Source organism: Podarcis bocagei, assembly GCF_964188305.1.
Source record: "Podarcis bocagei genome assembly, chromosome: W".
In the NCBI taxonomy this organism is placed as follows: Eukaryota; Metazoa; Chordata; class Lepidosauria; order Squamata; family Lacertidae; genus Podarcis; species Podarcis bocagei.
In genome coordinates this window covers 77,281,594-77,353,682 of record NC_138131.1, presented here as the reverse complement: position 1 = coordinate 77,353,682, position 72,089 = coordinate 77,281,594, and the positions used below count along the sequence as shown (strand labels likewise).

Genomic DNA, 72,089 nt, shown 5'->3' with positions numbered 1-72,089 from the left:
CATCGCATGTCCTACTTGGCTACCTACATCCCATGCCTCCTGTGGCTGCTCAAGACGGCCACTTGCAGTCCCATAACAACCCAGCGGTGGCCAGTGGCGGCCCCTTCGGTATCGGAGGGACTGATCCCCCTGCCTAGAAATATTGAGGGGGCTGAAGCCCCATATACCCGTTACCCCTGCTTTCTTGTATCTTTTGGTTTAGAAAGGGGTCCTTACTGTCACAGTTGCTTCTCTCATAGGAGATAGATGGTGAAGACTCCACCTGTTCTGATTCTCTCATGTCCCACTCGGCTACCTATGGTGTGTGCCTCCTGCAGCTGTAGGTGACTGTCATTTGCAGCCCCATAACTACAACCTGGCGATGGGGGATAGTGGGGGGGGGGCGGGCTGAGCCCCCATGGCCAGGATTTAATCCAGCTGGGAATGGATTTAATAATCTTGTGTTTTCCGAGAATGCATGTAGCTGCCCCACCAGTTTGCCTGAGATGGGTGGGAGGAGTTATTAACATTCCAAATTCTCCTTCATCTTTCACTCACTGGCCCATCTGTGTGGTCAAATTACTCAATGTGACCTAGATGTGTTCATCCACACCTGTCGTACGTCCCGCTCAGGTACCTACGCCCGGCGCCAAATGAATTGTTTGGTCCCATAGGCTGCATTAAGATGGGGTGAAAAACTAAGGATTTTGCTCTAGTTTGAGTTGCCAATCATTCTGGTTCCTTCGTCTTGGTTAAAAGTTGTTTATTTGTTTGGAAACCTGTTATGATACCCTGCAGAATGCAAATGGATTAAATCAAATTTTCCCCCTCCCCTCTCCTCTCCTCCATCTTCGCCTCCCCTGCCAGGCGTGGCCATTCATATTTCTCGCATGTCCCTCGTGGCTAACAGGGCCCTTGGCCTCCCACGGCTGCTGGGGACAGTCATTTGTGGCCACAGCAACAGCCTGGTGGTGGGGGATGGCGGTCCCCTCAATACTGGGGGGACTGAGCACCCTTCCTAGAAATATTGAGGGGGCTAAAGCCCTGGGTATCTACGAGGTCTGCCCTGCCTTGTACCTGCAGTCAGTCATTCCGGCCAACTGAGGCAACAAGTCCTCAGTAGAGAATCAGCTCTGCTGGGATCATTAGAATTCTGCAAATAGCAGGGGCATCAGTGCCTTGGTACTTCATCCTCTGTTGGGTTCCTCATCGTCTTTTACAAAGGAAATGGGGCTGCTGCAGTTGGACAGTTGCTTAAGACATGCCTGCAAGGAGGTGTGGGCCAGCTCTGACACAGAGCACTCTGCACCCAAAATGGCAGGAAATGCAATCAAACTTCCGAATCTGAACTACACACAGGCTAACACCAGGCAGGCCCCAGAAGAAGGATCTTTCTTGTATCTTTTTGTTTGCAAGGGGTCCTTGCTGTCATAGGAGCTTCTCTGCTAGGAGAGGTACGGGGTAGGTTTCTTTTCCTGCTTCTGCTTTCCCAACAAATATTTTAAATTGCTAAATTATGGCTTGATTTTTGTATTTTTTGTTAACTGCCTTGATCTTTTCAGAAGAAAAAAAAAAAATCAGTGACCGTTGATGCCAGGAGACCACCGGATCGTGAAAGGCCAACCAGCTCATGCCCAGTATGATAGGCGGACCCGCCAATGTGGCCACGTGAAAGGCGATGACCTCGGAGTGGGTAGACACCCGCATCCTCATGGGAGGCGTTTGATGGGTCACTTCACCTCCCAACAGTTCTCTCCCAGCAATTGTAGTGACTTGCAGCGGAAAATCCAAAGGCCTCAGGTTCAGTTGGTGCTGCTCTGCAAACTCCTTGAAGAAGAAGAGTTGTTTGGATTTGATATCCCGCCTTTCACTCCCCTTCAGGAGTCTCAAAGCGGCTAACAATCTCCTTTCCCTTCCTCCCCCACAACAAACACTCTGTGAGGTGAGTGGGGCTGAGAGACTTCAGAGAGAAGTGTGACTGGCCCAAGGTCACCCAGCAGCTGCATGTGGAGGAGCGGAGACGCGAACCCCGTTCCCCAGATTACGTGACTACCGCTCTTAACCATTACACCACAGTGGCTCTCCAAAAATGACGCCGAAGCTCCGGAATCAACCAAAGCCAACTCCTCCACCGCGTGGCCATTCGGGAGCTCTAAGACCACCTTCAACATTATGCTTGCTTTGGGGTGTCCGAGCCGAGGACTTTCGCTGTTGCTCCCGCCTGGCTGTTGCCTCGGTTCACCACCAGCCAGGCTTCCCCGTTTCCTGAAGTCTGGGGTTCCTCTGCCTCTGCCTGCTGGGTGGCCCCAACCATTCCCTGTGTGCTGGTCCCAGGGGGAGGTTACAGTGAGGCGTGGTCAGAGTCCGGTCCTGGGTTGAGGGTCTGGAGACTGTCCACCCAAGGGTGAAGCGGGGTCCAAAGCGAGGGGCCGGGCAAGGTCGGGAGCTCTGGAAGAACAGGTCTGGGTGCTGGCAGAAACAGGTTTCCAACGACGTTGCTCCCGCAACCTGGCCTTTATCTTCTCTGAGGCCAGGGGCGGTCCCGGCCCACAGGTGACCCGCCTCTCCTGGCCTTAAGGCGAGCACTCCTCCTGAGAGAACCCAGTTCCCTCCGCCTCTCTGCCCTGAGCCTCTGCAGCTCAGGAGAGGCTGGAGGGTTACTGGACCCAGGGGGAGGCTCACCTTCCCCTGACAGGGCTGGGAGAGGCGCACCTGTAGGCAATTGGTCCTCAATCACCTCCGGAGCCAGAGTGGATTCATCTGGTGTCTGCTCCTGAGGATCCGACACAGGTGCAGGCGCTTCAGACTCAAGGCCCTGCCCCGGCTCAGCCGGCCTTGGAGGCGGGGACTCCTGTGCAGGCTGGGATTCCTCCGGTTCAGTCTCTGAATCAGATTCCCAGGCCATCACACCCTGCCAGTTACGACGCTCTGGACACACTCTGGCAAAGTGCCCCGTTTTCTGACAGAAAAAACATCTCTTGGCAGCTTGCCCCTGTTATTTTCATATCTTTTCCCTGAGTAGACCGTGAAACTCTACCTCGCCCTATTCTTATGGGTTGACCAACTCTCCGAACTCGAGGTCAATCGGCTGCCGCTTCAACCAATCAGTGCTACCGAACAGCGCCCCTTGTGGCGGCCACGCAGGTACTGCAGGCAAAGGCGCGCTTCCCTATACTTTGACAGCTCTCAAATACAAAGTTTCCGAGTTCAATTGACTGTGACTGATCTAATCAAAATGTTGCAACCAGCTTCCGGAAAAGCGAAAGCGCTTTGATCTTCTAGGACAGTTTTCTTCATAAATTCACTATAAATCAGCCGTACATCGGATCTTCACCGGACCACTTTTATTCTGCTTCATATCACAAGGACTATCAAAGGGGGGTGGCCATAATCCCTCAAGCAAGGAGGCACGTACACTACAGCCCTTCCCAGTTGGCATGGCAACCTTGATAGTCATCCTGATGGGCTCAGACAGAAGACTATCAAGAACACAACGAACTGCATACACTAGTGGATTCAACACGGACTATGACAAAGGGACAGTGATCGGATTCCCCTCAGGGGGCAGGAAACTGCGCCTATCCTTTTGTCTTCTGGAAATGACTCATGGGGAGGGGGGAAAGGGGCTCTGGCCAGGTGTCATGGTACTCAGATTACCTGAGCAACCCCTCCCCTGACTCCTCCTGTTTTTAATGTAGTCATGATGTAGTTACGATGTATTTCTAGGGGTGTAACTCAGGGGATTAGAAGCTAATAAAAGTTGGGGTCTTCTTTTGTTCTGGGCTTCCATCTTGCTTCACCTCGTGGCCGGTGGGAGTCCTGTCGCGACAGTCTTTCTTCAATAAAGACCGAGCCTACAGGCTGCTGATTTGCTCCAAATTGCTTTGGTTGGTGTCTTGATTTCTGCCCAAGGGAGCCCTCGGATTCTCCGGTAACAAGAGCAAAAGTAAAAATATTTTAAATAAATACATAAAGATATTCAAGGAGCCCATTGCTGTATACAGTGCTAATGTTACCATGGATTAAACTAGGGGGTTTTTTTTATTTGTTTAAAAACATTGTATGATTTATTCTTTGTACCCCGCCCATCTGGCTGGGTTTCTCCAGCCACTCTGGGTGGCTTCTAAGCAGCCCATGGGGGTCGTTTAACCGGCCCCCGAGCCACCCTTGAACTGAACTGCCCGCTTCGCGAGTCCCCACAAGCTCAGGCTACCTTTTGGGGTGGCCAGGATGACATAATAGCAGCACGGGACATTTCAGCTGACAGCTAGAGTGGGCATAAGACAAACAGACTGCTGCGTTGATATTTGACAAGGTGACCACAGCTGTGCTTATCTCCATTTCCATTCTTTGGCCACATAGAATGGTGTCGGCTTCTTTTGTTTCTGAGATACATGGTACAAGTGGTGAGGCAACACATGCCATGGTCACATTACTTTGTATCAGTCTGAGCATCCGTTTCTTTGGCCTTGACTGTCATTGTCAGCTGAAACCACAGTAACAGGCTTTCCTGGGCTGTGTCCTCATGCTACACCCCAACCCCCAATGGTCTGCTGAGTCTATCTTGAGCCATCATGAAATCAGGCTCTGGTCACTTGATCAGATTATCAGGACACAAACATGGAAAATTCTCTCTTCAAATGACTAATCTCTTCACCACATATTTATGTATTTGAGGGGGAAACATTGTAGCTCGGTGGCATGCAGAAGGTCCCAGGTCCCTTCCCTGGCATCTCTGATTAAATAAGAACTAGGGAAGAATTGTCACTCCCTGAGACCCCATCAGGGCTATGCGGACAGATATTCTGTTGTTGTTGTTTTTTAAATCATGGTTTTTATTGAGTTTTCCATATTTCATTTCATTTTATAATACATATCCCAAGCTTATATTACTGCTCCAAGCGAGCATCGACTTCCTTCCATCATTCTTTCTGACTTTCCTATTAGTTTAACATATTTGTCACATTTCTATAATCACTTCTTTACCATATATAATCATTTAACAATCACCCTTTCATTTGTAAATTAGCTCCTTCTTTCCACATTACAAAACATTTCACATTAATGTTACAAACGTTTTTAGGTGTTTACAACTTTCTTTCAAATAATTTATAAATTTGCTCCAGTCCCTTTGAAATCTTTCAGCGGGTCGGTTCCTAATTTTCTCCGTCAACTTTGCCAGTTCCACGTACTCTACCATCTTTATCTGCCAGTCGTCTAGAGTGGGGAGCTCTTGCTGTTTCCATTTTTGGGCCAGAAGGATTCTTGCCGCCGTTGTGGAGTACATGAATAGGTTAACATCTTTTTGGTGGATTTCCTCGTCAATTAATCCTAATACAAATACTTCTGGCTTTTTACTATTTATAATGAATTTTAAAAGGTATTGACCTTTTTAAATTCATTATAAATAGTATCCCAGAAGATTTTAACTTTGATACAAGTCCACCACATATGTAGGAAATTCCCTTCTTCTTCCCTACATTTCCAACATAATTTATCTTGGCTTCTATACATTTTGGCTAATTTACTTGGTGTGATGTACCAACGGTACATCATTTTCATTCAGTTTTCTTTAAGTGCCACACATGCCGTAAATTTGATTGTTTTATTCCACATTACCTGCCACCTCTCAAAATCAATATTGTGCCCCAGATCCTGTGCCCATCTTATCATCACACTCTTTACCTCCTCATCCTTTGTTTTGCACTCTAGTAGTACCTTATACATTTTTGATATCATTTTCTTATTACTACCCAGCAGTTCTGTCTTAATCTCTGATTGGATGTTACTAAAACCATTGCTTTTATTGTCTTTCTTAAAGATATCTTGTAATTGGTGGTATTGTAACCAATCGGTTAATTATCCTCTCAATTCTTTGAATGATTTTAACTTTACTTTACCATCCCCCTCCAGTAACATGTCATAGACCAAATGGAGCAAACAGCACGCAGACCTAGTGGTGGGAGGAAAAAATCCTTAAATAAGAGACACGGGGGAATGATTAATGGACTTCAATGTCTGTACACTAATGCGCAAAGCATGGGAAATAAACAAGATGAGCTTGAGCTCTTGGTACAGCAAACTAAATATGACATAATAGGCATCACTGAAACCTGGTGGGATAAGTCCCACAATTGGAATGTAATAATGGGGGGATACAATCTATTTCAGAGAAACAGACCAGACAAGAAAGGAGGAGGAGTGGCGTTATATGTCAGGGATGTGTATACCTGTGAAGAGATCCAAGATTTAGAACCTCAAAGCCAAAGTGAGAGCATTTGGGTCAAAATTAAGGGAGAGAAGAATAACAGAGACCTCATTAAGATTAAAAAAGGATGTGTACAAAAAATGGAAAAGGGGGGAAACCACCAAAGAGGAATTCAAGCAAATAGCCAGCACGTGTAGACACAAAGTCAGAAAAGCTAAAGCACAGAATGAACTCAGGCTTGCTAGAGAGGTTAAAAGCAACAAAAAAGGCTTTTATGGGTATGTTTGTAGCAAAAGGAAGAACAAAGAAACAGTGGGGTCACTCAGAGGAGAAGATGGTGAAATGCAAACAGGGGACACAGAAAGGGCTGAACTCCTCAATGCCTTCTTTGCCTCAGTCTTCTCCAATAAAGAAAACAATGCCCGACCTGAAGAATTTGGAGCAAATGATTCAGCAAAGGAAACACAGCCCAGAATAACTAAGGAGATAGTACAAGAATACTTGGCTAGTTTAGATGTATTCAAGTCTCCAGGGCCAGATGAACTGCATCCAAGAGTATTAAAAGAACTGGCAGATGTGATCTCAGAACCACTGGCAGTCATCTTTGAGAATTCCTGGAGAACAGGCGAAGTCCCGGCAGACTGGAGGAGGGAAAATGTTGTCCCTATTTTCAAAAAGGGGAAAAGAGAGGACCCAAATAATTACCGCCCAGTCAGTCTGACATCAATACCAGGGAAGATTCTGGAGCAGATCATTAAGCAAACAGTCTATGAGCACCTAGAAAGGAATGCTGTGATCACCAATAGTCAGCATGGATTTCTCAAAAATAAGTCATGTCAGACTAACCTGATCTCGTTTTTTGACAGAATTACAAGCCTGGTAGATGAAGGGAACGCAGTGGATGTAGCCTACCTTGATTTCAGCAAGGCATTTGACAAGGTGCCCCATGATATTCTTGTAAAGAAGCTGGTAAAATGCGGTCTTGACTATGCTACCACTCAGTGGATTTGTAACTGGCTGACTGACCGAACCCAAAGGGTGCTCATCAATGGTTCCTCTTCATCCTGGAGAAGAGTGACTAGTGGGGTGCCACAGGGTTCTGTCTTGGGCCCGGTCTTATTCAACATCTTTATCAACGACTTGGATGATGGACTCAAGGGCATCCTGATCAAATTTGCAGATGACACCAAACTGGGAGGGGTGGCTAACACCCCAGAGGACAGGATCACACTTCAAAACGACCTTGACAGATTAGAGAACTGGGCAAAAACAAACAAGATGAATTTTAACAGGGAGAAATGTAAAGTATTGTACTTGGGCAAAAAAAATGAGAGGCACAAATACAAGATGGGGGACACCTGGCTTGAGAGCAGTACATGTGAAAAGGATCTAGGAGTCTTGGTTGACCACAAACTTGACATGAGCCAACAGTGTGACGCGGCAGCTAAAAAAGCCAATGCAATTCTGGGCTGCATCAATAGGAGTATAGCATCTAGATCAAGGGAAGTAATAGTGCTACTGTATTCTGCTCTGGTCAGACCTCACGGAGTTTTACGTTCTAAGAGATTTTTATGTCTAGTCCATACCTCATACAAGGATTTTCTAATGATGTGGTGCAGAAACCCTCTGTGAACTTTTGTCTTTCCATACCACAGGTAGGCGTGCCACCCGTATCTATTATCGAATCCCTCTAAATCTAGTACCTCCTCATTGTCTCATGCTATCCAATCACGCAACCAACAAAAACAAGATGCTTCATAATAAATTTTTAGATCTGGCTGGGAGAATCCACCTCTTTCTTTTGCATCAGTCAGGATTTTATATTTGATCCTAGGTTTCTTTCCCAGCCAGATATATTTAGAAATAAGTTTTCGTCAGATGTCAAATTGTTTCGTTCCACATATAATAGGAATGGTCTGGAATAAGATTAACAGTTTCGGAAGCATGTTCATTTTAATATCAGCAATTCTGTCCATCAACGATAATTTCATTCTGGTCCAAATTTCCAGGTCTTGTTTAATCTCTGTCCACACCTTTTCGTAATTATCTTTATATAAGTTGATGTTTTTTGTCATTAGCCATACCCCCAAGTATTTTACTTTTTTTTGCAATTGTTAGTCCTGTTTTCATTTGTAACTCTTCTATTTCTTTACTATCCATGTTTTCTGTTAGTAGTTTTGTTTTGCTCTTATTAAATTTAAATCCAGCAAGATGACAATATTCTTCTATTTTTTCCATTGCCTCAATTGAACTATTTATTAGTTGTTCCAACGTCAACACTACATCATCTGCAAAAGCTTTATATTTGTATTCTTTTAAACCAATTTCTATACCTTTTACTCTTTTTGTTTCAGTTTTTTTTTCAGCAGAACATCTAGTGTTGTTATGAATAATAATGGCAATAGCAGGCAGCCCTGCCTTGTCCCCTTCGTTATCTCAATTCTTTCCGTTAAAGTATTGTTAATTGCGTGGACAGGCGGAGTCCCCAGATCCTGCACGGCCCCCCCATCATGTGAATAACGACTCAAGACAACGTGCTATGGGATTAAATTGGCCACAACTTTATTAAATTTCAAATGTGGGTAGACCTTGGCTCAGGCATTGGGCGTTCTCCCTCCCCGGTCCCCAGCCGGGGACCTAGGGAGCATCAGGGTTATCCAGTGTGTGTGGGGGGGATGGGCCGGCTCTGGAGAACATATGTTCAAGCAGAGATGGCCGCCCCCATAACGCCGCTGCCGCAGGAGGGAGCAATGACGACCTTTCGGTGTACGGCCAAAGCCTCCCTCCAGAAAACCCCTTTAACGGGGAACCCTGGTATCGCCGCCGCAAGAGGAAGATGGACAAAAGGATTCCGCCCAAGGCCTGATACCGCCAAAGTTGTGACGTTTTGCTACGGGAAAGGCGAAACCTGCCAATGCAGGGAAATTCCTTTCCGGCCCTTTAACAGCGACCTTAACGTAGCAGCGCCCGCATACCTGTGAAGAAAAGTTAACCTGCAAAACCTGTGAAGAAAAGTTAACCTGCAAAATAAGACCTTAACTGAGGGTGGGTAGGGTGGGAGAAGCTCTGGAGCCAAGTGTGGATTCCTAGGTAAGATCCTCCCTCTATTGTGTGGGCAGGTAATCCCTCCCCTACCTGGCCTGGTCTCCTTGGCAACGCTTCCCCCAGGTGGGATTGGACAACTGACTGAGGTAGGTGGAGACCTCCAGGTATCCCACCTGAGGGAAGGCAAAGCCAAGCCTATGCTGTTGGAGCCGCTCCAGATCTAGGGGCTGCACGCGTCCACGCAAAGGGCGCCCCCCATTTTAAGCGGGGAGCGGTCATTGCGTGGACAGGCGGAGTCCCCAGATCCTGCACGGTCCCCCCGTCATGTGAATAACGACTCAAGACAACGTGCTATGGGATTAAATTGGCCACAACTTTATTAAATTTCAAATGTGGGTTGACCTTGGCTCAGGCATTGGGCGTTCTCCCTCCCCGGTCCCCAGCCGGGGACCTAGGGAGCATCAGGGTTATCCAGTGTGTGGGGGGGGGATGGGCCGGCTCTGGAGAACATATGTTCAAGCAGAGATGGCCGCCCCCGTAACGCCGCCGCAGGAGGGAGCAATGACGACCTTTCGGTGTACGGCCAAAGCCTCCCTCCAGAAAACCCCTTTAACGGGGAACCCTGGTATCGCCGCCGCAAGAGGAAGATGGACAAAAGGATTCCGCCCAAGGCCTGATACCGCCACCCGAGACCGCAATTGCGGTCTCGCCGCCAAGACTACCAACATCTGAAAGACGCCTTTGCCATCCTCCACCAATCAATCAGGCCATGCCTGATGTCGCTCAGCCAACGCTCGTTACCCAGGTCCGATAGGTGCACGCCATCGGGCTGAAATAGCTCCTGCATGTAAACTTTAATGTTGGGGTGTTTCATGACCTGACCTCCCATGCGAGTGGTTGCAGAGCGCACTGCCCTATTGATTTTTTCCACAGTGTAATTAAGTCTAGTGGGTTTGATGTTGCCACGCCAATGCAAGCGTGGTAGAGGTTCGTACCAGAAAATCGTGATATTGGGGTGAGTGGCGTGCACGCTTTCCAGGTCTGCGATCGCTGTTTTGATCAAAATTATGCTTTTGCGCACGACCAAGTCATTTTCGCAGAGGTGGAGCACAACCGCGCTTGCCGGGTGGCGGAACGCAAGTTCGTGACGAAACCGAGGGAGCAGGGCATCCCACCGTGGAACGCAAGTTCGTGACGCAACCGAGGGAGCAGGGCATCCCACCGTGGAACGCAAGTTCGTGACGCAACCGAGGGAGCAGGGCATCCCACCGTGGAACGCAAGTTCGTGACGCAACCGAGGGAGCTGGGCATCCCACCGTGGAACGCAAGTTCGTGACGCAACTGAGGGAGCAGGGGATCCCAACGCCTTCCCCGTTGTCCGAACCAGGCAATGGAGATCTTTGGCTGCAGACCCAGATGTTCTCCGCCTGGACCAGTGGTGGCATGGATGGCCGCCCAATGCACTATGCTGTGGCCGAAGTTTGGGGGTTGAGCCTGAAAGAAAGGATCTGTCAGTGTCTGCTGGTTGTATCTAATGTAGCCTTTGAAGGCAGCTGAACGCCACCGCCCCATTGCTTTTATGTGTTCTGCCGGGAGGCCGCTTGCAGCTGCCGTGGTTGCTGCACCGATACAAAAGGAATGCCCAGAAAATTGTGCCGGGTCACCTACACAAGCATGGATGGCCTTACGCAATATTGAAACAAATTGGCAACGGGTCATGGGGCGGCCTGATGCATGAATGGGAGGGCCTGGTCCTGGAGGACGTACCTTCAAGAATTTGCGTGTGTCCGCGACCAGGCATGGTCCAGTGTGTGGGGAGGGGGCTAGACTTAGCGTGGTACCCCTACCTAGTTGATCGGTTTTGGAGGCTCGGATTTTGACTTGTAGCATGCGCCTGTCAGGGTTGATATCAGCCACAGACAAGCCCCTGCGATGAGATGACAATGTGCCCCCAACGCACTCTCCGATACGGAGCGCACCAAGGAAGGCCAGGGAGAAGGCCGCCCTGAATAGCCTAATCTCATAGCTGGACCAGCAGATACTGGGGAGCACATCCAATATCAGCCGGAGGATCTCAATGATTACTGTCCTCCTCTTATCTGGAATGGGCGGGTGGGAGTGACGCCACCCTGCAAAGCTTCCTTACGTGGAAATTGTTACAGGGGTCTGGGAGCCAAAAACAGTTGCTGAAGTATGAGAAAGCAGCCTTGTGCAGGCTGATTGTCTTAAGGGGCCATGCCTCTACGCTTTAGGTGAACTATTAGAACATCATACTCCTTAGCTGCACGTCTGCGTCGTAAACCAAACTTATCTCTGAACCCCTCGAATTGGGACCATGCTCCGGTGTAGGATTGCAATGTTGATGGTGCAAGGGGGCTCAGTACCCCTGCTGTCACTTCTCTCGACCGAGTTCCCAAGGTCCTCCGGAAAGGCTTCTGGGAGTTGATCGGCCTCGGGTGCTAGGTCACCAAAACGCTCCATCTGAAAGCGAGACAGGGCATCTGCAATGTCGTTATTGAGGCCCGGGATGAACCGCGCGGAAAAGGTGATGTTACCTTTCAGACATTCCAGCACGAAGAGACGGAGCACGCGAATTACCCTGTTGGATTTTGCAGATTGCTTCGCCATGATTCTTACCACCGCCTGGTTGTCTGACCAGAAGCACACCTTGGTGTCCTTGAGAAGGTCCCCCAAACCCGGAGAGCTACTAGGATTGGAAAGAACTCAAGAAAAGTTAAATCGCGTGTAATGCCCTCCGCGTGCCAAGATGTCGGCCAAGGCTGCGCACGCCAGTGACCCCTGAGGTAGACACCGAAGCCAGAGCGACCAGAGGCGTCAGAGTGCACCTGTAGCTGCTCCTTAAGCAGCAGCCAATCTCGCCAAAAGGATACCCCATTGTAACTTTTCAGGAAGGTCAGCCACATTTTGAGGTCCTCCCTTATGGTATGAGTGACCCTGATGTGGTGGTGGGGGGCAACACCGCCAACCATGAGACGGGCTAGGCGTGCGCAAAAGGCGCGACTGGGCGAGATAACCCTGCCTTCAAAATAGAGGTGTCCTAAGAGTGTCTGGACCTGATGCAACGTAGTCGTTTTCTGGGCCATCGTGGTGGTAACCAATTCCCTCAACGTGGCGAGTTCGGCCAGGGGCAGGCAAGAGGTTTGGCTGACAGAATCCAGTTCAATACCCAGATATGATTTGAAACCTAGCAACCAGAAGTCCCTGGGGTGGACTGGTAACAAACGGAAGGCCGATTCGATGTCACATTTTGCCATGAGCGCGCCCGAGCCGCACTCCCTAACCAGCCTGATTGCCTGATCAAGAGATGCATATTTGACTGAGCATTGTTCTTGAGGATTGGCATCATTTACTGACCCACCCTTTGGGTAAGAAAGGTTGTGTATTAATCGAAACTCGCCTGTGGCCTTCTTAGGCACGATACCTGGTGGAGACACTATGAGGGTGGGAAATGGAGGTTCTGAGAAGGGACCTGCCACTCGCCCCAGCAAACGTTCTTTGGTGATCTTCTTCTCAGCAATGTGTGGCATATCTCAGACAGACTTTTGGTTGGGGGGATTGGTGCATGAAGGGGTGACTACCACTGGGATGTGGAAACCTTCCCTAGAGCCCTCCTAAATGTATTTTGCTGCCTCTTTATTGGGGTACTGGAGTAAAAAGGCAGCATTGCTGATATAGATACGGGTGAGGGGGCTAGGGAAAGGAGAACACTATTTGCGGGCATTGTTTTTGCTTTGCAGTGTGCCAGAGGAGCCTGTAGAGGCTCCGGCCTCTCTTTTGTCTTGAGATGTGCCTGCGCCTGATCCGCGGGAGCCTTGAAAAAACTTCTACCCCCAAAAACATTTTGTGGTGGGGTGAGATCCACTACAGCGCTCGCATTTATGAGCAAATCGGCATTTTTCTCTGAAGCAGGAACCGTTGTTATACTCCCAGCAAGATCTCTTGGGGGCCTTGGATTGGTATTTGGACTGTTTCACATTGTCAGACCCTTTCTTGAAGAATGGGGCAACCAACTCAGACCACACGTCATCATCTTCGATATCCCATCTAGCTGTGTCGTCCCCTGCCGCCCGCTCCCTGAATGCCTGGTCATAGGCAAGTGCCGCCTCCCCCCCCATACATGGCTTCAGCCTTTAGGATGATAAGTAGGTAGTTGGTCAGGTGCCAACCCCTGTCAGGGTAACTAGCGACTATAATACCCATGTAAGTGGTGTATGCAGTGAGCCAATTACGAAAGGTACGCTCAACACTCACTTTTTTATCTTTTTTCCTCTGCTTGGCGGATTTAGATTTTAGGCATGTCGAAGAGGCAGGGGATAGCAGATCAAACAAATCCACAAACTCCCCATTAAGGATGCGTTCCCGCAACTTCTCGCGCAGGCGAAGGCCTGGGGGCTGGTCAGTTCTTTTGAAGTTGGATTTCCTAATGCTACCTCTGGAGTCAATGCCCTCCTCACCACACAGCGCAATAGCACCATGTTCACGCCTGTGCCTCCGGTTGCGGCACCGCCAGACCCAGTGCGGCAGCCCTGGGGCGTGGGGGCCTGTAACCCAATAGCCTTTGATGCTCCCCCCCGTGTACTATCAGTGGAGCTGGACCTACCTGAGGAACTAGATGATCCAGAAGAGTCCCTCTTGGACTTGTGGCTCTCCTCCTGGATTTGCGGTGTTTCCTCCCACGATGACGCGATCTGTGCGACTTAGGGATGATGAGCGTGATGCGCCTTCCTGGACACGGCGGTCAGCGGAGCTGCTACTGCGCCCTTGCCTGCGGCTGTGAGGTGACCCAGAGCGCCCTGTGCGCGAATCCCGCTGCTCCAGGCGGCGCCTCAGCCGGGCAATGGTCCTATCCTTACTGTCTCCACGCACCGGGTGCGAGGGACTGCTACTAAGGCAGGAGCGGGTAGAGGAGGAGCTCTCTGTACATCTCGGCTTGGCAGCCGAGCCCTTGCCGGCGCGACTCGCCATGGCTAGTGGGCTTATGGACCCAAAAGACCCTCTAGGTGCTGCTGCCCTCTTGGGCGCGGTCTTCTTGGGCTGCTCCTCCCTGGTCGCACGCGCCTTACGCTGTTCAGTGGCCTGTATCTGGGCAGGCTTGGTGGACGCGCCCCTTACAGTGCCCCTTCTAATGCGGGGCGGAGAAGCAGCCTGACGCTTTGGTGGCATGGTGTGGGGCTAATAGAGTAGGGTATGCTAGGGAATCCGTAGAACAAGGGGGGGGGCAATGATTGGTAGAAAATGCCCGCTATCAATTTGCAAACACACACTAGTGATAAAGGTAAGGGTTCAAATAATGGGAGGGGAGGAGATAAGGCAAGGACTGAGTCGCAGCAGGGATCGCTACTAAAGGCTGCAAAATAAAACAAGCAATAGTTTAGAAAATCACTGCACAGATTTCAGTTGAGGTCCATGGGCAGTCTCCCCTCGTCGATAATGAGCGCGATGCCTGCTGTCCACTGCACCTGCTGGCAAGCTATGATAGTGAGATGCAAAACCAATACTTACCTGATGAGGCCATAGGTGCGCCTAAGGACCACCGAAGCATGACCGCCCCTGCAGCCAGATCCAGGATGGCCGCCGCCATGTAGTCACCGGCGCAATGGCTGCTGCCATGCGATCGCCATTGAAATGGCTGCAGACTTGGGGCCACCACTAAGCAGGCCCCACCACGGTTTATGGGGGGGTGGGGCAAGCAGAGGCACACACTGTCCCCCGGGGCCATCTGGGGGGGGAGGCGGGTATGCCCACCAGCTGCAGAGGTCCCCCCCGCCGCCGCCCAGGGGAGGTTCCAGGGTCGCCAGAGGCCTGGTGTAGGCCATATGAGGCGGCAGGGCCTCCCTGCAGCCTTAAAGGCTGACCAAAGGTGGGGGAAGGCCATGCGGTGTGGCCCGCGGCCCCCCCACGGAATGGGGGGGTGGCAGGAAGGCCCCCGCCGCCCAGGGGAGGCTCCAAAGCCGCTGTAGGCCCAGCTAGGCCGCACTATTCAGCAGAGCCTTTCCGAGGCCCGGTTACGCCTCCCGGAGCCGGGGAGGGCACGGGCCGCAGCCCGCGCCCCCACCCCCACCCCAGCGATTGTGCGTGTGGCGGGAAGGCCCCCGCCGCCCAGGAGAAGCTCCAGGGCCACCGGAGGCCCGGCTAGGCCGCAAAATGCGGCAAGGCCTCGCCGAGGCCCAGCCAGGCCTCCCTGCGGCCCAGGCAGCCCTCCGGAGCCGGGGGAGGCCGCGTGGCAGGGCCCGGGGCCCCCCCGGCGGTCGCGGGGGTGGCGGGAAGGCCCCCGCCGCCCAGGAAAGGCCCCAGGGCCGCCAGAGGCCCGGCTAGGCCGCAAAATGCGGCAAGGCCTCGCCGAGGCCCAGCCAGGCCTCCCTGCGGCCCAGGCAGCCCTCCGGAGCCGGGGGAGGCCGTGTGGCGGGGCCCGCGGGCCCCCCCGGCGATCGCGGGGGCGGCGGGAAGGCCCCCGCCGCCCAGGAAAGGCCCCAGGGCCGCCAGAGGCCCGGCTAGGCTGCAAAATGCGGCAAGGCCTCGCCGAGGCCCAGCCAGGCCTCCCTGCGGCCCAGGCAGCCCTCCGGAGCTGGGGGAGGCCGCGTGGCGGATGTTGGTTTCTGCTTTGCTTCACTGTGCAGCGAAAGGGCTTGTCACGAGACAGGTGTTTACATTCCACAGTCTGTACTGTTGGAGTTTCTCACGGGAAAGGGAAGCTGGATGTGACGTACACTGGTTTCCTGTTTTTCACTGTGTGATTCTCTCCGAGCTGTCGAGAGGATGCTTTTCTGCTCCGGCAGAGGCAAGATGTCTTTCTGTAATATACCAGCTTTGAACTGTAAATAAAGCAATATAGAGTATGCAGCACGTACTCCTCATCCTTCCGCTGGGCACGAGACTCTGCTTTAAATGAACACGTGGTTATGGGCTCCAGAAGTCGAATCGGAGTGCCGGCAAAGGATCGGAATGCAGAGGGACAGATCGGAACGGTATCTGCTCTGCGCGTAAAAGTGATTGATGAGGTATGTGCTACTGCTCCGGGCAGCCTGCCAGCTTCTAGTTAATTGCTTTATGGCTGGACTTTGAACATTTAAAGCCGTTTTGCCGGGAACAGGCAAAAGGCTCCCAGGCACAAGTCACTATGCTGGGGAAATCGAAAGTAACTTTTAAGTGCGCTTTTGGAATGAAGCAGCTGCAGCAGTGACGCAGCAAGATTTAAAGCAGCATATATGACGCTGAAGGCTAATGCCAGAGTCATGATGGCCCTTCAGGATGCTTGTGGGATTCCTACGCTCAACAAGAAAAACCATGCCGACTGGGTTCTGTATGCAGAGGCAATTCTGCGGAAAGAGGGTTTGTTTGAGGTGATTACAGACCCCCCCCCCCAGTTCCAGTTACAGATGCATGGGAAGCTAAGGATTCCAAAGCACGGGGAACGCTTACATTGATAGTATCCCCAGAAGAGCTCTGTCTATTGCGTGATAAGACCTCAGCCAGAGAAATTTGGGACGCTTTGAGAGAGGCTCACTTAAGGACAGAAGCTGGATCTACTATGTTTTACTTTAACAAGCTGCATAATATGGCTCTTGCTGAAGGTGGAGATGTGCGTTTACATCTGATGGAGATGCAAAATCTGAGACATGAGCTGCAACAGAGAGGACTGAACTTTCCAGAGGCTGTGTATTCTTTCATGATACTACAATCTTTGGGTTCAGGTTGGGAGTCTGTTGCAACCCAGATTGCTGTGCAGCCAACCGCTCAGCTGACAGTGGACTATGTAACTGCCGTGATATTGAATGAAGCGGATCGCCGGGGTGCTAGCTGCATGGGCAAGGGGGAGTCTTCACAGACGTCGTCCCTTAGTGCAGTGGAACCACCAGATGGCGCCAAAGCTTTGAAGGCAGTGAAATGCTACTCGTGTGGACGTCTAGGCCATATGAAGAGGGAATGCAGATATCCCAGGGCCAAGACAGAGCAGCGCAGCGAAAGCTCATCGCGTGGAAAAGGCCGAGGCAAAGGCAAAGGTCCGGTGTCTAGGACAACGCAGCACAAGGCTATGGTTTCACGCTTCACTCCAAAGGCTGCAGAGGTCCAGAAGACGTCTAGATCTTTCTTCGTTGTTGATTCAGCGGCAACCCACCACATGTGCAACGATAAGAGACTGTTTGTGTCTTTTACACCGCAGGAAGGTGCGATTCACCAGGCGGATGACCACACTATTCCAAGTAAAGGCTACGGAACTGTTGTTCTTCACAGTTTGGACTTATCGATACAGAATGTACTTTATGTGCCAGACGCCAATCATAATCTGCTCAGCGTTGGACAGCTGAATGAACGGAACATTGACGTGTCCTTCAAGAACAAGAAGTGCATCATCACAAAGAAAAATGATTATGTATTGCATGCTGAATATGTTGATCGTTTGTTTGTTTTGTATTATGATGATGTTGAAAAGGATGACACTTGTTGCATTGCAGGTTCTAACAAAAGTTTGCATGCAGAATGTATTCATGATTTTCATAGAAAATTTGGTCATTTGCATTTTGAGGCAGTATCTAAAATGCCTACCTTGGTTGAAGATATGACTATTAAACCCTGCAGGTACCACATGAAGTGCAAAGCATGCGCAGCAAACAAGGTGAAAATGGCTGCGAAAGGTAAGGTGTCTAGTAGGCAAGCTACAGAACCATACCAGATTGTTCATGCTGATTTGGTTGGACCACTAGCGCCCTCTTTGGGTGGAAATAGGTACTTCATGGTTCTCATTGATGCATTTTCTAGATATATTTTTGTGTACAATCTCAAACAGAAATCAGAGGCTTTTCCTAGGTTCAAGGAATTCTGTGCTTGGTTGGAAAATGTGCATGGTAAGAAGATAAAGACTCTTTTCAGTGATCGCGGGGGAGAATTCACTTCTCAGCAGTTTGAAGCTTTTCTGACTGAGAAAGGAATTCAACACGATTTGTCTAGTCCTCGCTCGCCATGGCAGAATGGACTTGCGGAACGGGCAAATCAGACATTGCTTCAAGGGTTAAAAACCTTGCTGCATGATGCCAATCTTCCAGAGAATTATTGGGCCGAAGCTCTCTCGTGTTTTGTTTACAGTTACAATCGCAGGTTATCTTCAGCGATTGGTTGTACCCCCTATGAGAAGATGTTTGGCAAGAAGCCATACATCAAACACATGAAGATTTTTGGTTCGGACATGTGGGTTCGCTCACCACAAAACTCCAAGTTAGACAAGCGTGGATTGCATGGTATCTTTCTAGGTTATCAGAAAGGGTCTTACAGAATAATGATGACTGACTCTAAGACAATAAAGCTCACGAGAAGTGTTGAGTACAATGCAAAGTGGGGGGAGAATGTGGGAATTTTCCAATGTTATCCTGATGACGGTGATAAGACTGAGGATAGTCAAAAGCAACCACAACAACCCACTGATGAAGATTCTGAGTCTGAATCTGAAACTGAATCGGGTGATTCAGAGGATTTCAAGAGTGCGAAAGCCTCTATGCGACCCTCTGAAAGCTCTGATCAAGAATTGGAGGAACCATTGTTCACAATAGGTCGTTTTTCTCCTAAGAAGGAAGAGGAGAATGTTGAAGACTTAAGGCTAATTCATAGGTCACAGAGAGCCACAAAAGGCAAACCTCCAAAGAGATTTGCTGATGAGTTTGCTACAATAGCAGTAACAGCTGTTAAAAGCTCCAAGAAGGTATTTGAACCTTCAAGTTTCCAAGAAATCCAGGGTTTGGATTCAAAGGAAGCTGAGCCATGGTTAAATGCCATGAAGGCTGAGCTTGATTCCTTAGAAAGGAACAAAACATGGGAACTAGTTCCAGTAGTTCCAGGAATGAAACTGCTTGGAAGCAAATGGGTCTTCAAAGCGAAGACAGATCAAAATGGCAAGATAGTCAGACACAAAGCCAGATTGGTAGCCAGAGGTTTTGCACAGGTACCAGGTGAGGACTATCACGAGACCTACTCACCCACAGTGAGATATGAAAGCATTAGGCTTATGCTCAAGCTAGCTGCAGAGGAAAATTTACACATTAGTCACCATGATATTAATACAGCTTTTCTGTACGGATCTCTGAATGAATCACTTTATATGCTTCCACCTGATGGCGTACAGGTAAAACAGGGATTTGTTTGTGCTCTGAAGAAATCCCTTTATGGTCTCAAACAAAGTGCACGGTGTTGGCACACAAAACTCACTGAAGTATTGTTTTCTCTAGGTTTTCAGCAAGGGAAAGCTGATCCATGTGTATTTGTCAAAGAGGAGGGGCAAAAGAAACTGTACTGTTTGTTTTATGTTGATGATTTATTATTCTTTTGGAAAGATGTCGCAATGTACAATAACGCCCTAGCTCAACTAAAAGAGCACTTTGACATGAAAGATCTTGGTGACGTAAACAACTACCTATCTCTGGAAATAGAGAGAGATCAAGATGGTAACATTCTAGTACACCAGTCACGAAAAATTGCTGATGTGTTAAGCAAACTAAACCTGATGGATGCTAACCCTGTAGACACACCGATGACAACAGGTTATCAGGTAGATGACACTGAAGAAGCGTTTTCTGACACTACACTGTACAGAAGTGTTCTAGGCAAGCTAAACTTCATTGCCAGATGTTCAAGACCTGACATTGCTGTTAGCTGTAATTTGCTAAGCAGACAAGTCAACAATCCTAGTGTCAAGGATTGGAAAGCTCTGAAACGCATAGCGCGGTATTTGAAAGGCACTATGCATTACAGACTGAGACTTAACAATCAGAAGTCTGGTGGTCTTGAGATATTTGCAGATGCAAGTTTTGGAAGTGACACTGCAGACAGGAAAAGTACGTCTGGAGTTTGCTACATGTACAATCAGGGTCTGTTTGATTGGTCTTGCAAGAAGCAAACAACAGTTAGCTTAAGTACTTGTGAAGCTGAACTGAATGCACTGTCTTATTCACTTAAGGATTGTGAATGGTTGTTACAATTGTGCAAAGACATGAAAATTCCTGTCAAATGTCCAATCCAGGTTTACCAGGACAACAAAGCATGTTTGGCTTTGCTGAATTCGGAAGGTTGTAAGCAAAGCACGAAGCACTTGCAATTGAAGGTGCAACATGCTAGGGAATGTATTCAGAAGGGACTCGTAACGGTGTCCTATATGCCAGGTAATGAAATTCCTGCTGATGTATTGTCCAAGATTATATCAAAGGATCAACACTGTACCTATGTACAGAAGTTGGGTTTGTACTGATATTGTACGAACACGCTGCCCAGTGATGTTCACAGAAAGGGGGAGGATGTTGGTTTCTGCTTTGCTTCACTGTGCAGCGAAAGGGCTTGTCACGAGACAGGTGTTTACATTCCACAGTCTGTACTGTTGGAGTTTCTCACGGGAAAGGGAAGCTGGATGTGACGTACACTGGTTTCCTGTTTTTCACTGTGTGATTCTCTCCGAGCTGTCGAGAGGATGCTTTTCTGCTCCGGCAGAGGCAAGATGTCTTTCTGTAATATACCAGCTTTGAACTGTAAATAAAGCAATATAGAGTATGCAGCACGTACTTCTCATCCTTCCGCTGGGCACGAGACTCTGCTTAAAATCAACAGCGGGGCCCGCGGCCCCCCCCGGCGATCACGGGGGCGGCGGGAAGGCCCCCGCCGCCCGGGGGAGGCTCCAGGGCTGGGGGACACGGAGGAGCCCCCCCGAGGCCTAGTAAGGCCTCACGAAACGCCGCGGGCCTCCCTGCGGCCTAGAAAAGGCCATCTGGGGGCCACCAAGGCCCTGGGAGGTGACCGGGGACCCCCCTCCACCACCCGCCGCACCCCAGGGCCGCCAGGCCTGGCGGGGGAAGGGAAGGGGCTGCGCGTGGCGTTGCCTCCCCCCCCCCGCGGCCCACACGCCCCCGCAGGCATGGGGGGGCAGCTAGTGGGGCCCCCGTGCCACCACCCAACACCCCAGGGCATCAGGGCCCACCTAAGGAAAAGGATCCCCTTTTGAAGGGGTATCCTGAAGTCCATTACCCCCGTTATCCCTTGGGATCCCTCCTTTTGGAGCGAGGAAGTCCAGCGACGTCCTTCCTGGAGAAGCTCTGGAGCCAAGTGTGGATTCCTAGGTAAGATCCTCCCTCTATTGTGTGGGCAGGTAATCCCTCCCCTACCTGGCCTGGTCTCCTTGGCAACGCTTCCCCCAGGTGGGATTGGACAACTGACTGAGGTAGGTGGAGACCTCCAGGTATCCCACCTGAGGGAAGGCAAAGCCAAGCCTATGCTGTTGGAGCCGCTCCAGATCTAGGGGCTGCACGCGTCCACGCAAAGGGCGCCCCCCATTTTAAGCGGGGAGCGGTCATTATTAATCTAGCGAATTGTTCGGAATAGATAGATTTAATTCCATTCAGATATTCTGAGCGAGTATCGAGGCAGCTTCTTATGTATTTTGTAACTTGATGCAAGAACCTTCCCTCTCAGTCTCAGTCACCTCACTGCTATGTTAGGAAAGTGATACTGGCCTACCTTGGAAGACTGTTGTAAGAAAAAAGTAGGTTTTTTAATTGTACCCATGGTTTTTCAGAACCTATGGCTTGTCTAACTGATGCACTTACCTGAACTCACCTTTTACATGCCTTCTGAGGACATCAATTTTTCTTTTTCTTCCATGCTGCCCCCAGCAAAGGAAATTTTTGTGTTTCATTTGTGTTCCTTTGCATACTTCTGTATCTGTATTTTATTTTGTTGTACTTAGCTTTGGGGAAAAACCCTTAATAGACAAATATACAATGTTTAAATTGTTATATTGAACCAAAAACAGAGGTGCCACACTACTGGCAATTGCAAGTTTGAGAACACTGCTGGAAATTAGCATGTTGAATCCTAAGATCATCTGTCCAGTGGTTGTTGCTTCTGCTCGGATGAATTGGATAAAATGATTCTAGGGTAATTAAATGTTGACCTACATATCCATTTTTCATTTTCATATACAGTGGTACCTCGGGTTAAGAACTTAATTCATTCCGGAGGTCCATTCTTAACCGGAAACTGTTCTTAACCTGAGGCACCACTTTAGCTAAAGGGGCCTCCCACTGCCGCCGTGCAATTTCTGTTCTCATCCTGAAGCAAAGTTCTTAACCCGAGGTACTACTTCCGGGTTAACAGAGTCTGTAACCTGAAGCGTATGTAACCCGAGGTACCACTGTATAGTTATTGTGTTCTATATAATTTTAAGTATAATTCCCCATACAAGTGAATAGTAAAAGAACTCATACAAGTAATGCTGACACAACCCCTCACACACACTACCATATTTTTTGCTCTATAAGACGCACCAGACCATAAAACGCACCTAGTTTTTGGAGGAGGAAACAAGAAAAAAAATATTCTGAATCCCAGAAGCCAGGACAGCAAGCGAGATCGCAGTGATCCCGCTTGCTGTCCTGGCTTCTGGGATAGCCACACGCAGCCCCCGGCAGCAGGATGAAGGCTTCTGTTGCCCGGGAGAACTTGCGCATGGCTAAGGCTCCCCCAAGACCTGTGCTCCCTTTAAAGAGCCTGTGAAGCGCTCTTTCTCTGGGGAAAAGCCAAGAGCCGCACACAAGCTCCACACGGCTAATAAAAGGGAGCACTGAGCAGAGCCTCCCGCCTGCATTCGCTCCATAAGACGCACACACATTTCCCCTTACTTTTTAGGAAGGGAAAAGTGTGTCTTATAGAGCGAAAAATGTGGTAAGTAGAATAAGAGAAGCATAACCACCCGACCCCACCCCTCTCCCTCTTTTGTCTTTTTCTTCTTCTTCTTCTTCCTAATTGTTTAAACCAGTTCATAAACCAAGAACTTATACACTGATCACTAATAATGAAACATATGTTGCAGATATTTTTCCACAATTATTATGCTATTTTTGTGACATACTAATGACATGAGAAAACTTGTATAATGTTATTCTTGTTTATATAAGCCAATAAACACACACACACACACACACACACAATTTTAGTTCTCATTTCCCCTAATTTCTTTCCAAGCAATTTTCCCCAAAATAACACATTTCTGCTTGTTATTGCCACAAATATATGTATTTTTGATGCACACTTTTCCCTAACGTATGTGTCACGGGAAATGGGGTTGCTTGTGTGTAAATCTCCAGCCGTTCCAAACTGCTTAGGTGTGGTTGTGTCTTTTTCTGACTGAGCAGCCCTTTGCGCTGCTGCTCAGTCGCTAGCAGAATCCATGAGTGAGTGTCTCCTAAATTTCCTCCAGCATAAGAATTCCTTAACGGACAACCTTCGCCTCGCCTCTCTGCGCGGAAGCCTTCTGCGCAGAGTGGGCGTGCCGAGTGGTGGTCCTCCACCCTCCTCACTGACTTCACTGGAAGAGTCTCGGAGCCTCGCCTCCGAGCTGCTCTCTGCCTCTCCCTTCTTCCTGGTGTCACCTGAACTTCCTTCCCCAGATGACGTTCTCTCTCTTCCCTTACTCTTCCCCTCTCCTGCAGAGTCCGGGAGCCTCGCCTCTCCCCTCTGCTCCGATGTCAGTTCCCTGACATCCACCTCCCTCCCAGGGCCCTCCAACCCCCCCGTCCTTTCCTCGGACGGTGATGCAGGAAACCCCCGGAAGGAACTCTCCCCTCCATCTGATGATTCAAACACCCCTCTCCATTTGCTGCTGTCTCTTCTCTCTCCCCTATCTCCCCAGTCGGATTCTTCTTCGGACAATTCCCCTTCCTCCTCTTCGGAGGCGGGAAAACCCTCAAACTCTTCCTCTTCATCGGTGGTGCCAAATTGCTCCCCCCAGAACCTCTCTGGTGGTTTGGGCTTTCCCGGATACCTGCTATGAAACTCCTCCTGCAGATACTCATCCCTAATCTCTTCTGCTGGGACCCATGCATTTTCCGCTTCTGGCTCCCCCTCCCACGCCACCAAATATTCCACTCGTCCCCCTCTCCACCTGGAATCAAGAATTTCAGCTGCATGGCCACTGAATTCCCTTTCCTCCATCTGTGGATGCAAGGGTGTTTCACTTTGCTGACCCAGAAATTCCCTCCCCTCCCTGAACGGTGAGAGTAAGGACCTGTGGAACATGGGGTGCAGTTTCATGTGAGATGGCAATTTGAGCCTAAAGGCCACTGGATTAACTTGCTGGGCTACTTCGAACGGTCCCAGTTTCTTTGGCCTTAGCTTCTTGCACCCTCCTTTGAACGGCAACCCTTTGGTAGACAACCACACCTGGTCCCCCACTCTTATGGTTTCTCCCTCTCTGCGGTGCTTGTCTGCCTGCCTCTTGTACTCTTCCTTGGCCCTTTCCAGGTTTAACTTAAGCTGTTGGTGTAAAGCCTCCATTTCTTCCAAAATTTTTCAGCTGCGGGAACACTCCAACTTCCCTCCCCTTCCCCGGGGAAAGCCCTGGGGTGACACCCGTAATTCGCCATAAACGGACTCATCCCTGTGGACACATGTTCTGCATTATTGTATGCAAACTCAGCCAGCGCTAATTTGTCCACCCAATCCTTCTCCCTCTCGCAGACGTAGCAGCGTAGATATTGTTGAAGTATGCTGTTAGCTCTCTCTGCTTGTCCATTGGTTTCTGGATGTCTGGCCGTTGAGAACCCAACCTCGACGTCCAGCAGACTCATGAGCTTCCTCCAGAATCTGGACGTGAATTGCCGGCCTCTGTCGGATAAAATCCTCAAGGGGGCGCCATGCAACCTGAAAACATGCTCTACAAACAGCTTTGCTGTTTCTTCTGCAGTCACCGCATGCGAGCACGCAATAAAATGGCACATTTTGGTCATCAAGTCAACTACCACCATTACTGCCGTTTTCCCCCTGGCTTTGGGTAAGTCCGTCATAAAGTCAATTGATACCACCTCCCATGGCCTCTCTGGTGTGGGTAAGGGCTCCAGTAACCCTGCAGGTGCTGTCCTCTCCCCCTTCGCTCTCTGGCAGCACTGGCACCCACGTACATACTCCTTCACATCTTCCCTCACCCGTGGCCACCAAAACTGCCTGGTGACCAGTAGCATTGTCTTATGTTGTCCAAAATGTCCTGCCGTGGGGTTGTCATGCAGTTGTTTGAGTATTCTGCTCCTCAAATCCCCCTCAGGTATGTACAATGCACCCTTATAGTACAGTGCCCCGTCCTTTACTTCGAACCCCCCCCCCTGAGTTTCCCCAGTGATACCAATTTCTCGGATTTTGGTTTGTGCATATTGATCATCCCTCGTCAACCCGGCCAGCTCTTGCCTCCCGACGAACACTCCCCCACACACCCATCTGCCCTCGGGAATGACATGACGTGCTTCTGGCCCTCCCTCCCCTTCTGCGTATTCGGGCTTGCGGGAGAGGGCGTCTGCTCTGACATTTTCCTTCCCAGGCACGTACCTAATCTCAAAATCAAACTTGGAAAACTCCTGTGCCCACCGCACCTGTCGTTGGTTCAGCACTCTCGCCGTTCTCCAATATTCCACGTTCTTGTGGTCAGTACACACCTGGACTTTGTGCTGTGCGCCTATGAGAAAATGTCTCCATCGTCGAAAGGCCTCGTGAATTGCCAGCAGTTCCCGATCGTACACTGTATAGTTTTGCTCTGACTTGTTCAGCTTCCTGGAAAAGAAGGCACACGGCTTCCACTGTTCCCCATTTTCCTGCTGGAGCAATATGCCCCCCACAGCTCTGTCTGGCGCGTCCGTCTCTAGCCTCATCGGCTTCCGCAGATCCACATGTAGGAGCTGCTCTTCCGACGCGAAAGCCCTCTTAAGCTTTTCAAAGGAACGCTGGGCCTCTTCTGTCCATTCGAACTTCTTCTTACTGCTGAGACAATCCGTTATGGGTGCCGTTAGATGGGCGAAGTTCTTGATGAACTTCCTGTAGAAATTTGCAAACCCCAAGAACCTCTGCACGTCCTTCCTGTTCTTGGGAGGCTTCCATTCTAGCACAGCCTGCACCTTCCCCGGGTCCATGGCCAAGCCCTTGTCTGACAACCGATAGCCAAGGAACTCCACCTCTCGAGCATGGAATTGGCACTTCTCCAATTTGACCCACAGCTGGTGCTCCTGCAGTCTCTTCAGCACTTCCCTGACGTCTTTTACATGCTGCTCCTCGTTCTCTGAGTAGATTAGGACGTCGTCCAGGAAGGCTACACAATTCTTGTACAGCAGGGACCCCAGCACGTGGTGCATGAAAGCTTGAAAGGTGCTCGATCCCGATTGTAATCCGAAGGGCATAACTAAGTACTCAAAGGCTCCCAGAGGGGTGAACATGGTGGTTTTCCATTCATCCCCCTCCCTCATCCTTATCAAGTTGTACGCCCCCCGAAGGTCCAGCTTGGTAAAAATCTTCCCCTTCCTTACCCTGGCCAAAATGTCATCAATTCTGGGCATTGGGAAGGTCACTGGTTCCGACACCCTGTTCAATCCACGGTAGTCCACTACGAGCCTGGGCTCATGGGAGTCTCGCTTGTCCACAAAGAACACTGGACTACCCCCCACCGCCCTCGATTCCCTTATGAACCCTCGCTTCAGGTTCTTGTCAATAAACTTCCGCAATTCCTGCATCTCCCTATCTGACATGGCGTACAGCTTGCCCACTGGCAGCTGAGCGTCTGGGAGCAAGTTGATCTGGCAGTCAAAGGGCCTGTGGGGGGGTAGCCGATCCGCCTCCTTCTCGCTGAAGACTTCTTCCAAGTCCGCATACTGAGGTGGTATCTTCCCTTTTTCCCCTACTGCCATCCCTGCCACCCTGGCTACTGCCATCCTCAGGCCTTCCCCTCCGTGGCAATGCTCTACGCAGTGAGCTGACCCAAAGGTGACTGTCCGCTGGTGCCACCCTACTACTGGGTCGTGCAGTGCCAGCCAACTCATTCCCAGTATGATAGGTGGTCCTGCTAAGGTGGCTACGTGAAAGACAATTGTCTCAGTGTGTCTGGAAACTGTCATTTTCATGGGCGGGGTCTGGTGGGTCACTTCCCCTCCCAAAAGTTCTCTCCCATCTATCGTGGTTACTTGCAGGGGATGTTCTAGAGGCACCACCTGTAGCTGGTGTTCTAGCGCAAAATCCTTGCTAAAGAAGTTGCAAGAGCTGCCTGAATACAGCAGCACCTTCACTTTGATGGGGTGTCCGTTTGGGAGTTCTAGCACCACCTCTATTGCGATGGCTGCTCGGGGGGGGGTCTGGTTTGGGCACTACTACTGGTTGCTCGCCTGGCTGCTGTGCCCTCCTTCCTGCAGCCAAGCACGGCCGTTTCCCGGAGCCTCTTTCTTTTCCTCCTCACTCCCCACTGCCCCCACCATTCCTTGCCACGCCTTCTTCTGAGGGCATACTCTGGCAAAATGTCCCGGCTGCTGGCATAGGAAACACCTCTTACTGGTTTTCCCCTCCTTCTTACGCACCTCGCTGGAGTTTGAAAACCCGCACACGCGCGCTCCTCCAATCTCCATTGGCTCCTCGGGTGGCACAGTAGACACTGGCACGTCTGGAGTGCGGTTGTCATGCCAACGCTCTGCTCTCCCTTCCCGCCTTTCCAGCGCGCGCGTCTCTTGCCTGACTCCTACAGCGAGCGCCAACTTGGTCAGCTGGTCCATCGATTCCGGGCGGGGTGAGCGGGAAAGTTCGTCTCTCACCCAAGGGGATAAGCCCTCCTCAAATAACATTTGTACTGGTTGAGAACTCAGATCCCACCCAAGTTTATGGATCAGCATAGCAAATCTCGACCAGTACTCTCTCACTGACTGGTTTCCTTGTTTGCACTCCATCAGTTCTTTACGAGTCACACTCTCTTCAACATCGCTCGCGAACATGTGATCCATCGCGCTAAAAAACTTTCTCAGGTCCTTCAAAGCCGCGTTCTCTGCCGCCATTAAGGGTCGGACCCAATCTCTGGCCCTCCCCTGCAGGTGCCCCACCACGAAAGCGACTCTTCCCCCATCGTCGGCAAAGTCATCGTGCTGCAGATCCAGCGCATACTGCACTTCAGTCTTAAAAGCGTTATAATCTCTGGGGTTGCCCCCAAAAGTCCGCACAAGTCCCCGTACCTTTCTTGCGATGGGGGTAATCTTCCCCTGGGCGTCATGTGTCCTCCTTTCATCCAGCCGCGCCGCTAGTAGAGCCAGTTGCTGCTCCAAGTCTTGGTTTCTCTCCTCCAGACTCTGTCCGCCTTTGGCCCCCTCTCCTGCGCCGGCTCCTCCGGTTTGACTCATGACTGTACCCCGGTCCTCTTGCACACAAGCAACGTAAAGGACTCACGGATTGCTGTCACGGGAAATGGGGTTGCTTGTGTGTAAATCTCCAGCCGTTCCAAACCGCTTAGGTGTGGTTGTGTCTTTCCCTGACTGAGCAGCCCTTTGCGCTGCTGCTTAGTCGCTAGCAGAATCCGTGAGTGGGTGTCTCCTAAATTTCCTCCAGCATAAGAATTACTTTGATCTGAAGCCTTTGAAGAGGAATTTAAAAGTTTCAATTTCGTGCATGACCTGAACTGTCGCTATAGGTACTAAGGGATTTAAACTTTTTTTTTCTGCTTTGCTTTGAACTTAGTTTTTCCTCTCCCTGTGGATTTACAAAATTATTTAAAGAAACCCAGGTACTTGACTGCCAAACTATTAGAGCTGTCAGTTTGCGGACTTGATTTTTGCTACTCTGAACTGTTACTTTTGAGTGTTACTGGACTAGCTACTTTGAAACACTATTATCTGGCACTTTTCCTGAAACTTTGTTTAAATAAGGACTCACTCTGCTGGCTATAAAGAAGAGCGGAAGGTCTTTCTTGAAATTTATGAGTGGTTGGATACTGTTGGATTTTGGCAAAACTTTTTTAAGCTTTTACGCTTTGGAACAACTATTGGAAAAAATTCCTTTGTTCTCCTCAAGATTTGTTTGAACTCCCCCTGGTGGATTTTGGATTTACAACTGGTTGGGACTTGTTTTTTCTCTTTTTTCTTCCTTTAACTTGTTGTTTACTCTCTGAGCTTGTGGATTCCCATGGGAGCATACTAAATTTGACCTTGGCACGTAGACAGGAGTGGAATGAGTGGCACTGGGAAAACAAGATCGGCCAAAGCTAAAGCTAAACAATTAACTCAATCAACATTAACTTCCCAGTTGCGCAGATCATCTGTTCCTACTGTTTTGGGAACACAAGAATTAGAAACTGAGCTGACTTTATCAGAAGGCATGGCAGCTGGAGGAAACGAATCAGTACTAGACAAAATCTTGGAGAAGTTGGAAACATTGGACAAAAAAGTGGATGTACAATCGGCAAAGATTGACCAAAATACTGCCAGCCTAAATAAATTAACTGAACAAGTGACCTTACATGCACAATCAATTGGGAAGCTTTTTGAAGCTACTACAGAGAATCGTAAAGCTACCACAGAGAATCGTAAATTGGCTGAGGAAGTTAACCAGAAAGTGGAAGCAGTGAAGGAGGAGGTTAAACCACTGACTAAACAGATTGGTGAACATCAGGCCTACCTGTCTATGATTGAATTACGCAGTCGGGAAAATAATCTGAGGCTGAGATCAATTTTAGAACTGGAACAAGGGAATTTAACGGAATATTTGACAAAAGAACTTTCCAAGTTTTGGAACTTGGAGGAAGACAAGGACTTTAAAATCGTTAGTGCCTTCAGACTTGGAAGAGTAGCAAGGAAGGACAGACCCAGAGACTGTTTGATTACTTTGAGATCTAAGGAAGAGAAGGATAAAATACTAAGCTTACATTATGAAAAATCACTTGTAATCCAGGGAAGGAGAGCGGAAATTTACAAAGATATCCCTAAACAACTTTTGGATCTAAGAACCACCTATACAGAACTAACCAAACTGTTGAGAAGTAACTCAATCCTTTTCAGGTGGGAATTTCCTCAAGGATTATCTTTCACATTCAGAGGGAAGAAGGTGAAAATTAAAACACCCGAGGATAAAGATAAGTTCCTGCATGATTACGGAGAAGACCTTCAGAAAGTGATTACAGGGCCTGAGGCTTGGTCACCGCCACCGCCTGCACCTACACCTTTGGGATCTGAGGAACAGAAGAAAGAAACACCACCCTCTACAGAATAACAGACTCGCCCAGGATGTCTCTGCAACTTCTTAGCTGGAACATTAATGGTGGAAATTCCCCGGAAAAAAGGAGAAGGATATTCCATATATTAAAGAAAGAACAATTGGACATTATTTGCCTACAGGAAACACATGTGACTAGGCTCCACAGAAAAGTGTTAATTAACAAAAGATTAGGCCAAGAATTTATTTCATCAGACCGAGTCAAAAAGAGAGGAGTGGTGATTTATGCAAAGGAGAGCCTATCACCAAAATTCCTTTTTAAAGATGAACAAGGAAGAATTTTGGCAATCGAAATTCAAACCCAGGGTGAAAAGTTCTTGATACTGGGAATCTATGCACCGAACGAAGGGAAATCAGAATTTTATAAGAAGCTGCATGAGACAATGCTGGACTATCTGGACTATAATAACATCATTATGATGGGAGATATGAATGGGGTGGTGTCTACAAATATGGATAAGTCACATGGCCAAAGCTTGACAAAAGATGGCAGACTACCTAAAACTTTTTTTGAACTGACTGACAATATGGACTTGATTGATATCTGGAGGACAAAAAAACCCCTAGGAAGAGAGGGAACATTCTTTTCTGAAGCCCAACTGACATGGACAAGAATCGACCAAATCTGGATAACTAGAGGTCTGGCACCCAAGATCAGAAAAGTGGAAATCTGCCCAAAGACTTGCTCCGACCATAACGCAGTAAAGATGGATATGAGACTAACTACAACCGGCTCCTTTAGATGGAAGATGAATGACACCCTGCTCAGAGACCAGGAGATTATCAAAAAGGCCCAAAAAGCTTTGAAGGACTATTTTGAAATAAATTTGAACACCATGGTGGAAAAAAGAGTAATCTGGGACCCAAGTAAAGCTGTAATGAGGGGGTTTCTGATACAACAGAACACCATAAAGAAAAGAGCACAGAACGAGAAAAAGGAAAAGATTTTGGAGAAAATTAGGGAATGCGAGAAAAAGTTAAGATCGAAACCGAAGTCAAAGGAGATTCTGAGAGAAACTAAACTCTACCAAGTACAATACTCTAAATTGATAAATCAGGAAGTGGAGTGGAAAATCAAGTTAATGAAACAAAGATCATTTGAATCGGCAAATAAATGTGGAAAGCTGTTAGCATGGCAGCTGAAAAAGAGACAAAAACTAAATACGGTTACCAACTTAGAGATTGAAGGGAAAAACATTCAGAATCCTGTGGAGATTAGAAAGTGCTTCCAGAGATACTTTAAGCAACTTTACACTCAAGCTTTTTGTTCAGAATATATCGCACCCATACCATTCTCAAATCCTTGGCCTACCCCCATCCCATGAAGATTCTTTTTCATAAAACTCCAAGAGATATTGTCAAAGGCTTTCTCCGCGTCCACAAAAATCAGAACTGCTTTAGTGTTTATATTCACCTCTAGTAGTTCCAAAATGTCTATTATGTTCCTCACATTGTCTGATAAATGCCTTTTAGGGAGAAAGCCTGCTTGGTCCTTATGAATCTTCTCCATCAACACTCTTTTCAATCTTTTTGCCAAAATGTCTGCAAAAATTTTGTAATCCACATTAAGTAATGATATTGGGCGGTAGTTCTTAAGTTGAGTCTTTTCAGTCTCTGTCTTTGGTATGAGTGTAATATACGCTTCTTTCCACGATTCTGGCGCCCTTTTCCCCTCTAAAATCTCATTACAGACTTCCTTTAGCGGTTGCACCAACCACTCCTTCAAAGCTTTGTAGTATCTGGAAGTCAGTCCATCTGGTCCTGGAGATTTGCCCAATTGCATGTTCTGAATGGCACCCTCTATCTCTTGTTCTGTTATTCTCTGATTTAGATCCACCTTACTTTGATGAGAGATTTTTTGTAATCCATATTTTTTAAGGAATTCATCTATGTCCTCTTCATTCTGTGATCCTTGTGAATATAACTTTTTAAAATAACTCAGGAAACAATTTCTAATCTCGTTGGGTTTGGATATATTCTTTCCATCCACTTCTAGATTTGTAACTGTATTTAGTTTCTGTCTTTTCTTCAATTGCCAGGCGAGAAGTTTACCACATTTATCTGCCGATTCAAATGTCTTTTGTCTCATTTGCTTTATCTTCCACTCAATCTCTTGATTCATCAATTCCATATATTGTGTTTGATATAGCTTGATCTCTCTCAAAATCTCCTGGGACTTTGGTTTTGATCTTAATCTTTTCTCTCCTTCTTTTATCTTTTCCAAAATCTTTTCCTTCTTCTCATTTTGCTTTCTCTTTTTTATTGAATTTTGTTGAATCAAAAATCCTCGCATCACAGCTTTGCTTGCGTCCCAGATCACTCTTTTTTCTACATCGGCCTTTAAATTTATTTCAAAATAGTCCTTTAAGGTTTTTTGGGCCTTTCTGTGGATCTCCTCGTCTCGAAACAGGGTGTCATTCATCCTCCATCTGAATTGACCAGTTGTTGTAAGTTTCATCTCCATCTTCACGGCGTTATGGTCGGAGCAAGTCTTTGGGCAGATTTCTATTTTTTTAATCTTTGGAGCCATCCCACTAGTAATCCAAATTTGGTCGATTCTGGTCCAGGTCATCATTGCTTGAGAGAAAAAAGTTCCCTCTCTCTCGAGAGGGTTCCTTGTTCTCCAAATATCTATTAAGTCCATATTTTCAGTCATTTCAAAGAAGGTCTTCGGAAGTCTCCCTTCCTTGGAGATTGTCAGTCTTTGTGCCTTGTCCATATTTGTAGAAACCACACCATTCATATCTCCCATAATTACTACGTTATAGTCCAAATAATCCATCAGAGTTTCATGCAACTTCTTGAAGAATTCCGCCTTCCCTTCATTTGGTGCATAGATTCCAACTATTAACAATTTTTCTCCTTGTACTTGTATTTCCACTGCCAGGTATCTTCCTTGTTCATCTTTAAACATCATTTTTGGGGCCAATTTCTCTTTTGCATAAATCACTACTCCTCTTTTCTTAACTTTGTCCGATGAGATGAATTCTTGTCCTAATCTTTTATTTATAAGTAGTTTTCTGTGTACCCTGGTCACATGGGTTTCTTGTAAACAGATCAAATCCAATTGTTCTCTTTTCAAAATATGAAAAACTTGGCGTCTTTTCGTGGGCATGTTCAGCCCATTACAATTCCAACTAAGGAATTGCAGGGCCATCTTGTTATTTGTCACTTACTCCTCCTACCGCTCCAAGTTGTTGCTCTTCCTCTGATGGTGGTGGTTTAAGCCCAAATGATAGATTCAGAATGTCCACTACTCTTTTTTGCTCTGAGATTGGGTCTACCGTTCCCTTCTGCAGATCCTCGTGGTTTCTCTCCAAGAATTTCTCTTTGTCTTGAATTGTTTTTATTTTCACCTTCTTTCCCTTGTAGTTAAAGGGCAGTCCTTGTGGAAACTCCCACCTGAAGAGTATGTTGTTCTTTTTCAGCAGGTAGACCAGATCTTTATAGAAGGTTCTCACCTCCAAAATATATTCAGGGATGTCCTTAAAAATCTGTATATGAGAATTTCCAATTTCCAAGGCCTTTTGGTAATTTAGTTTCAGTATTTTGTCTCTTTCTTCCTTGGATCTGAAAGTAATCAGGCAATCCCTCGGAGTCTTTCTGTTTTGTCTCCTGCCCAGTCTAAATGCTGTTATTATCTTAAATTCTTCTTCCTCCAATTCTTCCTGCCAAAAGTCAGAAAACTCTTGTGTAAGGAACTCCACAAGGCTGTCTCCTTCACTTTCAGGAATTAGTCTTAATTTCAAATTTCTCTCCTTTCTCTGTAATTCCATCAAAGACAAGGCCGCATCATGTTCATACACTTTTTTAGAAAACGGTTCTAATTTTTCCTGTGTCTCCTCAGCAATCTTTCTGGCATCCTCTGCGATTTTACGTGTTGCCGAGTTTTCTTCAATCAGTTTATTTATAGATTCTGTGTTGGATATCACACTTTTCGTATTCAAATCCAGCCTTGCTGTTAATTCTGTTAGTTTTTGTGAATTTTCTGTACTCTGCTGTGTCAAAGCTTCCAGGGATTGATTTATCTTGAGTAACGCCTGTGTCATTGACTCCATGGAGACAGCCGTCACTTTTTCCTGCCCAGCTGCACCTGTCGGTGTTAAACTTGATATTGAGCCTCTTTTCTTCTGTTGCTGTTGCTGCTGTTTTGCTTTAGCTCTCGTAGTTATCTCCTCTGCTGGGCCACTCATGTCCCAAGGACGTTCTCACAGGAACAATTTCCAAATGGAAAATCCCACTGTCTTAATCTGTTATTCTGCAACTGTTACTTCTCAGCCCTCTAGAGGGGGCAAAACATAATGTCCAAGTGAAGGAAACAAAGAATATAGAACAAAGAAACCAGGAAACTTCAATATAAATGCTGCAACACTTTTTCTATGTAGTTTCTCTGTCAACACAGTCCAGTCTGGTATATTGTAGCAGCAAAACCCCAAAACTTTGTATCAGTTAAGTCCTCAACTATGTAGCCTTGTAACAAGTTTCTAAAATCTTTTCACTGTCCTGGTATCTTATTTTGACAGTCCGTCTCAGGGGATTGAGGCAGCGGAAAGTTTTTCTCTTTCAAAAATCATGCAGGTTAATGAGGTTACTTTCCCTCCCCTCTGCCCCTGCCTGCTAGAGAGGAGATTTATATCCAAATGCCAGGCTTAAATAGTCCTATTGTTATTTCCCTTCAGATGCAGCTCTTTGTTTTTCGTTGCTTCATCTGTCATGCAGTCGGGGGAAGGCAGACTTCCTTGATTTTAACCTCCCCCGTTTCCGGCCAAATTTCCAATTTAAATTTAAAAGTTCCCGATAGTCATTCAATCCTACTCACGGGGTTTTCAATCCGAATTCAATTTGCAGGAAGGAATCGGCGCTCTCCGTCAATGGCGACGCGGCTTCACTCTGCGGGCTGGGTAGCGACTCTCAGCACCGCGCTCTCCCGATGCCGTTCCGGAGCCTTTAAAAAGGCAGTAAAGGGGGGCGCTTCTGGTGCCCACCGAGTCTCCTTGTTCACAGGCATCCGCGCCTGTGATTTTAGGGGTCCCCCACTTGCCGTAGCGGGTCAGACCCGAACTCGTGGAGCAGTCCTCCTCCGGAGCTCGGAAAGAGGACCGCCATAAACGCTGGCGCCGACCGGAAGTAAAGGCTTTCTGGGAAATGATCTATAATGAGTTAAAAAGGTATTTAAGTATACCTTCCTTAAGAAACCAGAGGCCTTCCTTTTGGGCATTGTCGGCCAAGGGGTGTTAAAGAAAGATAGAACCTTTTTTCTGTATGCAACAACAGCAGCAAGAATACTCATTGCAGAGCACTGGAAGACCCAAGATTTACCCACACTGGAAGAATGGCAGATGCAACTGATAGACTACATGGAACTGGCTGAAATGACTGGCAGAATCCGGGACCTGGGAGAAGAGACGGTGGAAGAGGATTGGAAAAAATTTAAAGACTATTTACAAAAACACTACAAACTGTATGAATGTTAGGAGAATGCACAATTGAAAGTAACACGGCAGCAGAAACTTTGTTGTAAAATATATGAGAATAAGTGAGGTTTAAGGAAATGATGAAATTTGAAGCAATATTATGTTTAAATCAAGCAGTTTAATTTACGATAAAGTTATTTAAAAGTTGGGACATAATATCCGAGATTTACAAAATAAGAATTGAAATAAGGTAATAAATTGCTGTCTATAACTATGTGACTGAGAACGCAGGGAAGGGAGATGCGGGGAAGTCCAAAGATTATGAAAATATGACTTATGAACAACTGTGTTTTATATGTATTCTTCTTTTATTCTTTGTTTATTTCTTAACTTTGCTTTGACTTTTTCTGTCTGTATGGTGATGGTATTTTATATGTTTGGTGGTTTGTTCGTTGTTTAAAAAATTGCAATAAATATTTTATTTTTTTTTAAAAAAGAATTCCTTAACAGACAACCTTCGCCTCGCCTCTCTGCGCGGAAGCCTTCTGCGCAGAGTGGGCGTGCCGAGTGGTGGTCCTCCACCCTCCTCACTGACTTCACTGGAAGAGTCTCGGAGCCTCACGTCCGAGCTGCTCTCTGCCTCTCCCTTCTTCCTGGTGTCACCTGGACTTCCTTCCCCAGATGACGTTCTCTCTCTTCCCTTACTTGTCCCCTCTCCTGCAGAGTCCGGGAGCCTCGCCTCTCCCCTCTGCTCCGATGTCAGTTCCCTGACAGTATGTCCACATTGTTTTTTGTTGGAGAACCATGTGGCAAAATTCCAAGAAGTGCAAATTTCAAAAGAAAGCTGCGTTTCAGTGTGCCTCTTGTTTAAGGAAGGGTGAATTGGGTCAGTTTCATGTTAAGGGAACTGAATTTCCTCTCCATCCCTCTGTTCATATTGAGAAACATTCTCTTTTGCTTTGAGGTTCATTTTTTTATGCTTTCTGGACTTTTTGTTTCATTTTAACTGGGATGTGGTCATTGTTGCCCAGGCAGCCTGTGCAAACACCCCTCTCTGAGCTCCTGGGAATGGGGGAAGGTTAGAATACAAATGCTGCAAATAAAACGAAAAAATGGAACAAAAAAAATCAATGAATACTATATCATATGAAGGCAAAGGAATGGGGAACATGGTCTTAGCATGGGCATAGCGAGGACTTTTGTTAGCGGGGCAGAAATGACATGATTGGTCAGTTAAGTATTTCTATTGTTTTATTTGATAGGGAGCAGCTGCCCTCTGTCCCCCCCCCCCTTAGCTATGCCCATGGGTCTTATGAAACAAAATGTGGTATTTTGGGCTTGTGGCTCTCCCCCCCCCCCCGGCTGGTAACTTGCAAGGAAGGAGGACTTGTATTAGCAGCACACAAAGAGGGAGAGAGAGAGAGAGAGAGAGAGGGGGGGGGAGAGAGGGAGGGAGGGAGGGAGGGAGGGAGGGAGGGGGAGGGAGAGTATTCTGCCAGAACCATGGTAATATGGAAATAAACAAGTCTGGTTCCACACTTGCATCAGCATCGCCTGGGCAACCTGGGAGCGAATTGCGACATGAGGCATTGTTTATGTTCCAAAAAGGAGGGGGTAGAGGAGGAATTGGAAAGCTGAGTAACATCCCCACTCCTTATTGAAATCTACATCCAGATTTCCATTCCATCCAGAGAAGCAGCATCAGCGGTATGGGTGACTGACACAACCAATTGCTACTTTGATTGGTAACTGAAATCCTAAGACCTTTGTTTGCTGTGTATTAGCATGATTAGGGTTAGGGAGCATAGCAATGCAAAGGCCAGTTGCCACCTCTCTTAGAAACTCCAGAGAATTAGAAAGACACAGAAGAAATTGTTTGTATTCTCCAAATGCTGCCCCACAGACCATGCCACTAACAAGGAGATGACAAAAGGCATTGTTTTTGTGCCCTGTATTTAAGTTTTATTCCCCACCCCCTCCAAAGTGCTCAGGGTGAGGGATCAGGCCTGGTCTCATGCTCTGGAGGGGGTGCTCCCTTCATTCTGCTCCTCTGTCCTGAAGGGCTCTGGGATTAGGGTGGACACAGTTGTGGTTCTCCGGGGGGAAGGGTCAGACTTATGCTTGGAATGTCTGGAATCAGTATTTTGGTACCTGGAAAAGGGCAGGCGACAGCTTACTCATGCCAAAAATAAGCAGGATATAAATGTAAGAAAACAACTAGCTAAATAAATACTCCCCCTTCAATGCCATCTAGGTCTTCAGCTGGTGGGTCAGGACTTCCACCAATACTTCCACCATGCAAATATATGGTCAATGATGAAGAAATGGGTCCCCAAATGCATGTTACTGAAAAGGATGGAGATCCCTATCTAGCCTTTCGTCCATCATTGAATCACAGAACTGTAGAGTTGGGAAGGCCCATGAGTGTCATCTAGTCCAACCCCCTGCCATGCAAGAATCTTTTACCCAACATGGTGCTCGAACCCATGACCCTGAGATTAAGAGTCCCATGCTGCACCAACTGAGTTATCCTAGGTTCAACAAGTCTTGTGGCAGCAAATTCCACACATCAATGGTGAGTGTGCTTTGCTGCGAACAAATAAGAACGTAAGAACATAAGAATCTGTTGGATCTGGCCAAAGGGCATCTAGTTCAGCATTCTGTTCTCACAGTGACCAACCAGATGCCTGTGGGAAACCTGCAAGCAGGATCCAAGCACTCTCCTCCCATGTTTCCAGCAGCTGGTATTCAGAAGCAGGACATAGTCATAGAATCATAGAATCATAGAATCATAGAGTTGGAAGAGACCACAAGGGCCATCGAGTCCAACCCCCTGCCAAGCAGGAAACACCATCAGAGCACTCCTGACATATGGTTGTCAAGCCTCTGCTTAAAGACCTCCAAAGAAGGAGACTCCACCACACTCCTTGGCAGCAAATTCCACTGTTGTCCTGACTAGTTGTCATTGATAGCTTTATCCTCCTCTGTGAATTTATCCAGTCCTCTTTAAAAGCCATCCATGTTGGTGGTCAGCACTGCCTCCTGTGGGAGGGAGTTCCATAGTTAAACTAAGCGCTGTTTATTGGGGCTTTGCTTAATGCTATCAACACACATGAAACTATTTCCCCAACTCCTGCCTGCTGGTTCCCCTTGCATGTTTCTTTTGGTGTGTTTTCTACATGGCTATTTTGCTATTAATCATTTCTATTGTTTTCCTTCTGCTGTTTGGGATCGTGGTACTGTTGCTTGAGCTGCTTGCAATTATATTTTATGGTTGCAATTTCATTCCATGTTGTTCATTTTAAATTGTTCTGAGCTGCCTTGGGGACCTTGTTGTTGAAAGGCAGGCTGGGGGGGGGGCAGTAAAATCAGGGGTCGATAAGCTTTTTTTTTTAGTGCAAGGGCCATATTTGATAACCATCTGAGGGCCATGTACCAGTGTTGAATGGGGTTAGATACAAAAACTGGGTGGAGCAACAGGAGGGACTCTTTGTGCATTAGGCTATAATCCAGCTCCACATACCCTCCAAGTTTCTATACCTACCCCTGCCCCCATCTTCATTCAGGAAAGCAAGAGGCTTTGCTCTCACATTCCAGCCAGGCAAAAGCACTTGAAGAGGGCACAAAGCAGGGGCAGGGAGGCTTGTGACCTGGAGAGAGTGCTAATGGTCAGAGAGAGAGAGGTCTGGTTGGTGGCATGTGGCTCCTGGGCTGAGCCTCCCATTCCTGGTTTAAATAAACAAAGGCACACAGACCTCTAGATTCACCCTCATTCCCTTAGCCCTTACAGTGCAGGGGCTGCAAAGGGGCTCTTCTCTGTCTGTTGTTGGACTAAAACTCCCATCATCCCATGGTGACTGGGGCTGATGGGAGTTGGAGTCCAACAAGCTCTTGGGATGTTGGCTACCCTGGCCTAGGTACATGCCGTTAAATCACATAAACAAGCAGCAATCTCCATTCTTTTAGCACTTATGGTCCTTATGTGGCCAAAACAGCACCATCTGTGCAAGACGGAGGGCTCAGCAAGCCTGGAGAAAACGGCAAGGTTTGAAGATAGGATAGGATAGGATAGGATAGGATAGGATAGGATAGGATAGGATCCCTCAGAGGAGAACACTCCCCCCTCCCCAAATAGCCCAATGTGAACTTAGCATACTTAGTGGAAATTGAATACTGTTTGGGGTGGGGTAGAACGGAGTAGCTGGAACCCTGAGCTGCAACACTCCATGGTGCAACATTTTATTGCAGGTTGGACTTGCATTCATTCATTTACTTTCATTCCCCAGAGCACTGGTGACACATACGACTCCCCACTGCAGTGGGCACACTCCAATGCCGACTTCCAGAGCCAAAGGTGCAGCTCAGCCTGTTAGTTGTCTTTCTGGTATCTCTAAGCATCCAGCCAGAGTGCCGGCCATCAAGAAGCAGTATGCGTCCATCAGTGCCAAGTATAAAGGTGAGCTGTGGGAATAGATGGGGCAAGAGAGAGAAGGAGATCAGGAATACAGAGGTACCTATATCTTTGCCAGTCTGGATGTGTTCAACAGCATTGTTGAAAGACCCTCTGGCATCTGGTTAGCCCCTGTGAGAACAGGATGCTGGACTCGGTGGCTGGCTGGCTTGATCCATCAGGGTTCAAAGAAATTTCAAAGAAATTTTATTGCGGCCGTAGGCCCATACAGATAAAAACAAGACATAAATAACAGTTTTTGCACGTGGGAAAAAACAGCCGCTAAAACACCACTATAACAATAAAATACTGTAGTATGGAATGGAAGGAAGGAATGACATGCTGCACCTTAATTAACTTGTAGTGCTCCTTGGCAGCGCTTTTGGGTAAGGACAGCGACCAGGAACCTAGCCACTTTCAGTGTCGTATGGATGTCCTTATCCTGCAAGATTTGGGCAAGGTGGAATTTTGGTGGGGTACCCTCTAGCTTCTGTATGATTAATCCCAACAAATTTGCCCGTGGCACATTGAACAAGGGGCAAGTGAACATAATGTGCTGAAGCGACTCCGGCGTCTCCTTATCACATTCGCACATGGCGGAGGCTTGGCCCTTTGAGAATCTATGTCTCAGGACATTAGAGGGAAAAACGTTAAACCTCGCCTTGGTGAAGGCCAGCCTATGGGCAACAGACGAAAGGGAGGAGAGGTATGATGGAACGCAGTAAGTTAAAGTGATACCAATGTTCTGGGGCGAACAAACACCTCCCCCCAGCGTATAATTTCGCTGTAAATCGATGTCGTCCAGTCTTTGGCGGATCAGTCTTTGAGCAGTGATTTGATCTAGTTTTAGGGAATCTAGGGGAGAGATTCCATAACTCAGGAGTTTGGCATGAATTCTACTAGTCCAAAGGCTGGAGAATTCATCTCGCCATAGGCATTGGACAAGGTAATGGTCTGGTAATCTGTGCCACAATGATAACCAATAATTGAAGACTTGCTTCCACAGGCAAGTTTCTAAGGATGCGATCTTCAATTCTAATCGGATGGCTGCGTTGCTTACGCACAGGGGGAGCATTAGGAGCCGACGTAGGAATTGGTTTTGCAAAGTCTCAAGAGGAGCAAGATCTGTCATCACGGCCCAGAGCGGGGCAGCATAAGCAAGCACGGGAACCACTTTTGCCTTGAACACCTTTAGGGCCGAGGGAACATGCAAAGCTCCATCCGAAAAGAAAAATCGGAGGAGCGCATATGACAGAGTTTTGGCCTTGTTGAGTAGGTGTTGAATTTGTGCTTTCCACCCCAAATTGTGTTGAAAAATAACTCCTAGGTATTGAAATTTTAGGACTTGCTCTATTTTTGCTCCACCAAGCTTCCATTTGTATAATCTCCGACTTCTGGCGAAAATCAGAATCTTAGATTTAGCATGGTTGATGGTTAATTGGTTGAGTTGACAGTACGTGGCAAAGATCTTCAGAGCTCTGGTTAGTCCAACACGTGTATAAGATAGAATTACCGCGTCGTCCGCGTATAAAAGGAGTGGACAGTGGTAATCCGCTAGTCTAGGCGCGTGTGTACTTGGAGATGAGTTGACTAGGGGTGCTCGCATGTCGCTGATGAATAGGTTGAATAGGCAGGGAGCTAATATACATCCTTGGCGCACTCCCTTGTTTATTGGAATCGAATTTGTGAGGTCGCCCGCAGGAGTAAGTCTCACTCTGGCAAGGGTACCTTCGTGGAGCTGGCTTATAAGCCATAAGAGTCTTCTATCGATGCCCTGTTTTGCAAGTTTCTCCCAAAGAATATTTCTAGGAACGCTGTCAAAGGCTGCCTTTAGATCTAAGAAGGCAGCACAAAGGTAGCCCCGGGGGGGGGGGGGACGAGTACTTCCGTGCCAGATGGTAAAGAACTATCGCATGATCAGTTGTTGAACGTTTAATTCTGAACCCTGCTTGTTCGTGACCAATCTGATTAGTCTCGTCTGCCCATCGCAATAGTTTAGTCAGCAAAAAGCTGGCATAAATTTTCCCTATGATCGAAAGGAGGCTGATGTTACGGTAGTTTTCCGGCTCCATTGGAGAACCTTTTTTATGAATTGGTACTATAATGGCCTCCTTCCATATTTTGGGGATGAGACCAGAAGCGTTGATTGCGTCGAAGGTTTTGGCCAAGATGTCAGCCCACCATTTTGGGTGTAGTTTGATGGCTTCAGCAGGGATCAGGTCGGGCCCTGGGGCTTTGCCCGGTTTCAGCTGGGCTATTAGCTTGGCTATTTCGTCCGGATCGGTGGGAGGCCAAATAGGTAGGTGGGAAAACAGATGCATCAGATGGTCGGAGGGAGCATCTGCCTGTGAGAAACATTTCTTCAGGAACAATTCCCATGTCGGTGCTGGGATGACTGCCCTTGGGAATTTCCTCGCCCTTCTGTTAATCAAAGACCAGAATTCCCTGGATCTATGTGGTTTTGAAGCAGTAATCAAGGCCTGCCAGCGATTCTGTTGCCACTCGCGTTTGGCAGTTTTCTGCGTGCGTTTGTAAACTTGCTTGGCTTGTGCATAACTAGCTGGCAGAGTAGATGCATCGGAGGTCTTGTACACATTATATATAGCACGGAGGCGCTGTCTTGCTTGTTTACACTAAGAATTATACCAGGGGGCACCGTAAGTATACTCGTTTCGATTTAATATTTTGGGTGGTAGCCTGAAGAAGGACGTAAGATCAGTCGTATGGTGGTGGAAGCGTTTCAACACTATGCTATACTCGTCTGAGGCAGAGTCTATGTTGGAATGGGGCCCGAGGATTTCTTTTTGAAAGAATTCCTGATACCTTTGAGCCTGGGTCTCCGACCATTTGATTCCTCTTAGTTGGAGAGATTCGTTGGTTACCATCTGGGTCGCATGTCTATGGGCCTCTGACTGCCAGTTCAGGGAGAGCTTGGCTACAAGGGGAAGATGGTCACTAGATTGTACATTCTCGATCTTAAAGGTGGAGATACACTTAAGTATATCACTGGAAACCAGCAGGTAATCGAGAACGCTGTTTGATTTAACGCTCAGATGAGTGAAATCCCCTGGAATATCAGGGAGGCATGTTCCATTTAGGGGGACCAGATTTAAACGGATGGCCATTTGATAGAGGAGTACTCCAGCCTCGTTAACTCGTTGGTCTTTAGAAGTTCTCCTCATGATATGTTCCAGCTCATAATTATCAAGGTTTGGGGTAACCCACCATTTGGCTTTGGTTAGCGAGTCCCAATTTGCTGCTGTGCGGGCATTAAAATCGCCACCTATTATGGCCGGGGTGTTAGGAAACTTAACATAGCATGAGAGCAAATGCTCTTCTAGCGAGCCCCATTTAGAGCCCAGTTCGGAGGAAGAGCCCCCAGGTGGCAAGTAAGCATTTGTAACTAGAAGTGAGATCTTTTCCCCCGCAATCAGTCCAGTAAGGGCGTAAGGAGGCAAGGCCTGTACTAGAGTAAGTTTAGAATGTAGGTTGAGGGAGATGCCTATTATTAGGCCCCCTTTAGGGCGGCCTCCTTTCAGGGAGGGGCAGGCAGGGAGTTCTAGAAGCTCAAAGCCATTTAGGGAAATTTTCTCTACTTCCCACGATTCTTGGAGCAAGATGATATGAAACAGGTTAATATACTCCAGGAATTCTGGGTCAAGTTTTTTCCCCCTCCAGCCCGCAATGTTCCAGCTGAGGACTGATAGGGGGGAGTTCCTGTTGTGCCCAATTCGCTGTCATTTCAGGGAGAGATGTGAGTCCTTTGGAGGCAGGGCAGACCCCGCAAAAAAGTCAGTTATTTTACTTTGCACGGCAGGCACCTGCTGAAGGTACCTAGTCTTGAAGTTGGTAGTGAAGTATTCTGACTGAGGCGACAAAACGGGTCTCCCGCTGGGTAACCCAAGGGTGGACACTTCAGTGGGAAACTCCACAGGATTTGCTGAGACTGCCCCACCGCGAGGGCTGAAGGTCGCCAATGAAACCATTTGATTTATATGTCCGGCCGGGTCTTCAATCAAATCCGGGCCATTTTTTGATGTAGGTGGAGCACTCCCATGACCTGATGCTGGTGAAGGTACAGGGGATGCTTGGCGTACTGGTACCGTTTGTATGTCGGGTCTATGCCGCTCAGGGGAATAAGAGGACTCCAGTTCCGGCATTGATGGATTAGATGGTAAGGAATTGTTTTGGTGGAAGGAACTCTGAGATACACTCCTCAGCGGGGGACTCTTGGAGGGCGAGTCAAAATTTATCAAGAGTTGAGGTGAGAGGCCAACTTGTGGGGCAAGACCTGGGTCTGCCAGGCGTCGGTGGGTTTTGCCCACAAATGGGGGAGACATGGGTTTAGGAGCAGGACTAAGGTGAGGAAGACTTCCTGCTTCCTTAAAACACGACTCCGAAAAGCTGGCAGGGTAGTCCTGAAAAGTGGGCAGAACTTTTCCGTTCTTCTGGACATGTATGAGCTGATGATTAAGTACTTCTAGTCTATCAATTATTTCTTGTTATTCTCTTGTTGGAAGGTCGCCAAAGGTGGCTAAAAGCTCTCTTTCCTCCGGCGGGGTCAGAGAATTACTTGCGCCAGTGGGTTTCTTTAGAGCTCGTGGGGGCGTAGGGTAAATCCAGTTTTGGTGCGGGTGGATATCCTCCGGGAGAGGAGGCTCAATGTCCTGAGGTACTCCCGACCTCTCCGACAGAGTCCGCTCCGTGCCGTGACCGGCAAGTAGAAGGGGGTGGATCATGCTATCCATAAAAACTCTTGTTGGGATGATATCATACCTAGCCAAGAGTGATTTCTGCCTGATGATAGCTGAAGGGATCCTTGGAGAGTAAAACGCAAGCATCACTTTCTGTTGCCTGAGGTGCTGGTTCAAGGGTAATACTGCAATGAGATCACATTGTGAGATTTCTATGTTTAGGAGATTGCTTAGATGCTTTTTAACCCCACTCAGAGTAAGCCACCTTGGTGACCCTGCCCCGATGTTTAGGCAGATTTTCTTAGGTTGTAGGGACAACGCTTGGTGTTTCAGTGCAGGATTTGGTTTATATTTAGGGATCACACTTCTTTTTTTGGTTGAAGGTATGGACCTCTGGCACTTCAATTCCCCTGTGTCTACAGTTGGTTTAAACTTTGACCAGGAGTTATCAATTTTCTGTTCGAGGTTACATAGCTGGGAGGATAGCACATCAATCTTCTTGAATATGCAATTAAGGGTTCTGACCACAAGATGGAGATGTTCATGTTGTTCTTGTCTTGCGCAGTCCTCAGCTCCGGCGTCCTGCACCACCCTCAGTGGGACATACCCTCTTCCTCCAAGCTTGCCGTCCGCAGATTTAATCTGAGGTAAAAATAATTCCTCTGGTGTTGACATTTTTTCTGGAGACGTTAGAGGGTAGAAACGGTTCTGAGTTTTCACCCTATAGCAGAATTCAATGGGGTCACTCCGTTTGCCAGGCACGGGGGGGTCGGTTTTTAATTGTTTGGCTCTTGGGGAGGGCAGAGCCTCGTCACAATCCCTTAGGCGTTTGCCTTGGCCCATCGTTATAAGTCTTTTAAAATAGCGGTGCTTAAAAGGTAGTAAAAAGTGGTAGAAAGGTAGTAAAAAGTGGTAGAAATAAAAACAACAACTGAATGTGAGCTGGCGGAGAGCCAGTAAGTCGAAGGCTGCTTCCAAGGCTGCCGGAGAATACAATTATCTGCTCATTAAAGCTGATTTACGATGCAGGCTTTACAGTTATCAACAATGTGAACTCCTGGCATGGGCTCCAACACCCATACAATCTTCAGCAAAAACTTGCAAGGCTGGGAGCCACAACACAGATTTTAAAGAGGATTCGAGATGAACTCCGGCAAATGCGTCTTACCTCATCGCCATCTTGACGCCGCCTCCCATCAGGGTTCCTTTTTTGTTCTTGTGGAAACCCAAGAAGGAAACTGATCTACATTTCTCAGTCACCATCAGAACTTTCTTCCAAGAGTACTGCTAGCATGCGAGACAGTGCATATTTCCTTGTTAATAAATAATAATAAATAATAAACTTTATTTATATCCCGCCCTCCCCAGCCGAAGCTGGGCTCAGGGCAGCTAACAACAATAAAATAATACAACATTCTAAAATCATTTCATTATAAAATTTATTCAAATCAAATTGATGGCAACCATTGGGCTAGAGTTCTGTGAAGATTGCCAAAGGAGGGAGTCAGGCTAATAATATTTTTTTTCTTTTGTTTTCCTTTTCCTGTGGCTGGTATGTCACCACTGCTGTTGTCCTACCAGGGTAACGCTTGTTTAAAGGGGATGAAGGAAGGGGGTTGGGAAAGTACAGGCAGAGCATAGGTGGTTGAGTAAAATGGGAAATCTTCTCTGGCTTGAATTATAGTCCGAGCCACAGAAGAATTCAGGTGCCTTGTAATGCTCACTTCCTATTGCAATGCAAATATCCTGGCCCAAGGCTAGCGAGATTTTACCAGAGGGAGAAGAAAAGTATGTTGTGGGACTTCCATCAGCCCCAGCCAGTCTGGTTCAGTGGTCAGAGATGATGGGAGTTGCAGTGCAGCAACACCTGGAGATCAAACACATCCATTCTTAAGGAAATTAGCCCTGAGTGCTCACTGGAAGGACAGATTGTGAAGCTGAGGCTCCAATACTTTGGCCACCTCATGAGAAGACTCCCTGGAAAAGACCCTGATGTTGGGAAAGATGGAGGGCACAAGGAGAAGGGGACGACGGAGGATGAGATGGTTGGACAGTGTTCTCGAAGCTACAAACATGAGTCTGATCAAACTGTGGGAGGCAGTGGAAGACAGGAGTGCCCAGCATGCTCTGGTCCATGGGGTCACGAAGAGTCGGACACGACTAAACTACTAAACAACAACAACAACACCTAGAGAGCTGTAGCTCCAAAACCCAATATATTATTCAATATATTATTCAACACAATATATTATTCCATTTTGCCCTTTTACCCAGTGTGGCAGCTCATAATCTGCAAATGCTAATGGTTCCGGGTTGTCTTCCCATTATTTTATTCCTCCCCCCCTTGTGGTTCTCTTGCAGGGCCAGGACCTGGGAAGTATGGTAGGTAGCCTCTCACTGGCATTAAGGACCATGACTTCACCAAGTATGCTGAGCCAGCCTACACAATGCGTGTGAAATCCAGTGAAAGATGTAAGATGCTGACAAGTTAGGTTCTGTGTTATTTGGGTTTTCCCAACAGCATTAACTGACCCACAGGGTGAAGCTGGCTAAACAACTGTTAAATTTGCTGGCAAAACATTTGAACAGAGATTGACAACCTGTGTTTTTGGGACTCTCTAATTATCGGGGCCACAGTTGATGGGACCTGGGTGATCCATGATCAAGAGCTGGGTGGCTTTCCAAAGTTTCCATTCCAACTGGATCAATGGCACTGCATGTAGGGGGCTAATGTAGTTGTTTCTTGACTACAACTCCCATCAGCCCCAGTCAGCATGGTCAAGAATGATAGGAGTTGTAGTCCAGCAAGGGCTGGAGGGTCTTATACTGCTGATTATTATGGTTGCACAAAAATCAGGGTTCTCAGTTGTACAGCTGTGGACCTTAGTGGGAAGAGGATGATCTACACTTAAGCCATGTTGAAGGATAACAGGAATGGAGGTGCAGGGGGGCGGAGCTTAACATATTCACTGCTATCTAGCTAGTGGGTGCCTTTAATTGATATCGGATAGGAAGTCAGTCATTGCAACCAAGCTAAATAGCTCAGAATCCACACCATGCCTCATGCAGACAATTCTTCTTTCCTTTGCAAGTGATCTCGATCACGGAGAGTCCTGGGCCCTGCTACTATGTGGACCCAAGCATTTCCCGTCTAGGGATATGGAGACCAGTTTCATTCCGCATGGTGCAAGAGAGAAAGCGGGCATGTAAGTTGAAAGATGAGAGATACTATGATGGTCAAGATGGGGCTGGAGTGGCATCTGTGCAATTTTGTGATGAAAATGTTTCTTTCTCACCTTGTGCAAAGAAGGCTTGTTGGTCAATCCCTGAACATGAAAGAGAGGGAATGAAAAAGAATGAGTGTGAGTGAATGAGCAGGTGTGTTATGCATGAAAATGGATGTGTGGGAGCATTATGTGTGGAGCTGTGGTCTTAAACCACTGAGTCTCTTGGGCTTGCTGAGCAGAAGGTTGGTGGTTCGAATCCCTGAGACAGGGTGAGCTCCTGTTGCTCTGTTCCAGCTTCTGCCAATCTCGCAGCTTGAAAGCATACCTGTGCAAGTGGATAAATAGGTACTGCTCCAGGGGGGAGGTAAACGGCGTTTCCATGCACTCTGGCTTCTATCACAGTGTCCCGGTGCACCAGAATGCTGGCCACATGACCTGAAGTGAGATGAGCGCCACACCGCATAGACGCCTTTGACTATGTATGTAAGGTCCTTTACCTTACATTTACCTTTTACCTGCATGCATGTGGATTTGTGTATGAATGACAGAGAGCAGGGGTAGACTTTGGTAATACGGTTTTCTAAGTGAGGACAAAATTTGGCACTTCCCCCAATATATTTTATTTCCACAGTAATTCCTTTTGGTACAGTTGCTTTTTAATGGGGTTTCTCAGTAGGTACCCACATGAATATAAGTATTAATTATTACTATTATTATTACTATTATTATTGCTACTACCAATATTATTATTACTATTATTATTATTTTATGCCCCCTTGGCTCAGCACCCTGAGCAGGGGAACAGCCTGCACTGCCCTAGATCTGGCACTACAGAGAGAAGCATATGAAAAAGAGACAGGTGGCCTCACCCTCTTTTTTTATCAGCCACACTCACTGTTTGTCCCAGCCCCACTGGTTTGCAGGCCCTGGAAGGTTGACTGCATGGGAGTGTTGTCCATAGGCTGTAAAAGTTTATTCACTCTTTGATAAAAAAAATATTTCTGAGTAGGGGGTTTTCAAGAACCAGACAGGAAAACCAGCTATGTACAGAGACCTTACCTAAGTGGGCTGTTTGATGTGGGAGATTGTCTGGGGTGATATCAAAGTGTAGTTTAAAAGTGTCTGTGACGCCCATCCATCCCTCCATTCATTCCATGTGTGTGTGTGATCCCTATTGCTTTCCAGCTATTGGCCTTGACCGAGTGGGGCTGCTCTGGATAAAGGGGCATTCAAGGAACTGGGGGAAATATAGTTTTCCTGATTGGTGTTCCACCAAGTCAACTGGGTTGAAAAACACTTTTTACCATTAGGGTGTCTAAGTGTCCTACTTTACAGAGGGCAGTCCTCTAGCCAAAGGGTTCTTCCAATAGTAACACCTTGAACCTGGCCTGGTAGCAAATCAGCAGCCAGTGCAGATCTTTGAGCACAGGTGTTATATGCTGACAAGGTCTCACTCCTGCCAGCAATCATGTTGCAGCATTCTGGTCAATCACGCTGGAAGTCTCATCTTCCTGATGCCAAGGGACCATAAGATGTTGAGCATGTGGCTGATGAACGGACAGAAAGGAGAGCCACCAAAAACAGCATAAGGGAAAACAAGAGGGTCATGTTGCTTTAGAGTCATAATCTAGGAAGTAGTCTGGAGGGTACCTATGGAATTAACAGTAAATGACAGTGAATTGCAAGGGAAGATGTCATGGAAGAGATTAATAGCAGTGCACTCTTAACTCCACAGGTGATGAACTTAGTTGGAAAGGCTGCTAGAAGAGGAGATTGGAGGACAATGCCATGATTTTTAAAAGTGGGGGGGATTTTCAGTCAAGGCAAGGAGGATAGTGCCTCTTCCTCCAACATCCTCAAAAGCACAACAGTTTACAAATGATTCAGCTTAAGAACAAATAGAATTCTCAAATTTAGAGAGAGAAAGAGAGAGAGAATATGCAAGGCTTGTCATCTACAAGGAGGAGCAGAGTATTGTAGCAAATACATGGGGAATGCTTTTCCCTTTCGTTTGAGAAACATCAATGGAAGCTTGGGATCTACTAATAGATCAATAAGTGGGGTTTTTTTACTCCTAACATTAGCAAGTAAAACAGCAACTTAAAAAACAAACAAACCCTGCATGGCAGATTGCTCCTTCTCTTTAAGCCTCAATGTTTCTCACCTGTCAGATTTTACATCCATCATTCCTGCCTCCTCCTGTGCTCCTGTAGGATATGATGTATCTGTTACAATATAGAAGCAATGCGGCCACGAGCTGGTAGCTTGAAAGCAAAACATAATGGGAATGTTGGGACTGTTCCGTGGGAAACAGAGGGACAGTCAATTAACAGTGCAGAGAGCACCGGAATTAGCTGAGAGCGTAATATGAGCTGTACAGGAAGTACAGGTGGAGTTTGTCTCTCGGCTGTTGGAGTTTGAAGAGAGCAGTCGTGTTTTTCTGTAACGCTGCAAAGACAGAAATAAAGGCATGTAAATATGTTTCTGTCTATCTCTTTCCCCTGCCGGGGGGGGGGCAGGAAAGAGGGGGGGTGTTCTTCTCACGCTGAGAAGGATCGCCTATCACGACCTAGCCTGTATCCTGCTGGGGAATGCAGACAGGGAGGTCATCAGGAGATCAAGCCGGGTGCCTAGAGAGTTGCCAGGTTCTCCTAATAAAGGCTTGATTCCCAACATCTGGTAGCAGAGGATGGTTTTGATCCATGAAAGCAACAAGAGAGGTTGATGGAGCGTACTTCATCCTCTGCAAGGAGATAAGGAAGATATGGTAGCGTGCGGATGGAAGCACCGGAGGAGGTGTTTTTGCTGAGCAACGGAACCCCTAAGGTATGCTAATTTTATGGCTGTGAGAGTGAACGCGAATTGAGACATTCTTCGGTTCACTGAGTGTCTGCTTTTGGATGAAACCAGCACTGAAAGAGAGCCACATATTTCGCATACCTGAGTCTTGATAAGCCTGGAATGTCCAGTTGCTAAGCAACGAAACGTCAGTAAAGTGGAAAGTTACCGGCCAACAACGGAAGAGGGGCTGGGACTGTGAGAGGCTGGTAAACAGCGTTTGTTTTGTCTAATATCTCACTGCTCTTGAAAGGACTTTCAAAACAGCCTGTGTTTAACTGCCAAGTGAGGCAGTAAACAGCCAATAGACTCTTGGAATTTTACAGGCTCGAGAGTGAGAGCTGAGGCTTGGATTCAAAATGGATGCCAAGAAGGGAGGAGGCTTACCTTACCCACCTCCACTGACTAATGACAATTATTCCTCATGGTCTGTAAAGATGAAAGCCCTGCTTCAGAATCAGAGGATTTTTGGGGTGATTGAAAACCCCATCCCTGCTGCACCAACGCCAGGTTGGAATTCACAGAATGTGAGAGCCAGGACGGCCATAATTCTCTGTATCTCAGATGATCAACTCGTGCATATTCAGAATTTGCAATGCGCGCGTGAGATTTGGCAAACGCTGCTGTCAGGGGTTCAGGAGCAGAGGCACAGGAAAGGGAGGAAACAGAGAGCGAGGGGGAGGAATCCGGAGGTAATATGAGTGATGACAGCGGCCCGAGATCTCTGAGTCTTTCCAGTGAATCGGAAGATTCACAGAAAGGGGCGCCAGTGGTCAGAGCAAGGGGGGCGCCTAGGGGGACACCCCAGGTAGAAGGGACCAGAGGGGACTCAGAGAGCAGCAGTTGGAAATCGGGACCAGCTTCCCCACCAGAGCGCAGTAGGGGGGAGGGGTCCCAGGTATCGGGATCTGGCGGCTCGCCGCAAGCGGGAGGGCAGGAGTTAGGATTGGCCACACCTCCATCGGGGAGCGAGGAAACGGTCAAGAGGAAGGTTGAAGGCTGCGCGCGCGCGCCAAGTTCAAATGCACAGGAAGCCCGCCGCAAGGAGGGAGAAGAGTCGGGGGGGTCAGCGTCAGAAGAGTCCAGGAAGGAAGAGACCACGGGGGGTAGAGGGACCCAGAGGAGAAAGGAAAGACGGAAGAGGTGGAGTAAGGCTAGAGTATTAAGTTGGTGTACAGGAGGCGGAGACTCAGACGGAGCTTCGCCGGTCTAGCTTCTAAGACGTAGAGCTGCGCGCTGCGGCTTGAAAATGGAAACTGTAGCTCAATAAAGAAGTTTGTACAATACTGCCGGCTAGCGTGGTCCTCTGTGAGCTGGGACCTGGAAGCGGCTCTGACAGCTGCGTAGAATACATCAAAGAGATGCTGGTTCTTCAGCGTTGCTGCATTTTGAAAAGCTGACCAATCTAAGGCTAGTGCCAGATGGAGATGTACAAGCGCATCTGACAGAGATGAAATTCTTACGCCAGCAGATGGCGGAATGCAATTTCCCTCTACAGGAAGACATATTCTGCTTCATGATTATTAACAGCCTTAATCGGACTTATGCTGCTGCATCGTGAGTGTCGGAGAAGGCCTCTCCCTCCTCAGGCTCACTCCATCCGGCCTAGGGGGCGGGGCCCAGGCTCACCTTCGCCACAGCTTTAAGAGGCCTCATTGGGGTCTGGGACATCGCTGCTGCTGCATCGGAGTGTCGGAGAAGGCCTCTCCCTCCTCAGGCTCACTCCATCCGGCCTAGGGGGCGGGGCCCAGGCTCACCCCCGTAATAGCTTTAAGGACACTGGTGCTGCTGCAGCAAATGTTGAAGATGTTTATATATATTTTAAGGTGTTTTAAAGGTGTTTTTATTGTTTACTTTGTTGTACCACCGTGAATGGTGGTTTTTATCTATGTATTTTTGTTTGTTCCGTCTTGTTTTGTTTTTGGGGTTGGACATCGAGTGGGGTGGGGATTGGTTTTGTTTGGGCACAATTGTTTTGGTTGTTTTGTTTTCTAATTTGTAAATGGAGGTTAGTATGAGGCTTGGGATTGCTACCGTGGAGGGGCGAGGGAGGTATGGAGGTGGGGGCAGATGTTATAGGCGAAGGGGATTGAGATACGGATATGCTCGTACCCCTTCCAATCTGCGCCCCATCCCGAGGGACGAGGGTAGGGTGAGCAAGGATTACTCACTTCCTTCACTGGTGTTGTGCAATGCCAGGTCTATAGGCAACAAAACCGCTACCCTGCGAGATTTCTTTACCTCGCAGGGGGTTGACCTGGCTTGTGTGATGGAGACCTGGGTGCGCGAAGGGGTAACTGTTACCTTACGAGAGATGGCGCCCCCGGGTTTCTCCGTCCTCCACCAGTCACGGACTGTGGGCCGGGGGGGAGGGGTGGCAGTATTAATCCGGGAAGATTGTTCTTTCAGGGCTCTACCATCGCCATTGATCCCTGGCATTGAATGTGTTGGCCTAGTGTGGGGCTCCGAGGAGAGCTTGGCTGTCTGGCTGGTGTACCGGCCACCTAGCGTACCAGCAGCCACCCTGTCAGGCCTGTTGGAGGCGGTGGCCGGCTGGGCCTTGGAGTTCCCTAACCTATTGGTATTGGGAGACTTCAACTTCCACGCTGATGCCACTCCCTCCTCACAGGCTCTGGACCTGGTGTCTTCCATGGCGACACTAGGGCTCTCCCAGTTTGTTTCGGGCCCCACACATCAAGCAGGCCACACGCTGGATTTGATCTTTGGCGCCGGTATAGATGTGATCATGTCTCCTTCGATGAAGGTGCCATGGTCTGATCACTATGCTCTGAAAGCCAGGATTGATGTTCCACCCCCACCCTGCTTAGGTGGCGAGCCGATTTGGGCTCGCCCGCAGAGGCTGATGGACCCTGATAGATTCCGTCAAGCCTTGCGGGACCTTTCTCCCCCTGGCGACTCATTGACTGAGCTTGTTGAGGGCTGGAATACCCAGCTCCTGGCAGCCATCGATGAGATTGCACCTAAGCGCCCTCTACGACCCCGCAGAAACCGGGCTCCCTGGTTTACCGAGGAGCTTCGGAAAATGAAGCGGGACCTCAGACGGCTAGAGCGAGTATGGCGGGGTGCCCGTGACGGAGCCTCAAGAACATCTTATAGGGTTTTTATGAAAACCTATGAGATGGCAGTGAAGGCCGCTAAGACGTCTTACTTCTCGGCTTGCATTGCATCCGCTAGGTCTCGCCCGGCGCAATTATTTAGTATAATTCGGTCTTTAACATCCCTTGAAGGACAGCCAAATTTAAATAACAATCTGACACACAGCTGTGAGGCATTTGCGAGCTTTTTTGCGGAGAAGGTCCTGTTGCTCCGCCATGACCTCCCTGCCAATTTGGATACAATAAAGGAACTGGAGGCCCCTCGACTGTCCTCGGGTCCAGTATTGGACCACTTTGACCGGATATCTCCAGCCGATGTGGACAGATTCCTCCAAGCTGGAAAGCCCACCACCTGTCCTCTTGACCCGTGCCCGTCATGGCTGATTAGAGCGTGTCCAGACGAGGTGCGGGCCCCCCTGGGGGATATCATCAATTTGTCCCTTGGCACCGGGATATTCCCAGGGGAACTGAAGGAGGCGGTGGTGCGTCCGCTCTTAAAGAAAACATCATTAGATCCCTCAAATCTATCCAATTACCGCCCGGTCTCGAATCTTCCATTCCTGGGTAAGGTGATTGAGAGAGCGGTTGCTGAACAGCTTGGTAGGTTTCTGGATGAAACATCTGCTTTGGATCCATTCCAGTCCGGCTTCCGCGCTGGTCATGGGACCAAGACGGCTCTGGTCGCCCTAACAGATGATCTCTGCAGGCAGCTGGATCGAGGCGGGTCGGGGCTGCTGATTCTTCTAGATCTGTCAGCAGCCTTTGACATGGTCGATCACGAACTCCTGGACCACCGCCTTGCCGACGTGGGGATCCAGGGCACAGTCCTTCAATGGCTGCACTCGTTTCTCTCTGGTCGGGGACAGAGGGTGGCGCTTGGGGGGGAATTGTCATCGCGCCACTCCTTGGTGTGTGGAGTGCCTCAGGGTGCAATTCTCTCCCCTGAAGCGTCAGGCAAAAGTCGTACCAAGTCCCAGGTGAAACCTGCAAAAGACTTCCGGTCAGCACCAGCGACAAATGGCGGATTCCCTCTGAGCTCCGGAGGGAATCGGCTCCACGGGGACAGGGTCTGACCGCTGCGGCGAAGCGGGACCCGAAGAAATCTCAGGCGGGGAAGCCTGAGAACTTGGAGACTCGACGGGCTCCGTTTGCGCCCCCCTTTTTAAAGGCTCCGGAACGGAAAGGGGGTGTGTGGCGCGGAGAGCGCTGATTTCTTTCTGGACAATTGGAAGCTAAAGCAACTACCCGTGAGTAGGAGTAAGCAAGTAATTGGAAGAAAAATTTAGTTAATTTGGCACCGAAACGGGAAAGGCACAAACAGGAAGTCTGCCTCTTCCAACTTGTAAATAGATTAAAGTAAAGAGACTGTAAAGCTGTAACCCTGAAAGACGACTTTTAAAGGTCAAATCCAGCACCAAAAAAGACGACTCCCCTCCGGTTTGCAGGAGTGGAGGGGGGAGAACCGAGCATTATTTTACCTGCAAGAAAAGAGGGTGTAAATATATTTCTGCTGTCTCGGAAAACTGGGAACGGACTGCCTATGACAGGGAAGGTCGACCAGTGGGAAGAATTGTCTGCATGTTAAGGGTAAAGAATATTGACACTTTGAGAAAGATACAGTGTTTATAGATCTGCCTTTGACTATAAAGTAACTTTTTAGAGACACTGAAACTTTTCTAAAAGCATTGAAACTCTGGCTTTTGAGGGATATTGGAACTTTTAAGAACTATACTTGTTTTTAACAGTTGCATAGTGAAGTTGGAAGGGTGTCCCCCTAGAGGAGACTACGTTGTAACAACTATTTTGTCATCAAGTTACCAAGCTCTGGAAAATTACTTTGCAAAACAAACTCACCAAGCGTGTGACTGACCTTGGGCTTGTTATGGCAGATGGGAAAGGGAAGATAGAGCTGGTGAGTGGCATACAGGATAAAACTACCAGATCCGGCAGACAATACAAGACTGATATTACTTTTCAGAGAAGGGCCTCAACATCCGGAGCGGCAGGCACAGTAGGAGCTGCTGCTTCGCAAGTAAAATCAAAAGCTATGTCATCTGAAGAGCTATTGGCTCAGGCACTTGGCAAAATTGATGCATCTTTGGAAAAATTAGCCAAACAGGTTGCAGAGACAAATAAACAAGTAGCTGGGGCCTCAGCAAAAATAGATTTGAACACTCCAAGTATTAATGAACTGGGGAACAAGGTGAACTCCAATACACAGTCCATTGAAAAACTATTAGAGGAATCAGCCTCGACTCGACAGATTGCAGAGGAAGCTAAGGATATTGCAACTGCTGTTCAAGAGAAGATACCACCGGTATATAAGAAATTAGAGGATCACGACCTGACACTCTCTATGATTGAATTACAAAGAAAGGAGAGAAACCTAAGAATTAGAGCAGTACCTGAAAGTGAGAAAGACAACTTGATAGACTTCCTTACAAAGGAATTCACAGACTTTTGGCAACAAGACCTGGGGAAAGATGAATTCAAATGGTGAGTGCATTTAGACTCAGCAAAAGACAAGGAAAGAACAGAGCAAGAGATTGTTTGATCACCTTAAGAACAAAAGAAGAAAGAGATAAAATCTTGAATCTGCACTACCAAAGAACCTTGGAAATTGAAGACTCATTTGTTGAGTCCTTCAAGGATATACCTAAACACATTTTGGATATAAGGGCTTATTATAAAGATCTTGTCGGCCTACTTAGAAGAAATAAAATACTCTTCAGGTGGGAATTTCCCCAAGGTTTATCTTTTAAATACAAAGGAAGGAAAATAAGAATAAGGACAGTGAATGATACAGACAAGTTTCTGAAAGATCACGAGGAGGACTTACAGAAGGAAGTGGAATCAGGAGAGGAGCTGACTGCATCAGGAAAAGGAATTCTAGACATAGCAAACTTGTCATTTGGATTCCCGGGCCCAGGGAAAGACACACCACCGACAGAAGAACAACAACAACTCGGTGCAGTTGGAGGGAAAGCTAAGTAACTTACCATGGCTCTGCAACTTTTAACCTGGAATTGTAATGGACTGAATTCCCCTCGGAAGAGGAAATCTGTTTTTCATGTATTAAGGAAAGAACAATTGGACTTGATTTGTTTAAAAGAAACACATGTAATGAGGCTACACAGGAAAATGCTTATTAATAAGAGATTGGGACAAGAATTTATTTCGTATGACAAAGTTAAAAAGAGAGGCTTGGTGATATATGCAAAGGAGAAATTGCTACCAAAATTTCATAGAATCATAGAGTTGGAAGAGACCACAAGGGCCATTGAGTCCAACCCCCTGCCAAGCAGGAAACACCATCAGAGCACTCCTGACATATGGTTGTCAAGCCTCTGCTTAAAGACCTCCAAAGTAGGAGACTCCACCACACTCCTTGGCAGCAAATTCCACTGTCGAACAGCTCTTACTGTCAGGAAGTTCTTCCTAATGTTTAGGTGGAATCTTCTTTCTTGTAGTTTGGATCCATTGCTACGTGTCCGCTTCTCTGGAGCAGCAGAAAACAACCTTTCTCCCTCCTCTATGTGACATCCTTTTATATATTTGAACATGGCTATCATATCACCCCTTAACCTCCTCTTCTCCAGGCTAAACATGCCCAGCTCCCTTAGCCGTTCCTCATAAGGCATCATTTCCAGGCCTTTGACCATTTTGGTTGCCCTCCTCTGGACACGTTCCAGTTTGTCAGTGTCCTTCTTGAACTGTGGTGCCCAGAACTGGACACAGTACTCCATGTGAGGTCTGACCAGAGCAGAATACAGTGGCACTATTACTTCCCTTGATCTAGATGCTATACTCCTATTGATGCAGCCCAGAATTGCATTGGCTTTTTTAGCTGCCGCGTCACACTGTTGGCTCATGTCAAGTTTGTGGTCAACCAAGACTCCTAGATCCTTTTCACATGTACTGCTCTCAAGCCAGGTGTCCCCCATCTTGTATTTGTGCCTCTCATTTTTTTTTGCCCAAGTGCAATACTTTACATTTCTCCCTGTTAAAGTTCATCTTGTTTGTTTTGGCCCAGTTCTCTAATCTGTCAAGGTCGTTTTGAAGTGTGATCCTGTCCTCTGGGGTGTTAGCCACCCCTCCCAGTTTGGTGTCATCTGCAAATTTGATCAGGATGCCCTTGAGTCCATCATCCAAGTCGTTGATAAAGATGTTGAATAAGACCGGGCCCAAGACAGAACCCTGTGGCACCCCACTAGTCACTCTTCTCCAGGATGAAGAGGAACCACTTATACCGAAAACAGAGACTGAAAAGACTCAACTTAAGAACTACCGTCCCATATCCTTATTAAATGTGGATTACAAAATTTTTGCTGATATTTTGGCTAAGAGGCTGAAAAAAGTACTGATTGAAGAGATTCATAAGGACCAAGCGGGTTTTCTGCCGGGAAGACATTTATCTGATAATCTGAGGAACGTAATTGACATTTTGGAAAAGTTAGAAGTGAATATAAACACTAAAGCAGTTTTGATATTCGTGGGTGCAGAGAAAGCCTTTGATAATATATCTTGGAGTTTTATGAAAAAGAACTTGCAGGGTATGGGGGTAGGCCAAGGTTTTGAAAATGGTATAGGTGCAATATATTCTGAACAAAAGGCTAAATTAATTGTAAATAATGTGGTTACGGAACAATTTAAGATAGAAAAAGGAACACGACAGGGGTGCCCAATTTCCCCATTGCTTTTTATATCGGTCCTGGAGGTTCTGCTCAATATGATCAGAAGAGACCGGCAGGTTAAAGGTATACAGGTCGGAGCTAAACAATATAAATTGAGAGCATTTGCAGGTAACCTAGTTTTGACGTTACAGGAGCCAGAGTCTAGTACCAAAAGAGTATTAGAATTAATTCAAGAGTTTGGTCAGGTGGCAGGATTTAAATTGAACAAATTAAAAACTAAGGTTTTGGAGAAAAACTTAACATCATTGGAAAGAGAGAAGTTCCAGAATGAAACAGGTTTGACTGTGGTTAAGAAAGTGAAATACTTGGGGATTAATATGACAGCTAAAAATGGAAATTTGTTTAAAGATAACTATGAAAAATGCTGGACGGAAGTTAAAAAAGATTTAGAAATTTGGTCAAACTTGAAGCTTTCCTTGTTAGGTCGAATTGCTGTTATAAAGATGAATGTATTGCCAAGAATGTTATTTTTGTTTCAATCATTGCAAATTTTGGACAAAATGGACTGTTTCAAGAAGTGGCAGAGAGACATTTCTAGATTTGTCTGGCAGGGCAAGAAGCCCAGAATAAAATTTAAAATATTAACTGATGCAAAGGATAGAGGTGGATTTGCCCTGCCAGACTTTAAACTCTACTATGAATCAGCGGCATTTTGCTGGCTGAAAGAATGGCTGCTTCTTGAGAACACAGACATTTTGGATTTAGAAGGTTTTAATAACGTTTTTGGGTGGCATGCATACTTGTGGTATGACAAGGTTAAAGCACATAAAGCATTTAAAAATCATATTGTCAGAAGAGCATTGTTTAATGTCTGGATAAGATATAAAGATTTACTTGAAAATAAAACCCCAAGGTGGTTGTCACCGATGGAAGCAAAGGCCCAGAAAAAGCTCAATATGGAGGCCAAATGGCCGAAATATTGGGAAATTTCGGAACAAGAAGGAGATAAACTGAAATTACAGAGTTTCGAGAAATTAAAAAGTAAAGTGAGAGATTGGCTCCATTATTATCAGATAATGGAGGCCTACAATTTGGATAAAAAAGTTGGCTTCCAGGTGGGAAATACTAAACTGGAAACAGAACTGTTAGAACCCAAAACCAAGATTTTTGTCAAAAATGTATAACTTGCTGTTGAAATGGAATACTCAGGATGAAACGGTTAAATCTGTCATGATTAAATGGGCACAAGATGTTGGACATAATATTAATTTTGCTGACTGGGAACAGTTGTGGACCACCGGAATGAAATTTACGGCATGTAATGTCTTAAGAGAAAATATTATGAAAATGATTTACAGGTGGTACATGACCCCAGTCAAGCTCGCAAAAATCTATCTATCATTTGCCCGATAACAAATGTGGGAAATGTAAAGAAATGGAAGGTACATTCTTTCACCTTTGGTGGACGTGCCCAAAGATTAAGGCTTTCTGGGAGATGATATATAATGAACTGAAAAAGGTATTTAAGTATACCTTCCTGAAAAAAACAGAGGCCTTTCTCCTGGCCAATTGGTGCCAAAGAAGGACAGAACTTTTTTTATGTATGCAACGACAGCAGCAAGAATACTTATTGCAAAGTATTAGAAGACGCAAGATTTGCCCACTTTGGGAGAATGGCAGATGAAGCTGATTGACTGTATGGGACTGGCAGAAATGGCTGGCAGAATCCGTGACCAGGGAGAAGAGTCGGCAGAGGAAGATTGGGAAAAATTTAAGGACTATTTACAAAAATATTGCAAAATTAAGGAATGTTTTAGTATTGCTGTCCATGAGATCTCACCCAGCACTTCCCTAAGTTTTATGAAGTCGGCTTTCTTAAAGTCAAGAAATTGAGTCCTAGTATGCTTGGCTGCTCCTTTCCGCTGTATAGTAAACTTCAGAAGAGCATGATCACTCGCGCCTAATGATCCATCCACATCTACCCCACTAACCAGGTCATCAACATTGGTTAGGACCAGATCTAAAATGGCTGTTCCTCTTGTTGCTTCTCCCACTTTCTGGACAATGAAGTTGTCTGCAAGGCCAGTGAGGAATCTGTTTGACCTTATGCTCTTGGCTGAGTTTGACGTCCAACAAATATCCGGGTAATTGAAGTCCCCCATTACTACTATCTCCCTTCCTTTTGCATGCTTGGCCATCTGTTCCAGGAAGGCATCATCTATGTCCTCCGTTTGGCTTGGGGATCTATAGTAAACTCCCACAATGAGGTCTCTGTTATTCTTCTCTCCCTTAATTTTGACCCAAATGCTCTCACTTTGGCTTTGAGGATCTAAATCTTGGATCTCTTCACAGGTATACACATCCCTGACATATAACGCCACTCCTCCTCCTTTCTTGTCTGGTCTGTTTCTCTGAAATAGATTGTATCCCCCCATTATTACATTCCAATCGTGGGTAGTGTGCAGACTTGCAAGTTTCACAGTCCCTTCTCCTGCAATTTGCAACGTCCTTCCATCAGCCAGGTGGATCTCACCTTCCTGAGGCTTGAAGGAGATAAAGAGATGGCGATCCTTCGAAATGTGGCGCGTACAGCCTGAATCAACAACAAAGCTGCCTTTGGCTGTTGGAGCAGTCCTTACAGCAAGCAAACCCTTGTTTTCCACTGGTGTGGGCTTTTGCAGCTTGCCCCCCTGTTTCTGGTCAGCAGACGTGCCTTTAGCCTTTGGTGAAGCTGAGCCAGCAAACAACGCTTTGTTTTTCCCTTGCGCGGGCTCTTCACCCTCCCTCTGCTCCTGGCCATCTGCAGGCGGCTGCCTGTGTTTACCTTTGCCTTTCCGGCCTCTGCAAAGGCGATGGCCTTGGTTCTCACGAGAACCAGAGCTCTCAGCTGCCGACTCCTTGGCTCCCCCTGGAGGCTGGAATGCTGCCTGGGATGACGTGACGGTCAGCTCCCCCTGCAGCTTGCAACCGGTGCCCTCAGCATCCCTACATTCATTCGCATTCTGGGAAACAGCTAGGACCTCCGATGCAGTCAAACTCTGGGCTGGGATTATTGGCTTGTGAGCTTTCATCAAAGCAGTCCACATCCCACGTGCAGTGGTGTTGCCAGCCAGCGTCTTAATTTCCTCAAGAGATACGGATAGGACTATTACGTCTATCGCTTTCGAATCATGCGATTTCCATCTCTCTGTCAGAGGAACCGGAGGGGGCTCAGAAACGACATGCCACACCCCAAACTGACGCAGCAAACTCTCACACCATTTTGCCCAGGTTTCATAATTCTGCCCATCCAACTTAGGGCATTCAGCATTTGCCTTTGGGCACTGAGTGGCCTCTGAAGCTTCAAAAGCGTGGAAAAACTCCATTCCAGCTTTTACAATTAGCCGTGAGTCTATTTTAACTCGAGAGACTCCTTATCTTGGCAGCCATTAATCACGAAGCCTTTTTGGCTCAGCTCGCAGGCCAATTAGGCCTTGCCGGAGATCAAAGGCTCCTTGCGAGGTAAAACAGAAAAGCGTCCCTTTCCTTTCGCTTTTCCCCCAACATACCTCAAACGCAGTCTGTTGCAGCTTTACTCTCCTGTAGGTGCTATGAATCTGGGCCCGGAACCTTGTTGTTGGGAAACTGCCAGGGAGATAACGTCCATCACGGCCCCCAAGCCGGAGTTCGGAGATTCCATCGGCCTCCCGTAGTCACGCAGATCCAACAGTTAGGGGCACAAAGCCTTTGGAATTCCTAGCCACATTCCAGGGCTTGGTGCACCCTCTTTCAGCAGAAAGCACAGTCAAAAGCTTGCACCGCAGAAGAGCAGAAGAGCATTTTTACAGACTTTATGCTTTTCTGCTCTTCTGCGGTGCAAGCTTTTGACTGTGCTTTCTGCTGAAAGAGGGTGCACCAGCCTAGGAATGCAGCCTGAATTTCCAAAGGCTTTTGTGCCCCTAACTGTTGGATCTGCGTGACTACGGGAGGCCGATGGACGTCCAGAACTCCGGCTTGGGGGCTCATGATGGACACTAATGGATCCAACAGTTAGGGGCACAAAGCCTTTGGAATTCCTAGCCACATTCCAGGGCTTGGTGCACCCTCTTTCAGCAGAAAGCACAGTCAAAAGCTTGCACCGCAGAAGAGCAGAAGAGCATTTTTACAGACTTTATTTAGAACATGAACAGAACAAAAGAAAACACGTCCATTCTCAGTCAGCGTCTCTGACCATCTGACAAAAACGAAAGGAATATCTGAACAAAAACATCCTGTGATCAGGACATGCGCAGACTCTGTGACTCCCCAAAGCCTGCTCCCTTTAAGGTGGAACGGAAATATCCTAACATCCTGCACATTCTCTGAGGACTGACTTTGCTCCTCGTCTTCATATACCTGATCGACTGTAATGAGGGAGAGATCCTCAAATGGAGTCTGCTCTTCGTCTTCCATGCTAGGGGAGAGGACCTCAAAGTGATTGTGTATTTCTAAACAATCAGAGTGAACCCTGGGCCTCCTACTTCTTTGAGTCACGTTTCTCCATATATCTGGCTCCTGTGTTGGTGAACTAGCCTCCTTCTCAGGGGGAGTCCCCTGTCTCCTCCTTGGTGGAGACGGTGTGCTCTGTTGCTTCCAAGAAGAGCTCCAGCTCTCTAATTCTTTGGAGCGTAGCTACATGTTCCTCCAGTTGCTGGACTTTGTCTTTTAAAAGGGCAATCAACATGCAATTACTGCAGGTAAAGCTGCCTGCAACCTTTGGCAAGATGGCAAACATTGCGCAGGAATTGCAGGCGACTGCAGCTGTTCCCTCCCCTTCCATCTTGAGATCGTGTCGTTGGGGGTGGCTACAGAGGTCCTCCATCATAAAAAGCTTGAAGACAGGACAAATAACTCCCCCCCCAAAAAAAAGTCCAGAAGACGACGCAAGTAATCAAAGCTTTTCAGCGAGTGTATGCTGATGTGATTGGTCCTCTAGCACCATCTAGAGGCAATGCAAGATATTATCTTGTGTGTGTGGATTATTTCTCTCATTATGTGTGGGTATATATATTGCAGAAACCACAAGAAGCCTTAGAAAGGTTTAAAGAATTTTGTGACAAGGTTAAGAATGTTCATAATGCTAACATTGATTGTCTTTTCACAGATGAAAAGCCAGTTTTTCTTTTACAGGATTTTCAGGATTTCCTGGATAAGAAAGGGATAAGGCACAAGACACAAGACTGCTGTTTCTGCAGAAGCATGGAACAGAAGTGTCTGTGTGCAAGTGAACAAAGAATTGTAAAATGGCATGAAGGCACAATTGCTGAGTTCACATTTGCCACATGAGTATTGGGCGGAGTCGATATTGTGTTATTGTTAGTCTTGATTGAGAAAGGTTTCAAAAGATTTGGGAAGTTCTCCTTTTGAGAAGCTGTTCCGTAGAAAACCTTGTGTTGCCCATTTTAAGGTTTTTGGGTCTCATGTGAAGACAGAAGCTCCAGGTGGAGTAAAGAATGCTAGAGGCATTTTTGTGGGTTATGAAAAGGGTCTCTACAGAGTAATTTTGTCTGAATCTGGTCAGGTGATTCTCAAAAAATTTCTAGAGAGTGCTCCTGAACAGGAGAGAGTAATTGTTCACACATTTCCCACTGAGGACAATTCAGATGTTGATGATGATTTTACTGATTACAGTGGTACTCAGAGTGACAGTGATAGCTCAAAGAGCTCAGTTGACACAGTCATTGAGAGGAAATCTCACACAATGGCTAGACCTTCACAAATGAAGGATGAACCACTGTTTACTATTGGAACTGGTTCTCCAAAGAGTCCTGAGACTGAACCAGTGAGCAAAGAGGATCAGCACCTCATACGTAGGTCTGAGAGAGTTACAAAGGGTGTACCACCCAAGAGGTATTCAAAAGAGTTTGCTAACTTAGCTGTTGCGTGTGTTACTATTGTTGACAAGTCAAGACAGGTTGAAGCTGTGTCTAAGTCAGAGACAAAGACACAACAGGGAGTTGCTAAGTGTAACACTACATTCCCTAGCCAAGGTCATGCAGATGCACTCATTCCTTGGAAGTCAGACTACCAGAGAGGTACACTGGGGAAACCAGTGGCGGGTAGTTCCAAGGGTGGAACTGAAACAACAGGGGAGTGTTATATGTATAACAACTGTTTGTTTTCTTCTCTGGATCACGCTTTGCTCGCAGCGCACATTGATTCATATGGGGGAGTATGTTACGATATAGAAGCAATGCGGCCGCGAGCTGGTAGCTTGAAAGCAAAACATAATGGGAATGTTGGGACTGTTCCATGGGAAACAGAGGGACAGTCAATTCACAGTGCAGAGGGCGCCGGAATTAGCTGAGAGTGTAATATGAGCTGTACAGGAAGTACAGGTGGAGTTTGTCTCTCGGCTGTTGGAGTTTGAAGAGAGCAGTCGTGTTTTTCTGTAACGCTGCAAAGACAGAAATAAAGGCATGTAAATACGTTTCTGTCTATCTCTTTCCCCTGCCGGGGGGGGGGCAGGAAAGAGGGGTGTGTTCTTCTCACGCTGAGAAGGATCGCCTATCGCGACCTAGCAATGCAGACAGGGAGGTCATCAGGAGATCAAGCCAGGTGCCTGGAGAGTTGCCAGTTTCTCCTGATAAAGGCTTGATTCCCAACAGTATCCACAGGTTTATCCACATGCTCGACAGTGGGGAGCACCAAGTGGGGGGTGTCACCTCCTATCTGCTCTTGGCTTGCAGTTATATCTTGTACGCCTGCCCCAAATGAGTACTACGTGGAGAAGATACACCCACTTGAAGAGTCGAATGCACCAGCGTACACTATGGGCCTTCGAACGCACTACTGGGTGAGCAGCCCAAACCCAGCACCCAACCAATACACCCTTCCACAGACACTGGGTCCAAAGCTGCCTGTCAAACCTGCAGCTCCCTGCCTCTCAATGGCATCCAGTGCCTCTGTGTGGGGCTATGCTAAAGACCTGGTGAGAGGGCCTGGCCCGGCAATGAATACCATACCTGAACCAGATGTTTACCTGTGCCACCAGCCATCCTACAGCATCTCCCAAAGGTTTGCTTCCTCCAGCAAGAACTATACACCAGGACCCCCTGACTACAATGCGGAGCTGGTCACCACCGACAAACCCAGAGCCCCACAGTTCAGTCTTGGGATTCGTCACTCTGAGTATTCTCATGGCACACCTCCAGTTTGTTTACTCAAAGAGTGAGGGTGGACTCACAGGCCACAGAGGTGACTTGCCCCTTTGGGTAGACCCACCTCCAAATAATTCCATTGTGACACAGTGTCAGGAAGCAGGTGTAAATAGCTTGTTTCAGAGGGAGAGATTCTGATGAACTTTGAACACGTTTGGGCTATGCCAGGGTCAGGTAATTGGGGAGGGGGACTAGATAGCCCTCCTTGGTGAGACAGGGGGTCTGCCTTGGTTCTTGGCAAAATCCTTTCTCTATCCTTCCTCCTTCCAGTGTGCATTACTAGTGAAGTGTTTCTCACCCCACCACTTAATTCGCTTTCTGTTACAGAAGATTATTGGGAAGAAGGCTAAAATGCTCTTTTTGCTCATATAAGAAATAGTTTTATAATTTTATAAGTATTACCTTTTTTTTTTACAAAGCTCCATAAATATTTATTTTCCTTGCTACTATTCTATTTACACTGAGAATGAAATGCAAAATGAGAGAGCTGTTTTTAATATTGTGTTTTACCAGTGTATATTGAAGAGCCTTCCAAAGAGTGAATTTATAGGGCAGTCTATGTAACTTGTTTACATGTTACTTGCTTTGCGTAAGTAAGTAAATAAATAAATCCAATTTAGATCGCAGTTTTGGATTTTGTCAGCTTGGGATGACTAATGTACCTTCTAACATGCCTATCATCAAACCACATTCATTATGCTCTCAATTGATAAATGTAGGCTACATTGATTATGTTTATGAGCTCTGTGCATCCCTTCCCCCTCCATACCCAGGTGATTCAATGTATGAAAGGGAGAGTGAGACTGGGCTGCTTGGATATCGTTTTCTATCCTAACCTCTTATTTGTTGCATGCAGCACCATTTCTGTTCTGCTACAGTTTGTCTCCTGCCAGCAAATATGTTATTTGTCTTGTCTGCTGGTGGTGAAATTATGGCACTTCACATCAGTCTCAAGGTTGAGGGTGCCTCTTGCCCACAACACATACACAGAATTTCCTCTAAGAGAAATGCTGGTTCTTAGCTCTCTCCTCCTAATCTAGATGAGCACCACAAGCCAAAAACCACTTTCTTGGGAAGAAGACTCACTGAACTCACTCACTTCACAATAAGAATGCGTAAGAACCAGGCTCTAAACTGCCTTTTTTCAATGTATTATTTATCCTGTAACAGGAATGTTTTCCCACTATTCTATTCTTCTATAAACCAGATGGGAACTAAGCTGCTCTTGCTCCATGTATCATTTTTACAGCACTTCCAGCCAACTGTATCCAACCTCTTTGCAAGTGCATGAGTGAAATATTATTATTAATATTAATAATTCAATTTTTTTATAATCTTTTAGCAAAAGATTTCAGGGTGGTGTACAACATTAGGAACACATTACAAAACATCAATGAGCAGGGCAGCAGTTGAAGAAGGAGCAAAAAGGGTTTTCTTTTGTGTGTGTGTGTGTTTCTTTGTGGCTGATTAGCTGTTCTCCCTTTGCAAAGGTCAGAGGGGGCAGGGTTTCTGTTGAGGCAGGGGATTAGCTGTGGGAGGAGCTTATCAGACCTAGCAGGGCAGCAGTTGAAGAAGGAGCAAAAAAGGTTTTCTTGTGTGTGTGTGTTTCTTTGTGGCTGATTAGCTGTTCTCCCTGTGCAAAGGTCAGAGGGGGCAGGGTTTCTGTTGAGGCAGGTGATTAGCTGTGGGAAGAGCTTATCAGAGCTTGCAGGGCAGCAGCGCGTGCAGTTTGATCCATCGTGTAGATTTAGGGGAGCTAGTCTCAAACGTTCGTTGGGGGAGACCTAGGGTTTTTTTGTGGGAGGAGTTATTTGTCCTGTCTTCACGCTTTTTATGATGGAGGACCGCTGTAGCCACCCCCAATGACACATTCTCAAGATGGAGTGGGAGGGAACAGCTGCAGTCGCCTGCGGTTCCTGCGCAATGTTTGCCATCTTGCCAAAGGTTGCAGGCAGCTTTACCTGTAGCAATTGCATGTTGATTGCCCTCTTAAAAGACAAAGTCCAGCAACTGGAAGAACGTGTAGCTACGCTCCAAAGAATTAGAGAGCTGGAGCTCTTCTTGGAAGCAACAGAGCACACCGTCTCCACCAAGGAGGAGACAGGGGACTCCCCTGAGAAGGAGGCTAGTTCACCAACACAGGAGCCAGATATATGGAGAAACGTGACTCAAAGAAGTAGGAGGCCCAGGGTTCGCTCTGATTGTTTAGAAATACACAATTGCTTTGAGGTCCTCTCCCCTAGCATGGAAGACGAAGAGCAGACTCCATTTGAGGATCTCTCCCTCATTACAGTCGATCAGGTATATGAAGACGAGCAGCAAAGTCAGTCCTCAGGGAATGTGCAGGCGACCTTGGAATGGACAGCTCACGGAAGAACCCCGACCAAACCTAAGAGGAGGCGTGTAGTGGTGATAGGGGATTCCCTACTGAGGGGAACAGAAGCAGTGATCTGTGGGCCTGACAAGATGTCTCGGGAAGTGTGCTGACTCCCCGGGGCTAAGATCCAAGATGTAACTGAACGACTGCAAGGAATCATAAAACCCACTGACAAATACCCCTTCCTCTTGGTTCATGTGGGAACCAATGACACTGCAAGCAATAGCCTCCAGAAGATCAAAAGAGACTACGAGGCCCTCGGCAGGAAATTGAAGCAACTAAATGCACAAATTGTCATCTCATCTGTCCTCCCAGTTGAACGACGTGGCCCAGGGAGAGAGGGAAAAATAGTGGAAGTGAACAGCTGGCTTCGCAAATGGTGTAAACAGGAACGGTTTGGATTCTTAGATCACGGACTGCAGTTTCTTGAAGATGGACTTCTGGCAAGTGATGGGCTGCACCTCACAACGGTTGGGAGAAATGTTTTTGCCAAGAATCTCAGAAACCTCATCAGGAGGGCTTTAAACTGACTAATGTGGGGGAGGGAGACAGTGCTCCTGAAGGTAGGAGTCCATCAATTGATGAAGACGATCATCCAAATGTCATAGACCAAATGGAGCAAACAGCACACAGACCTAGTGGTGGGAGGAAAAAATCCTTAAATAAGAGACACGGGGGAATGATTAATGGACTTCAATGTCTGTACACTAATGTGCAAAGCATGGGAAATAAACAAGATGAGCTTGAGCTCTTGGTACAACAAACTAAATATGACATAATAGGCATCACTGAAACCTGGTGGGATAAGTCCCATGATTGGAATGTAATAATGGGGGGATACAATCTATTTCAGAGAAACAGACCAGACAAGAAAGGAGGAGGAGTGGCGTTATATGTCAGGGATGTGTATACCTGTGAAGAGATCCAAGATTTAGAACCTCAATGCCAAAGTGAGAGCATTTGGGTCAAAATTAAGGGACAGAAGAATAACAGTGACCTCATTGTGGGAGTTACAGATGGGTAGCCGTGTTGGTCTGCCATAGTCAAAATAAAAAAATTCCTTCCTGTAGCACCTTAAAGACCAACTAAGTTAGTTCTTGGTATAAGCTTTCGTGTGCATGCACACTTCTTCAGATACACTGAAACAGAAGTTGCCAGATCCTTCTATATATAGAGAAGGTGGGGAGGGGTATTACTCAGAAGGGTGGTGGGAATCGGAGATTGGCAGATAGCTGAGATGAGCCTGATGAGCCTGTTGACGACTCTTAACGACTGTAGTAGGTCTTACAGGAAAAGGCAAGGGGTGAGAAGGTGAGAAGTGGCTTAGTCATGTATAATGAGATAAGAATCCAATGTCTCTGTTCAGACCAGGTGTCTCCATTGTTTTAAGTTTGGTAATGAGTTGCAATTCAGCAGCTTCTCTTTCCAGTCTATTTCTGAAATTCCTTTGTAGTAAAACAGCTACTTTGAGATCTTGTATAGAATGTCCTGGGAGATTGAAGTGTTCTCCTACTGGTTTCTCTGTTTTGTGATTCTTGATATTGGAGGGTCTTGCACTTTCTCTGGCTCTCCTCCCACTCCAGGGATCTCCAAGAGCAGGCCTTGTGCAAGACCAGCATTATATGAAAACAGCAGCCTCTCAAGCAGAGAGGCTGAACTGAGATCCATTGACTTTCTGTAATGCTCCTAGAAGGATAGGCTAAAAGGGGGCAGGGAATTCAGACAAATGAGCCCAAGCAGATGGCTTGATTTTCTGAAATGCTGCACCATGCAGCCTGCAAAGCAGGGACATCTCCATCATCTCCTTTCTCAGGCTGCAGCAGATGGATCCAGCACAGCAGTCTCCTTGTAGAACCACCCAGCCCAAAATGCCACCTTTGCCAGCCGTTAGTCTTACCTTTGCAAGCCCCTGCAGCACCCAGGTGGCAGATGGCGGCCAAAACTCGCCAGATGGCCTTCTGCTCCTCCACCACAATTCCCAGGATCTCCATGGCAGTGTGGAGCTGAGCAAATGCAGCTGAGGCCTTCTGCTTCTCTTCAGCCTGCAAGGAGAGAAAGGAACAGCCAGGTCTATGGCATGAGGGCATGGGCTGGGACCAGAGATACCAAGGTGCCTTCAGAAAGAATGGCAGCATACAAAGCACCCTTATAAAGAACCCGATAGGGCCAGAACCTCTCCAAAATACATCACCTACATTGATTATTCTTAAACCAGCATGTGAACATAGGAAACTAAGAAAAACCTGCTGGGTCAGGCCAATGACCCATCTAATTCAGGATCCTGCTCCCACAGTGAATGCCCCAAAGGGAAACCCATGAGCAGGACCCCAGCTCAAGAGCCCTCTCCTCCCCTCCTGCAGCTTCCAGCCCCAGGTTGGCGAAGGTTCCAGTAGAAGGAACCCCCAAGCTACAGAACTGAATGAGAGATAGTGCCTAGGTTACTTCCCTTGTAAGGACGGTAGAATCTTTCAGTTTCAGTTTCTTAAGTCACAGGCAAAAATACACCATAAATAAGACATTGTGGGGGCCAGGCTTCTGCTGAGGGGGAGCAGAACCTCAGATAATTGAGTACTTTCAATGCTTTTCAATAATATTTTTGGATCTGCCCCTCCTTGGCTATACCCATGTCTTAAGTTTAGCTCTCCTCATTTCCATGTCACCTTAAAAATATTTTGCCACATTCCCACATCAGTTTGCAATTAAAAGAAAAAATCACCAGCATTTTTAGTGCAAATTTCTCATAACATGCACATAGTTTGTATGTATAACTTGCCTAATGTATTTTTGTAAAACAATTTAAATTAATGTAATACATTTCTGTATGTTATTTCCCTAATACATGCATTTCTGGACACATGGCTTGACTGGAGGACAACCTTGCAAAATTCAGCAAGTGTGGATTTCAAACAATGGCTGCACTTCAGTACTCATTTTGTTTTGGGAAGTGCAAATTAAGTAGGTTTGCCTTTAAATGCAAATTGAATCACATTTCTCCTCCATCCCTAGTCCCTTGTTGTGTTTGAGTGTGATCAACAGACAGAATTCAGTATGGCTGGGCTAAGCAATTGGGAGGAGGTGCAGAATTGTGCGGGGGACGGCCCTTGCCTGCTGTGCCCTATACCACCCCCGAATTTATGGGGGTGGGGGCACTAGGCACAAAGCCCTCCTGTGGGATTTCCGGCTCTCCTGGACGCCGTTCCTGATTCGCGCCGCTAGTTGCAAATGATCTTTAAAAGAAACAATTTGGACAAGATTAATTGCACATGCTTCAAGGAAAAAGGGGAGTAAAGACTGCTGACAGAAGAGATCTCTGATAACAAGACAAGAATAAAATATGAGAAGATACGTCAAGATATGGTATGACAAATGGGGGAGGGGGGAGAAAACCTGCCTTCCTTTTTTTATGTGATTTAACAAGAATCCCCTCCCCTAATGAGTCAGAAACTAAGGACTTAAGCTGTGGATTTAAGGCTGTGTGGAGATAAACTTTCGATCCAAAGCAATGTTTCAAGATGAAGCTGGAAAGCTAAGAGTTCTGGAATGACGCAGTTAAAAATGCCGTCGCCATTTTGGGAGGCATTGTTGGAGCTCTTGGGTCTGGGAGGAGAAAGAGAGAAATAGAGTTGTTTACATATCGTGGATCAACTCCTCGGTGGGACTTAAGAGCGACAAATGCCAAAATTTATGATGGAAAGAACGAGGTTATCTACTAAGGAGATATATGGAAACCATCTGGACTTAGTGGAGGAACGGGAAATCCACACAGGATTATTATACTTGCTATCGGCTTAAGGAGACCAACAGAAGAGATCGTAAAGGAAAAAGAGAAATTATATGAATAAGATATGATGTGGAAACACCAAGATAAGACTGGATAGAATTATGAA

At 47.1% G+C, this 72,089-nt stretch overlaps 1 pseudogene across 1 annotated transcript; it reads left to right on the top strand.

The window, feature by feature from the left end:
- Positions 1–37,283: 37,283 nt before the first annotated feature.
- LOC308578353 (protein CIMAP1C-like) lies at positions 37,284–65,839 on the top strand (annotated as a pseudogene). Its single transcript has 5 exons — positions 37,284–37,395; positions 39,975–40,144; positions 47,194–47,304; positions 47,925–48,038; positions 65,355–65,839. The product of its transcript is annotated as a protein CIMAP1C-like (transcript).
- The last annotated feature ends 6,250 nt before the right edge of the window (positions 65,840–72,089 follow it).